General features: G+C 42.1%; 1 protein-coding gene across 3 annotated transcripts; it reads left to right on the top strand.

Annotated features, from left to right (window-relative positions):
* Positions 1-32,162: 32,162 nt before the first annotated feature.
* On the top strand, positions 32,163-71,046 carry HSDL2 (hydroxysteroid dehydrogenase like 2). 3 transcript variants are annotated; one of them, XM_088460053.1, is made up of 12 exons: positions 32,163-32,256; positions 32,483-32,582; positions 37,254-37,417; positions 38,772-38,870; positions 46,863-46,977; positions 59,677-59,780; positions 60,173-60,271; positions 62,274-62,468; positions 62,787-62,858; positions 63,967-64,110; positions 68,336-68,464; positions 69,086-71,046. In XM_088460053.1, the coding sequence occupies exons 2-12, from the start codon at positions 32,566-32,568 to the stop codon at positions 69,196-69,198; spliced, it is 1,251 nt and encodes a 416-aa protein (XP_088316179.1). In that variant the 5' UTR covers positions 32,163-32,256; positions 32,483-32,565; the 3' UTR covers positions 69,199-71,046. The 3 variants fall into 3 exon arrangements, with proteins under 3 accessions (XP_088316179.1, XP_088316180.1, XP_088316181.1); XM_088460054.1 differs by having other exon boundaries at positions 32,195-32,278; XM_088460055.1 differs by lacking the exon at positions 32,163-32,256 and adding an exon at positions 32,347-32,368.
* Positions 71,047-72,089: the final 1,043 nt, after the last annotated feature.

Genomic DNA, 72,089 nt, shown 5'->3' with positions numbered 1-72,089 from the left:
ACCGCTTTATGGTGATATTTGCAGGTGCAATCAGGGCTAGTTCCCATTTCGTGAACCTAGCTGAGGAGACATGTCTGGTTTGGGCTGAATTTTTAACAAAGCAGACACTGCATGGGGTGTATAGACAGTCGTATCATGCCCTAACACTACGTCCTCGCTCTTATTTACCAGAAGAGTTGTTGCAGCAACACTTCTTAAACACGTTGGGAGTGATCTTGCCACAGCGTCCAATTGGGCACTGTAGTATGCTACTGGTCTACTGGCATCACCATGTTTTTGTTTGAGGACACCTGCTGCGCAACCATCAGCTTCCGTACAATATAACTCAAAAGGTTTTTTGTAATCAGGTATTCCCAATGCAGGTGCTCTTGTCAGACTATCCTTAAGGTTAAGGAAAGCCTGCTCTGTTTCCTCAGTGTGTATGACACGATCTGGTTTTGAGGAAGAAACCAAGTCCTGCAATGGTAAAGCCAAAATAGAAAAACCTGGGATCCACATTCTGCAGTATCCACACATTCCCAAGAAGGTATGGATTTACTGTTGATTTTGCGGTGTCATGGTCTGTATGGCCTGGATTCGGTCAGCAGTCAGATGTCGTAGCCCCTGAGTTAGGCAGTGTCCCAAGTATTTAACCCTGGTCTGGCATGGGTGTAATTTGTCCTTTGCAACCTTGTGCCCTGTTTGCGAGAGATGAAGCAAGAACAATTTAGTAACATTTAAACATGACAAACGAATCAGAGCACAACAACAAATCGTCTACATATTGTATTAGAACAGATCCATTGGCAGGTTGAAAAGATTGTAAACAGTCGTGTAAGGCCTGGGAGAAGATACTGGGGCTGTCTATGAAGCCCTGGGGCAACAGTGTCCATGTGTATTGTACCCCCTTTTATGTGAAGGCGAATAAAAACTGACAGTCAGGATGAATAGGGACAGAGAAGGCAGAACAGAGGTCAATAACAGTAAAATGGGTTGCATTTGGTGGGATCTGCATTAGAATGACAGCTCGATTTGGCACTACAGGGAATTGTCTCTCAACTACCTTATTAACCCCTCTAAGGTCCTGTACTAGCCTATAACCCCTCCCACTACTCTTCTTCACAGGAAAGATGGGACTGTTGGCTACACTAGCTGTATGGACTAAAATCCCCTGCTGGAGCAATCTCTCAATTATGGGATACACCCCTAGCTCCGCCTCTGGTTTTAAAGGGTACTGAGGGATTTTTGGAGCCTGTCTTCCCACCTTTAAGTTGATCATTACAGGAGCTACATTTGCCATTAATCCAGTGTGCTGTCCATCTTTGCTCCAAAGGGAACCTGGTATTTGAGATAACATCTCCTTTACCTGTGATGGACTTTGCTCTAGGATCGTAGAGTGAAGCATTAACCTTTGTGGAGTGTCCAATGTATCCCTTACCTCGTGCGCAACTCTCTCTGGAATATCTAAAAATATACCATCAGGGGTACAATAAATGACACATCCCATTTTACACAACACATCCCTTCCCAGTAGGTTAGTAGGAGCCGCCGCTGCCAGGAGAAAGGAATGCCTGGTATGCAATGGCCCGATAGTAACCTCTGCAGATTCGGTTAAAGGATAATGCTGAACTTTACCCATTAAACCCATTGCTGGTACTGTCTTGCAGGTCACCTGTATATTGGATGGAGATTTTAACACTGATCTGGTCGCCCCTGTGCCTACAAGAAAAGTTTGTTTAGTACCAGCTACATCAACAGTCATTACAGGTTCTTCCCTAGTACTCCCAGTTAACCTGACTGGCTGTAGACTACAGGTGTGACCTGACCCCTAGAGCTGACTGTCCTGCTCCAATAAAGCATTTACTGCCACTATGTGAGCAGGTGATTGCTGGAAGTTTCCTGCTTTCTGGGGATGTTTTGGAGCTCCCTGTTTCCTTGCTTTACAGTCCCTAATTAGGTGACCCTTCTGGTTGCAGTTATAACACCTTCGTGGTGGGTATGGTTTGAGAGGTTGTGGTTGTGTGGGTTGGGGAGTGTGGAAATATAATGGCTGAGGATGTGGATATGGGGGTTGTGGCTGTGTGTGGAATGTGTTCTGAGGCAAGGTATGTTGATATGTGTTTTGTTGCCATGTGTGATATGTGTGGTATGGCTGTGTAATTTGTGACTGCGCAGGATGATATGTATTGAGAACTTGTAGCTGCGCAGGTGAGTAGGTGTCTGGTCGCTGTGGATGCATTGTTTCAAGAGCTTGAATGCTAACAGCCATTAGCTTCTCACACTGTGTTTCACGCTTCCTGAGGATGTTTTTGTCAATAGTAGTTTCCCTGAGGGTGTCTTCCGTAATTCCCCTCCACCCAGGATGTGAGGTCTGAACCCTGGTCTTTAGATTGTCTTTAAGACCATCTATGAGTACCGTGATGACCATTTTCCTGTGGTGCATGTTATCTTTTATGTCCTCTATCCCAGTGTACTAGGTAATAGCCTGCAGCGCTCTGGTGAAATAATCTTCTGCAAACTCACTCTCCTTCTGCTTAATTGTAAAAATTTTACTCCAGTTAACTACCACTGGAAAATATACGGCCAATTTCGTGATTATGCAGGTTATGTTGTCCTGATTACTTTCGTCAGTTAAGGGACTATCTCCATCCAATACACAAGCCGTGATAAACTTTTTCACGTCGGTATTATGTGGAAGACATGCCCGTAATACCACTCGCCAATCTTTGTTGGCTCATGAGCATTACCTAAATCTTTCATAAATCTCTGGCACTTGGCAAACTCTTTTCTATGGTCAGGGAAATCTGTCATTATGGAATGTAGCTCCGCTCTTGTCCATGGACAATGCATTGCTACCTCCCTTGTAGGCACCACACCACCGCATCTGGATTCCCATTGGGAACGGTTATTGTCCGGACTGGATGCAGGCCTATCACACCGTTACCTCTGGCCTTGGTACTTGGGGGGTTCAGTCTATTACTGCAATGTATAATAGTATTTCCACCAGTGTCATGATACGGTGCAAGTGTTCCTCTGTGGAGGACGGTGAACCGGGGAGTTCGGGTGACTATGGGAGTGACTGGACTAGGTCTCCTAGTTGCGGCCGAACCCAGGTTTGGCTAAACCTGCTCAGAGGCGCGGAGTCTAACACACTTGGTGGTTTTCTCCAGTGACCCCTACAATTGGGATTTGGTTTTCGCCGCACCAAGTGAGCAGGTCGCGGCCCTCTGGACAGGTGCCTGGGAATGGCAGAAGACTGGGACTATAACGAATGCTATAATACAGGAGGTGAACGGAATGCTAGAACTCTGGAGATGGATCTGAATGCTAGAACACAGGTATGGACTGGAAACAGTTAAATATGTTGGTGCTGATTTGCACAGACAAGACACAGAGCAGAGTGGACAAAGGCAAATACTGGGAGTGCTAGAAATGCTGGTAGTTTTGCACAGACACGATACAGAGCAGAATGGACAAAGGCAAATACTGGGAAAGTGCTGGGAAGACCAGCTGAGAGCTAAGCAGTGATTAGCACAGTGAGACACAGAGAGAAGTGGACACAGGCACATATAGTGGGAATTGTAACAAAGCAGGTGCAGATTTGCACAGAAATACACAGAGATATAGACAGGCATATACTGGGAATGTTACATATGCAGGTGCAGACATACACAGACAAACACAGAGCAGTAGACTGGCTGGAAATGCTTAAAGAGGCAGCTGGGGAGGTCATTAGTACTAGCAGGTAATCTGAAACCTCAGTAGCACAGAAAGCTGCAATAGAACTAGCAGCACATATACAAGACACACAGACATAGAAAACATGAAAGGTAGAATACTGAGAGAGAACTAATCTCTCAGACTGAGATTAGCATGAAAGCTAATACTGGAAACTGGAGAACTGTGGGCAGGCTGAAGCAACTCTCTGAAGGAATAGCACAGAGCAACACTGGTATCACAGGCACTGGAACAAAGAAGTTGAACAGCAGTTACTTGAAGTTCTGGGGGCGGATTTATACCCAGGGGTAGTAGATTATTGGAGCACAGCATCAGCTGACTGAGATCATACTACCATTGGTTAGGAGGACTGTCACATGAGAGGAACTGTCATGGCGGCGCACATGATGGGAACTCCGATCCCCAAAAGACACAGCCGACCATGGAAGTCCGCAAAAGCACCCAAGGCAGAATACTCCGCATCTCACCCCTCACTGCACCAGACGTCTGACCACAAGAAAGTCAGGGGAAGCCAGCACAGAGGTGAGAAATAGCCGATCCTAGGCTGAACCCTGACAACCAGCTTCCGCTACGGCTTCTGCGGGTGGTAGCACTTCTGCTACTACCATTGGTGAGGCCACTTCCTGTACCTGCTGTGGAGGAACATTTAACATTTGAACTGCATGAGAAATAGCTGACATTACAACAGGTTCATCATCTGCTTCATAAAAATTTTCCTTATAATTACTCAGGAGGGGATACAAGTTACTTGTTACATTTTTATAATTTTTGGTATGGGCTGTACCTTCACCTTCCTCCGTGTAGGGCGATGGAGGTGCGCCTGCGCTACTAACTGTACTTTCGGCAACGATACTTTGCCGTCCGTACGCGCTCCCTTGCAGCGCGCACATGATGCTATTTAGCGTTGCGTGTGCGCTCCCTTGCGTCATGCGTGCAATGCTATTTTACGCCGCATGCACACCACTAAGCCACATGTTCTCCTCATGCTGCCAGAGCTTCAAGCAATCGTTATATTTTACTCTTTTCTTCAGAGATTTCACCACACAGATGCTATCTCTAACATTGTTCAATATTTCCACATCAAAACTGCCAATCTTCGTAAAAGGTTTCACACAATTCCTCATCATCTTAACCCATATTTCACAGTGCGTAGTTGCATACGCACCGTACTTTGTATGCATTATATGCCATGCCGAACCTGTCGGCCCTTCCAAAAGCAGCGCATCATCTAACATTTCCACTGTTTGTTTAGCACCCATCTGGGTCAAAACCAACTTTTCAATAGAGATTTAAACTGGTGGACGAATTCACAGGCTGCTTCCACTCACCTTCACCTGCTGTGTACAACCAACTCGCTAATCGTTACAATCAACCTACACAACGAGCAGCAGAATGCCGGCCATACAATATCCTGCCTTCCAGATAGGGAACACACAGTACCCCTAACCAAATCCCTTTTTGAGTAATTTCCACTGCTAGAATTTAAGAGTTCCAATAACCCTTACTCTTTTCAGTGATTTCCTCCACCACAACTCAGTCCACAATTACGGTCTGCCCCAAACGTTCGGTTCAATCACAATGCCCAAATCAAATTGCGATCACATTAAGAGCCGATTTTAACTCTAGGGACCACACAGTGCTCCTAGTAATAGGGAACACACAATAAACCTATGTGTACCCTAGGAAACACACAGTAACCTAGCTCTAGGGAACACACAGTACCCCTAGTAATAGGGAACACACAGTAGCGCTATTCTCATCACAAATATACGTCTATCATGCACCTTTTCTGCGCAGGAAAGAAATTAAACTTTTTCTCAGATATGGCAGTATGATTAAGAGACTCAAAACAATGTAATCATGCTATCAATACAACAATGCAATCTTAAACAATTTGTTTGAACACGTGGCAGCAATACCGGAAATACGTATACGCTATTGTGCGAATCACACTTTAGCGTCGGGACAGATTATGAAAGAAACAGACTTTTCTCTCCCGTTCCCAGGGTCTAGTCAGCGCACCTTGAAATCACACAACAACGGTTCTCGGTTTCACAACACCAGATGGTGCAGGTTTCGAACACAGTGCGTTCTTTCCTGCATTATGGCGCCTTTCCACCTTTTGTTGAGAGACCGAGGACCATACTATCTAGCGAATTCTCGGTAGTGTGACCTCCAATTTACTATGACTATGAGCCCCCAACTATGAATACCCCTAAATTGCGAGAGAGAAATAATCGCTGTCCAGACAATAATTGTGGTTCCAAAGCAAAAAAATTCTTATTGCATTCAAAAAGAAAGGTACACGCTTTGATCTAGCACAATTAGCGCACAGACAATTAAATACAGAAAATAAGATACAGCCCAATACATACGCGTGCGCACTGGTCCCAGCATACAGTCAGTTCAGAAGCCTGTGGTCATCAAAGGAGAATGTCTGTATGTTGGGATCAGCAAGCAGGCTATATACTTTACAGATCACAGATAACAATGTAGACAGACAAACTAAATTCCATTGGTTCTTGCTCTAGGTCTTTGTAGTACGCTGTAGTTCATATGTTGGCACTAGGGATATGTCCCAATTCTCCAACAACGTCTTGAGATTACATTGTCTTTCTTTAACTGGTTTAAGACACTACATACAGAGTATACATTCTAACCAATAATTTCCTATGATCCATAACCATCAAACGCAAGAAGCGACTCCCTCGCTGATAGACTCGAATATCAGGAAATAAACAGGGTGTCAGTATAGTACCAAACATGCCATGTCTACCATGTTATATACCTTAAATATCATGTGCACACTTTATACCATAATGATTGTCTAACAAAACCTTTTCTTAATGCTAGGGAACCTTGTGTATATGTGTTTGCATAAGTAATAGTGAGATATTTACAGGAATTCAGCAGTGTGTCTTGTGCGTCTGAACGTTGTGTATCACGCAAACATGTGCTTTATGTATTTTATTTGTTAATGTGTCTGAATGTGTCATGGATTATAATATATATATATATCTTCGTCCAGTAACTGTTTTGTTTTATATTATATCCATCTGAGGATAATTACAAACTGTCATATAAAATGAAGTTTGCCCTGCTCACAGGTGGAGCCTTGGCAAGGAGTCTGATAATTTTAACAAAGGCTTTCCTATGCTTATTTAGAATACAATTGTTAGTTCTTCTTAAACACATCAGCATTGGACACAAGGCAAACAATTGCTAATGATGTTCAAACTTCTGACAATTGTTTCTAAATCTACATTCAGAACACTTCAATTGTGCATATCAGTGTCTGGGATACATTTCAATTTCAACAAACATACTGTATCTGTATACAGAGCTTCTCAATTTATATGCAAAACACTCACAGTATCTTGGTGTATTTTTAATTACTGTTCTCAGACATACTCCTGCTTCTCACACACTTGGCTAAACCTTGAATGAGAGATTATTATATTATATATATATATATATGCACACATACATACACACACACACACATACGCATTTGTGCGCATCGGCTTGCTTCCAATGCAGAGTAGCGGCCGATTTTCCTCTTTATCAGCCCATAAACGACTAGATCGTCAGATACTAATTACAAATGATCATAACCAATTATTTGACTTCGACACAAACTTGAGCTTTACAGAGCTTACAATCCAATTATGTTCAGGTCAGGAGATGAGTGGAACATGACCTTCAACACTCGCAACCGACACTATGAGTATTTGGTCATGCCAATTTGGTTAAGCAATGTACCCGCTGTTTTCCAAAAGTTTATGAACAACCAGTTCTGAGACCTTTTGTATAAATACATCATAATCTATTTGGATGACATCCAAACACTATGAGTATTTGGTCATGCCATTTTGGTTAAGCAATGTAAAGTACCCGCTGTTTTCCAAAAGTATATGAACAACCGTTTGAGACCTATTGTATAAATACGTCATGATCTATTTGGATGACACCTTGATATTTTTTTAAAATTTAACAAGAAATCGTGAGCATGTATGTGAAGTTCTGTCTCCACTCTGAGCAAACCAGCTTTATTATAAATTGGAAGAATGCACTTTTGAGCAAAGAGAAATTGCATTTCTGGGATGTAGTATCTTTGGATTCAGTCTTCAGATGGATCCCGAGTAGCTAACTTTCATTGCTAACTGGCTTCAACTGTGTTAAAAGCAATACAGCGACTCCTCGGGAATCTGTAACTTCTATAGACAATTCATTAAAACGACTCGTCTATAGCAGCTCCCATTACCACACTCACTAAGAAAGGACAAGCTACCAGGGTTTGGCCTCCTGAAGCTGAAGAAGTGTTCTTCTGGCTAAACAGGTGTTTTACTTCAGCAGCTATCCAAAGACAACCTGCTGGAACTGTGATCAGCCTTTCTTCCTGGAAGTGGACAAAAAGATGCAGCAGGGAAGTGGTACACGTGCGGCTTCTTTTATGGAAAAAATTTTTGTTACGGACTGGGATTTAAATTGGAAAGTTGGTTGTTTAAAATGGATATTAGTAGACATGAAAATATACATATCGCAACTAGAGTCCCAATGTAAATAAACTTAGAACCGGGGTATGTGGATGAAAGGTAACTTTAGTGGGAGAGAACAAAGTCAATGTCCAGAAAAGAGATGTTTGAAGTGAAATCCAGATATTATGTAAATATGGCTGAATGAGATATCCAGATATCCTGTAGAATGGCTGGACGAGATATCCAGATATCCTGTAGAATGGCTGGACAAGATATCCAGATATCCTGTAGAATGGCTGGACAAGATATCTAGATATCCTGTAGAATGGCTGGACGAGATATCCAGATATCCTGTAGAATGGCTGGACGAGATATCCAGATATCCTGTAGAATGGCTGGACGAGGGGTTAATGACAGGTTCAGAACACAGGAGTGGATAACCTGTGGGAAACAGAGCAGTCACCACCGGACTGGAGGCTGTGGGACTGGTCAGAGCAGTGCTGGGAGATCTGTGGTAGCCGATTTAGCTGACAGGAGGCAGAGATAGCACCGAAGCAGGAACAAGGCTTAGGAGCAGAGGGAACTCTCTCACAGCAAGCTGTGAAACACGTTGCACTGGCAACTGCAGGAAGGTCCAACCATTGACTTCATTCCGCTTCACGAGTTTACCTTTAGCTTCAAAAGTTGGTTGGAAGTGCTCCTAAATGAGTTCTTCAGGCTGCACAGCTTTCTCAAGGACATAGGGCCTGATCCAGAGCTGGACGCTATTTGCGCTCGCTCGTTCAGGAAAAAGGGGTGGCTATTCAAATGAACCGTTCGCTCTTTGCGGTCTGTTCACGCCTCTAGGTCTGAACAAGCGAACAAAACATGCGGTCATTTTTTGGAAAACTACGCCCCCTGGCCGCTCGCATCCTACGTCATGTCCGCTATTTATTAGATTAATCGAGTACATCAACCAGCGTATCAACTGGTCGCTATTCTTGTGGTTGGTTTTTCCTACCGCAATCTTGCGAGCAGTTCTGACTATAAAATAACCCAGTGACGTGGTCAATGACGCTGCTATATTAATTATGCACACCCTTAAAACGCCCGTTTTGACCTTTAAGCACGTCTGGGTTCGGATCTCCACTCCCCGTTTTCAAGCACCTTCCCCCATTACCACCCACATACGCCTCCTCCTGTCACTCAAAATAGCAGGCATTCGCTATCTAGCGAACAAACGATTTTCGGCCGCACTGACTGGTTTGCGCATGCGTATTACGATCCGTACGCATGCGCAGTTGTGCAAACATCGCTGGGACCGAACAAGAGGCCGCTTACGAGCGGCTCTGAATCAGGCCCATAGTTTCCAACCAAGGGGTACAGTTTACCTCCAAATTCTGAAGAGCGCTGTGTAAGTGCTTTAACATGAACCTGAGTTTCTCTTCGCCTTACCACTAACAGAGCAATGGACAAACGGAATGAGTAAGATCTGGAGAAATTTATTAGAATTTATATTTCTGCCAACTAGGATGATTGGTTCTCCTTGTTTCTCATCTATGAGACTTCTGGATATTTTCCATTATTCATCCAATATGGTTACCTGATCTATCAGCCTGCAAGTCAGTATACCTGCCAGCAGTTCGTGAAATATTTTACACATATCTGTAGTGAAATAACACAAAATCTAAGTAAAGCCTCTTCTTGGTAGAAGTTCTTTTGCAATAAGAAAATAAATAAAGCTCTGTTGCTAAAACCTGGTGATAAGATGTGGCGTTAAACTTCGCATCTATGAATAAAAGTCCCTACCATAAAGTTTGCTCCAAGATATATCGGGACCCAAATCCTTCAACAGTTAACCCGGTGGTATTTCGATTGAAACACCCAGACACACTCAGAAAACCAAATATATTTCATTTATCCCTCCTTAATCCTTTGGTTCTCAAGTGATACTCAATGCCTTGCAGCCCACCATCCACCATTCCAGTTGATCATCAAGAGGAATATGAAGTGAAGCAGATCTTGGACTCCAGAACTTCTTGAGGTTCTGCTCAGCTTCTTTCAAGATTTCCTCTCAAAACTTATGTGTAGTGTTCAGTGCCCTCTCCTAGAGGGTGGGGTGTGTAATTTCATAGCACGCCGGAGCCCGGTTCCAGTGAAGCTGGTCCCTGGGTCCTGCAGGATCTGCATTGCAGGCAGGTGGTCAGTGGCGCCTGCAGCAGCGAGGTCTCAACCGGTGGGGGCATGCTGGCATCCCTCCAGCTGTTGCAGTCAGCTCCTGGCGGTATCAGCGGTCACAGCTCACATAGGGACACATGCGCTGCTCTTAAAGATAGAAGTTACATTTTGTGCTAGCTTCAAACTCTCCTCCCTATAAAAGTCTTCGAGCACATACAGGTGCCAGGTTATTAGGACTCATTTCTTTCTCCCACATTCATGTTCCTGACCGTGGCTAATCCCTGACCTGATTTAGTCTTATCCTTTGTACCACGCCTAGTGATTTCTGGTTTTGACCCTGCTAACCTATGACCAGTATTGCCTGTTCCCTGGAATCATATCTGTCTGCCAAGTAGTGACACACTTGGCTGACTACACTTCCGCATGCCTTCGGGCACTTAGTTCAGTTACCAGCTCCAGAGTTTGCCAGCTCTGTAATTGGGAACCTAGAAAGTTGCAACCTGCATGTTGGATGCAACGAAGCCCAAACTTTTCCTTGCGGGGGTCCCTGGTGAGTACCACCGGCACAACAGATTTCCCACCTCTGTTCTGGGCATCAGCCAATCCCATAGTATGAGTAAGCATCCACACTAACCATATGTGTATTGTGACAGACACCCTGTTCCCTCCCAGGAATGCCCACTGAAATTGCCTCTCTCTGCATCCAAATGTATTCTCCTTTCCCCGGCAGCAACCACCTGGATGCATGTGCAGTGCTACTCTTATGCATGCGCAGTACAAAAACCATTGGACAACTGCGCAAACATTGGCACTGATTCCTCCTCTGAATCAGGCTGTTGAGACTGTTTAAAAATAGGACTGACTAACCCTGTGCTAGTGCAGAACGCACTCTCTCATAATATAGAGACTATAACATTATGCTATATTCTATATTTATTTAGCAACAGAGATAGGGTGGCACTCCCCAGATTTCTATAACTTAATAAATATATGTAATTCCAACGTTTCAGATGTCTTTATTCCACCTTTTGTCAGGGAAGATGAAATATAGAATAAAGGCATCTGAAATGTTGGAATTACATCAGCACCTACTATATATTATTAAGACATAGAAATCCAGGAATTGCTATCTTTGTTGCTATTACTCAGACTGTTATTCGGAGTGCCAGTCATTGGACAAAGTTTTCTATATTTATATTATATTATTACAGTGCATCCGGAAAGTATTTACAACGCTTCATTTTTCCACATTTTGTTATGTTACAGCCTTATTCCAAAATGGAATAAATTAATTTTTGTCCTCAAAATTCTATACACAATACCCCATAATGACAACGTGTAAAAGTTTTTTTTAAAATTTTTGCAAATTTAATTAAAAAACAAAAAAAACAAAAAACAAACAAGAAATCACATGTACATAAGTATTCACAGTATTTGCCATGAAGTTCAAAATTGAGCTCAGGTGTATCCTGTTTCCAGTGATCATCCTTGAGATGTTCCTACAGCTTAATTGGAGTCCTCTAGTGGTCAATTCAGTTGATTGGACATGATTTTGAAGGCATACTGTCTATATAAGGTCCCACACTTGACAGTGCATGTCAGAGCACAAACCAAGCATGAAGTCCTAGGAATTGTCTGTAGACCTCCGAGACAGGATTGTCTCGAGGCACAAATCTGGGGAAGGGTACAGAAAAATATCTGCTGCTTTGAAGGTCCCAATGAGCACAGTGGCCTCCATCATCCGTAAATGGAAGAAGTTCGGAACCACCAGGTATCTTCCTAGAGTTGGTCGGCCATCTAAACTGAGCGACAAAAATTAATTTATTCAATTTTGGAATAATGCTGTTACATAACAAAATGTGAAAAAAAGTGAAGCATTGTGAATACTTTCCGGAATGCACTGTATATAGTAATATTTTTATATAATAAACAATCATTAAGAAAAAATATTATGCCTAAGACAGCAGAAGCTCAATGACATGTTTATTACACCTAATTTCCATGAAAAGTCACAGGTTTTAATGGACATTAATATTGACTTTTTTTAGACTTAATCAGGACAGCAGGGCAATTCATGTTTACATCTATTACAATTTTCCAGAGATGTTTATGTTATCATTCTTGGATATCAGCATTTTTAAAATACCAAAATGTACATATTACTGAAGTCCGTTAACCATCTTGATGGTTATTGTTTTATTTGAATGCTTCCAATTATTGATTTTACTAGATTTATCAAAGTGTGCCTAGAAATAATTTTAAAATGTTGGACAATTTAAGGAGCGTGCCAACCAATAAAAATAAGGAGAATTATGCATGAAACACCTAAGGCCAAATTCTGCCACAGAAACATGAAATTAAGTTAAACAGTTTTGGAAATTAGAATGGGCCATTAATGAAATGGCGTCAGCAAGCTATAGAAAGGGAGTTTTTTTTCAGACTATATTACATATCAGTCATTACCCCATAGGATGCAACAGAGAGCACACCAAAACTAGATTCATTATGCACTGTATGGAGAAGTTCACAATATTTAACTCTATTATTTATTAACAGAAGTTAAACCCTCTCTATAGTTACCTTATATATTTCCAAAACCATGAGGGCATAATAAATGGAAAAAGGAAAAAAAAATAAAATGATGTACCAATTTAGATGTAACCCTTTACATCAGTTCAGTTCTGTGTGAAGGAAACTCAGAAATGTGCAAAGGCCTTGGAATACAATCTTCAAGTACCACTATGTAATGTATAAAGATTGTACAATGGCAATTGTATACCCCTCAATTGTTTCAAGTTTGTTTCTATTTATCTTAGCGCTTTGGAAGAACTATGCAATACATGCCCCATGGTATATGGCATACACAAATCTGACCACAGTTCAATGCTGTATGACCAAGACCCCTTATTTGTGCGTGCCACGTCTTCATGGAGAAGTGCATAACTTGTCCGGGTCCCCGGCTGGGCAATGTTGGGAAGCATTCAGTCGGCTCATTCTGCTTTTTGGTGATATGGAAACACTTAGGTCAAATTCTGTACTTATATACAGAAAAAGGGATATATTTCATGGAGCAGTTTTTAACATTTTGATCATCTGTAATAATATTAGTATACTAAGCGCATTTTTTCAGTACAGTCTCCAACAAACTTTGACTATCCTTATACTTATTCAGCTAGTATAAATAAAGGGCAAATGCCACCTTTACAACACCTTACCAAGACACAGAAAGCATGTTTTATACAGCTTACATATCAATGTGAAATAACTGCATTCTAATTTCAATCATAGGACTAATGAATCTGAGAACAACAGTCCACAAAGGTATCAGTGTTTGCTGAACATGTTGTAATTAAACCACTATGTTTAGCCTCATCCTCACTTAGAGGCCCATTTATTCATTATTGGGTTTTAGACCCAATCATTTGAATTTCTTATGGACGCTATTCATGGCTATAGCAACTTCTTTACTGCCTGGATGTATTAAAAATCACATACCACTAGTGACAAGGGCTCCGGTAGGGTCCCGTCCCTGAAATGTGTAAAGCAGACTGATCGCATCAGCGATCATTTTACTTCATGCTGCGGGACTGGTAATCAGACAAGGCATGCACAAGTGTCTATTGCCGGGGTGAGATACAGAGGATCTCCTGGTAAAATCTGAGATATGTTTCCCTTAGGGTGCAATGGCGATCACCATATTAAGATGACGTTAGCTAACAGGGCCAAACTTGGTAAAACTCACATTATAGTAGCCCAAATAGAAACTTATGGGTGCTGTTATTGCTTTTGGAAACAGGGAAACCGGAGATACCTGCTGTGGAACCCCTATCATACATCCAGGGGACACTAGCATTTTGCGGGTATCTCCGAAAATGCCAGTTTCTGTGGGATTTCCCCGCAAATATGATTTAAAATGGCGCTTAATCCACAGCCTCTTTTAAACACATCCTTATTTAGCCACTCAAAGCCTACCACTTTGTCACATGATCAGTAGTTTAGAAAATCCCAGCAATGTCAAATCTGGGAGGGACGTGGGGGATTGCACATGAGTAGGCATGGCCAAAGCTGGACAACCCTTCAACAGTCAAATAAAAATGGAATACAAAAAATAAAAAAAACAATTACTTTAAAAACGACACACACAAAGTGTCTAATTATAGTTTGCAGAGTAGCCATTAGGATCAGGCTTAAAATGAGTGTAAAGTGTTGAATATAGATTAAGTAAATTATTTAATTCTTAGGCTGCTTTTAGTGTGATTGTACTTTCTTTTTTTTTGTGTTAAGTGTGATATGTAGACAGCTAAGAAAAAAAATTGCACTGTGCATCCATTACTGGTAACCATGCAGTTTTTATCATTTCAAATCAGTTAAGTGGCATTGACATTATACAACTATGGATGTATCTATTGCACTGAAATGTGATTTATTTTCTGCATAAAAAGACCAGTTCTGACAGGATGGCTCAAACAACATTTCATATACCTCTACAGCGCAATCAAAATATTTTATCAGGCACAATTCCACTTTAAACTGCTAAATACTACATTGCAGTTAATTAAATTTACCATCTTTTATGTATCCCCTGCATGTAGCTTATTAGCTGGAAGAGATCAATCCCACAGTGAGGGAATGTGCTCACTGAAAGCTTTATAAAACCGGTCTCATTTTCCGCAGGAGTCAAGACAAGGCCATGACTAAAATACAGATGTGGCAAACCTTGGAAAGCATGAGATAAATGTTTGGCACGGCCAAAGGCTTCCCAGAGGAAATTAAAAAAAAAACACACATTTCTCACAATGAAGTCTATATTTATAGTCTGTGTGCAGACCTTCTAGTAATGGATGTGCTTATTCATAAAATATTCAAATGGTATTGATTTTTCTATGTGACTGCATAGGGTGATGGATTTTTTTAAGCATACGATTATTCTACAACTGCTTTGCAGATGCAGCTGTAACCAGAGCTATGAAAAATGAATGAGTGGTGAAAATGACAGAAATTATACAGTAATTTGCCCAAATCTTCAATACAGAAACCCCAAGTAAGAATATATATATGTATGTATGTATATATATATATATCTATATATATATATATATGTAGCATAGGATCCGGCACTCTCTGTATATAAATTACTTAGCTGGTTGCCTGCATGAGTAGTGAATGTAAATAGGGTCCTCAGTGATGCGGCACTCCAAGCGAATAAACACAGCATAGACAAGGCTTAGGAGAAGTCAACGTTTCAATACCAAGACAAAGGTATTTTCATCAGGACATACATACATATACGAACAACATCCTACCTTATATGTGCTCACCTAAGTGACTAAACAGCCTCACCGGAGCAGGGATCCACACCCGCCCGGCGGCGCTGACCAGTGACGTCACAGCGTCACATGATTCTAATAAGAAAGTGCCATCACCATAGTAACATATAAACAGACTAGCGCAGTCTATAAAACGGTGCTATAAGATAAATATACACATGGTCAGAAGGCATATAATACATCACGTAGCACGAACAGGCTAGCGGCATGTCTACAGATACAGAAGTAGTGCTATACACATATTTAAGGATAATAAATACCATATATATAATAGTATCAAAACTCAAAAACATCAGAGACTGTATATTAGAACTCACAACTCAAAGGAGAGATCCTAGACCCAATTGCTCATTTAGACCCCTAGGTGACATTGTGCCCAACCGATGTATCCATCGAGTTTCACATTGTATTAATTTACGGGATCTATCTCCTCCCCGCATAGATATTGGGATGTGGTCTATCATTCTGTATTTAAGGGCAGACAAAGGGTGGCCTGCCAAGGCAAAATGTTTTGCCACAGGTTGTTCATTACAACCATTATTAAGAGCTTATTAAATTCAAGAAAGAGAAAAAATTAAAAGTGGACACTGATTATGAACTCAATACTGTATATCGGTGGACATCAAATGAAAGAGCTAATAAGAGACCTTTTTTCAGGAGAAATCGCATGCGGCATATGGACACTGAGTCATCGAATGAGTACAAAACCTCAGATAGTGAGTATGAGAGACCTAGGGGTAATAATGGTGCCAGACGTAAACCATACCCTTTAAAGGTTACTACAAGATCCCGAGAAGGAGGAGGTGGAGACGTTACACCAGAAGGGGAGGACAAACGAAGAGGGCGTGGAAAGAAACCTCCAATTCCTCGCAAAACTTAGTCGTTAATCTGTCTACATATCATCTTAATAAGACAGAACTACGAGTATTAAATAAAGGCTTGTCGTTCGTCCCCACGGTGAAGTTTGACCCGCTTCAATGGCAAACTGAACAATTTGCGTTGAATAGACAACTAAATTGAAAGAATTTTTTTCTAAAAACAATCAGCCACACAAATGGCACCTTTACCTGCTAAATTGCAGAAGTTACAATCTAGGTCAACCTTTGACCCTTTATCGTCTAATTCTTCTATCAAGACATTTATGAGGTTATTACATAATGAAGTTGACGATGTGACGTCACTGGTCAGCGCCGCCGGGCGGGTGTGGATCCCTGCTCCGGTGAGGCTGTTTAGTCACTTAGGTGAGCACATCTAAGGTAGGATGTTGTTTGTATATGTATGCATGTCCTGATGAAAATAACTTTGTCTTGGTATTGAAACGTTGACTTCTCCTAAGCCTTGTCTATGCTGTGTTTATTCGCTTGGAGTGCCGCATCACTGAGAACCCTATATATATATACATATATATATATATATATATATATATATATTATGAATAGGCTTGCCATAGGATTCCTTTCATTCAGGCTACATGTAAATTACACAGGTTGTGTGGCTGATTAAAACCAGGTGAAATGGGGACTTGAAGTCAGCCAGTCATAGAATCTGTGTAATTCATATGTGTCCAGCATTAAAGGGATGATATAACAAGCCTAACTATGAAGGACATTAACAGAGAGTGGCGCATAGGCAAAAGTGAAAAAGGCATCTGCTTTTGGTGGGACAGACATGATTTTACCGTGATTAAAATGGGTGTGTACTCCATACTGTAAGCATGGTAAAGGTGGGTAATTGCTAACAGTTTAGGGTGTGACCAATGTAAATTGGGGTTATAGTTCGGAAACATGTTGTAAGAGTATGTATTAGTATTAAAATGATTTAACAAATCTCTTGTCTCTACCCATTAGGACTGTAAAGTCCTATTTCTTGTGTTTCAGACTTTTAATAACTCTAACCACCCATTTTCTGCTGCTGTGTTTTCCAGCTCTCCAGCAGTGCAATAGTCATAAACATTGCTGCTGATTCTCAGCTGGTAATTGCCTCCGCATGTGCTGCAGGGTATAGGCCTACACTTCCTATACTTAGTGCAGGTCATCTGTATTACTGTACTATATTTGTCAGGGGCAAAAGCAGGATTTGCAAGGTGGGAAGTTGTTCTATACATATGTGCATTGGAAGGGGCCCCGTGCCAAAACTACATAATTAAAATAATTCCATCATATTGGCCCCATCCCCTCCGCAGACATCCACAAATAGGGACAGGACATCGAAAGAAAATAATTGTAGTACCAACGAAAATATTGGTCATAAAATATTGTTTAGTTCTAAACACCACTGGTTTACAATGTTTATAGTTGTTTGAAGTAAACTAGCTACTTAACAACACTCCAAACAAGGGCATTTAAACACAAAACCTTCTATACCATATTCATATACTTAACTTGTGATCTATTATTAATAGTGTCATTTATGTGAACCTTGTTAATAATAACTTTCGGTTAAATCCTCCTATATTTAAAACACATAATGCTCAGCATACCATTCAGGGGACTTGAACTCTAAATATTTGAATATATTTGTAACTGTTTAAACCTTTGCAGTTAAACAGATCTGCTTAGCTGCAATGGTTTTAACTAACAATTACAACTATCTTCATATAGTTAGAATAACAAGAGTGTCACAGTTGGTGCTAGTGAGTTACCTGTCTCAGGTGATGAACTGGAATCACTGGAGGCCGGCTGGACTGGAACCATGGGTAACATAAATAGCTCTTTTAATATAAGAAGTGGGTAGCAGTGAGAACTGCCTTTGGTGATGAGTGACTGGAACTGGAAACTTGAAACGTTGGAGTGAGACCAGAAGGAACTTGGAGGGACCGGCTGGTAGGCTGACTGAGCTGGTCGGGGTACCAGTAGATGAGCTTGCAGACGGATGGTAGCGTGGAAGCTACTTGTTGTGGCTTGGGAAGCCGTGGGTAGACGTTGGTAGCTGGGTGGCTACGTGGAGTGGCTGGATAGCCGTGGGTAGACGCTGTTAGCTGGGTGGCTACGTGGAGTGGCTGGATAGCCGTGGGTGGATGCTGGTAGCTGGGTGGCTACGTGGAGCGGCCGGATAGCCGTGGGTGGATGCTGGTAGCTGGGTGGCTACGTGGAGCGGCCGGATAGCCGTGGGTGGATGCTGGTAGCTGGGTGGCTATGTGGAGCGGCTGGATAGCCGTGGGTGGACGCTGGTAGCTGGGTGGCTATGTGGAGCGGCTGGATAGCCGTGGGTGGACGCTGGTAGCTGGGAGATGGTAGCATGGAAGCTACTTGGTGCGGCCTGGGAGCCGTGTGGAGAAGCTGGTAGCGTGGAAGCTACTTGGAGTGGCCTGGGAGCCGTAGGTGAGAGATGGTAGCGTGGAAGCTACTTGGTGCGGCCTGGGAGCCGTAGGTGAGAGATGGTAGCGTGGAAGCTACTTGGTGCGGCCTGGGAGCCGTGTGGAGAAGCTGGTAGCGTGGAAGCTACTTGGAGCGGCCTGGGAGCCGTGTGGGGAAGCTGGTAGCGTGGATAGCTGAACGCAGCAGGCTTCAGATAGCACTGGTCTAGGAACCAGCAGGAGCCTGGGACACACTGGTACTCAGAGGTACAGCTATAGCACAAGTTGTATACCAAGGGACGTAACGAAATGTTCAAGCACTGAGTGCTGTTAGAGGAGGATCTATATACCTAGAGTCTGGCAGCGATTGGTGGATACAGACAGGTGGTCTGGCAGTGGCATTCTGAGTGGAGCAAGGCACAACATGCAGAGGGAGTAATCATCTCTGCAGCCCTTGAGAATCAGGACCACACCTGTGATTCCAATTAAGACTAGCAATGCTCACAGACAGAGCAGTGTTCAGGTGATTAATCAGTTTGGGAAGGAGAGCAGTCTGCACACACAGAGATGTCACAGCCAGCATGATTCAGCCAGAGCAGATGTCCCAGGAGAATTGCAAGCACAGATCCATGGAGCAGCTGGCAGAGGTAAGTCACAAAAGGTAAAAACTAGCCAGGATTGTGACAAAGAGTTTATATGTGTTATGAATCCCACTGCCTGCTTCATGTGAGACCCCTAGAATCAGGCTATCGAGATCTTCACCAATAACAACCGCCCGTTTACCCTTAGAACTATGATACGTTCACCGGTACTTGGGCGGCCGCCTGGACACTTGGGGTAGTAGAGGCTCACACGGAGGTACAAGGGAATTCAAGAGATGAAGGGATAAATTTACTAAGAATCGAGTTTGGGAGAGTTTACGTTTTTTTTAAACTCGATTAGCTTCACCTAAACTCGGGTGACTTGAAGCTCCTGAGACTCTCAAATTTACAAAGAAGGGAGTTTAGCCGAGAGTGAGATGGCCGATGGTGAAGTAGAATGAGATTTCTCTGCCGAGTAGCAGGGTTTGCAGGAGATTTCTCCCCCGAGTAGCTGGTTTTGCAGGAGATGACTCACTCGAGATTGCAGTGTCTTCTCTCTGCAAAACTCTCCCGAGCAAGCAGCCTGCACAGATCAGTGAGATATGTGTAAGCCGCTTGTGTTGTACCTGTAAAAAAACGGGTTAAAAGAGATTAAAAAGAAAAAAAAAAATTACATAGGGCCCCCCCCGATGGTGCGGCAAATGTGACGATGTTGCGGCGATGGTGCCAATGGTGCGGCACGGGAGCTGCTTGGAGCGGCTAAGAAGCCAAATGAAGAATGGTGGTAGCATGGGAGCTACTTTGTGCAGCTAGGAAGCCGTATGGTGAACATTGGCAGCACGGGAGCTGCTAGATGCAGCTAGGAAGCAGTTTGGAAGACTATGGCAGCCCGGGAGCTGCTTGGTGTCAGCTGGGAAACCGAATGGAAGCAATATCATGGAGAGAACAAAAGCTGCCCATGCAGCTAAGCTGATGAAATCCACAGACACGCTATAGTCGGCACAGGTGCAATTGTTCAGTGAGTATAAATAGGCTGAGGCACTTAATCAAGCTGCACCTGTGCAGGAGACATCACTTCCTGAGGCGTGCCGATCGCTTAGCAACAGGAACAACAGGAGTAACCCCGTCCTGCCTTGGAAAGCTAACAGAAAGGGTCAAGTCGTGACCACGACTTGTAACAATATGTAGGATAATAACTCGTGTTAGGTGTCTGACTGTAGTATATAAAGTTTGGAGTTCAATTCCACTGTAAGGTATAATGAGCATTGTCAGTTTTAAATACAGGGGGATTTAACTGAAGGTTATACTTCTATATCTACAGGTGCCAATCAAATGAGCCTGCATGCCCCCGCCCCCCAATAAATCAGTAGAACAGTGTCCTCACCATTACAGGGTTAGCCACTGTCTCATAAAAACAAAAATGGAGTCGTTAGGGGCTGTTCTGTGTACTCAGAAATTCCCTTTGTGTGTGCCTCTGCATCTTTGTTCTAGGACTCCTATTTATTGCATTCCATCTTGTTCCTATTATGACCCAGGCCTGTTTAATTGATTCTGCTTTGTTTAACTTTGCTTGCACTTCGATATTCTGCTTTTGACCTGAATCTACTTTGCCTTCAGTCAGCCTGAAATTAAATCTGTTAATTTGATTTATGTTGTGTTTTTTTATATTATCTTAGGTATCATCTGGTCAGCTACTGTTTATTCTGCTGGCATGCATGTAGAGACAGTTTACTGTACATTCAAGTTTGCTGTTATCTTGCACCATTATCAGAAACAATTTTCCCACTGTACACCTGGAATCATTGTAAATACTAGTGACCCCTTAGTTGTACAAAGCAGCTTAAGCTTGGGTACACACTAGGGGGAGGCATCGGCCGTTTGGTCGACCCATCGATTGGTAAGTGTATGCACATTTACCAATTAGTATGCCCGATATGCCAGGCTTGACAGCTCAAATGGTCAGACATTTAAATCGCTCGCCCACTTGAGCTGTCAATCGACACTTTGTGCCACAGCATGTGTACAGGCGATCGTCGGTTCACCCGTACACACCAGCAAATGGCCGATATATCTGAAAGATCCATGAACCAAAACCCCATTATTTATATATTATTGTGAGTGATTTAATAATGGTGAGTTTTCTGTTTTTATTCATTTAGGCAATGTGGTCACAAGCCACTTGCACCCCATGCCTGGGAATGACGAATGCAGGTCTGCACCCCAAATCTGGGAGTGGCGAGTGCAAAGGATTTCTGATTTTGTTTATTCGGTTAATTACCCCTGTGCAAGCTAATTTATATTAACCTGTGTCAGCTGCCTTTTTGGTAGTATGATAGAAGCGATGTTTGATGACTGTCTCGCCTTTAAAAGCCATTACTTGACGGGTGAGCTTTAAACAACTTAACATTTTTTCAGTTTAAACTCTGTGATAGCAGCTACCAGGTTTCCATAATTATTATTATCATCATCATCATTTATTTATATGGCGCCACAAGTGTTCCGCAGCACCTTACAAAGTACATAAATAGATTTACAGTGACTTACAGTACAATACAATACATTACAGGGCATGGATAATATACATTGCTACATTCGAGACCATAACACCCAGATAAGCAACAATACAAAGCAACCATGTGTTAGGTGCCCTGGTAGAGAGTAAGAAGTAGATGAAGGTAGAGTAAGGAGAACACAAGAGGGTAGAGGACCCTGCTCATCGGAGCTTACATTCTAAGGGGGAGGGACAGACAGACAGGGGTGAAACAGATGGGGTAGGCAGGGAGAGGAGTATGTAGCAGCAAGTTAAGATGAGAGCTGAAAGGCTTTGATGAAATAGTGGGTCTTGAGAGCCCGTTTGAAGGATTGAGGAGAGGTGGAGAGTCTGATAGGAAGCGGGAGAGTTCCAAAGGTGGGGAGCAGTGCGGGCAAAATCTTGGTTGCGGGAGTGGGAGGAAGTAGTCAATTGGCATGAGAGGCGGCGAGCATTTGTTGAACGAAGAGGGCGTACAGGAGAGTGAAGGGAGATGAGATCAGAGATGTAAATGGGAGAGGAATGGCCGAGGGTATGACAGATAGTGTAGGACCTGCAGAGAAGTGGGGTCCCGTGATGTGGGCTGCAGGCTTAAATGCATTGATCAATCCATGAACCAAAACCCCATTATTTATATTTATATATTATTGTGAGTGATCTAACAATGGTGAGTGGTGAGTTTTCTGTTTTTAGTTATTTAAGCAATGTGGTCACAAGCCATTTGCACCCCATGCCTGGGAATGGCGAGTGCAGGTCTGCACCCCAAATCTGGGAGTGGCAAGTGCAGTGGATTTCTGACTTTGTTTATTTGGTTCATTTTTAATTAACCTTTTGTGATCATAGCTTTCTCATGCATATATATAATTCACTGTTCTTTTTTTGTTGAATATTGCGTTTATTGCAGCAGCCTGAGGACGGGGTCCGGAGGGATCCTGAAACGTTGCTCACATGCTGGATCAGTTGTAACATGTATTATTCATATCTTTATATGATATAAACAGAGTTTTTTTCTATAGTAGTGCCGTGCGTGGACCTTGGATTTTTTTTGAGGACCAACATTGTATGTATATATATATATATATATATATATATATATATATATATAAAATGTGTGTGTGGCCACGCCCCTTCTCCACAAGAATACGTCTGTCTTTGCCATGTGCACCTTCCCTATTTCAAATATGGGGGGGCGCCAGTCCCTTACTTATCCAGGGGCACTCAAACGCCTAGATACTCCCTTGCCTGCAGATGATGGTTGTTCATACACACTGAACAACCATCATTTGTCATCTGGTCGCGGGTCCTATTGCCCGCGGGGAACTTCGCGCGGCCTTTGCAGCAAGTGTACGGGCGGATGGATGATCGCCCATACACACAACACGATGAGCACATATATTGGGCTTTGGCTGTGCAGCACAGCCAACGCGATAGGTCTGTGAACGACGTCGTTCACAGACATATCGCTGGTACACACTGGCCGACGGGCACACAATATATTAGCTGATCTATATATCTGCCAGTGTGTACCAGCATTGCCAACAAATTGCATATCAGTCTGCTATTATTTGTTCTTCTAATCTATTTATGTAACAGAGTTCATTATGTCATGAACGTTCAAGTTACTTATGTTTGGGTGGTGCAGCCAGGGCTGGCAACAGAAATCATGGGGACCTGTACACACTTTTTTTTATGGGCTCCCCATCGTGTGTACGCACCTATAGGGTGATGGGGAGAAGCATTGGATGACAGGGAAAGGGAGGGAGGGGGCGAGAGAGATTTTCTTTGTAGCAATGAGAACAATCACCATTGTTAAGGTAATAATTGATGTGATATGTTGACATATGATTGCCGCTGAAGGGAACATTCTCTCACCTTTCGTCAATTCTGCTGAAGAGATCATCTCCTGGCCGACGCAGCTGCATGCAACAAGTGGAACATTGAATATTACGCCGGGGCCGGTCACTAGAGTGTGACGTCAGGTCCCCGGCAACAGCAGTGTGAGAGAGTAGGTAAGAGGAGGGGACGGAGCAGACGGGAGGGGAAAAGAGGGGAGGAGCCGTGAGGGGAGGAGGGCGGTCAGACTGCCTCCTCATTCTGTGTTCCAGCCCACGGCAGTGTACTGCCGTGGGCTATTCCACCATGGATGTAGTGTGCGCTGTAGGCATGTTCGGACCCTGTCTGCCTTTGATGAACCATGCAGTAACGGGGCCCAAATATGCCTGCAGTGCACCCTGCATCACTGCAGTAGCATTGGGTTTGCCTGTGGGCCCTTAGAATCTTGGGGCCCGGTACGGCTGTGCCCCTAGTCCCCCCCTATCGCCGGACCTGGGTGCAGCTTCTGTGACCACACAAACAAGATAACATCCAGGACTACTTTCCTAACTTGTTGAATTATTCCTGTGAAGAGCTTCCTGTTTATTGCTGTTATAAAGTGTTTCTCTTTGGGTATATTTATTTCATTTATTAAAAGTTATTTTATTCAGTTGGATTCCTCTTCGCAACCCAGTCCTGCTTCCCATAGGAAGAGGGGAGCAACGGAAACCAGCACTATCTGAAGATGGTGTAGGTTCCCACAGGCATGCTTTGGAAACCTTCAATTTTCATAGTTTGTTGAATACTAGGCAGCCCCATTGGGTCCCTAATAATGAATGAGCCTATTACCAAAAACATGTGGAAACTAGGCCCCATATACACTAGGGTTACATTTTGTCAGAAGCCAAATAAACTTTTTTTTGGAGTGTGAGCGGAAACCAGAGCACCCGGAACAAAAGAACTCAAACCTGGGGAGATCATACAAACTCTGCACACAGAATTTAATGAGTGAACTTAGGGCCTGATTCATTACGGATTGCTATTGCGATTGTAGCTGTGATTATGCATGCGAAAATATGCTACTGACTGAAATAACAAAGCTATTATAGAGACGCCCAAAGCCAGCATATAGACGCCCCCTACCGCTTACGCACATCCGTAATACTTTGCAATCCTGCGTATACATCGGGAACATCATTGCCTCACGCAGTTACAGCAGGTCTGACCTTACTGAGAAATTGCTAAATCTCATCGCACGCAGTCAGTACACAAGCTGCATATGCCATCGCAATGGCCAATAGATGCACGCCCCTGTAATGGTGTTAGAACGGTCTGGCACGTCTGCGTGGTCTCTGCGATCGCAGTGGTGCCTTCGCGCACTGCAATGCTTACAGATGCGCAGTACGCAAAAATTGCCCGTCTGCGTGTGTAATCGCAATAGCGCTCCGTAATGTGTCAGGCTCTTAGTGCTGTAATAATGCAAATCACACCAGTGGTTCCCAAACTGCGCGCCATGGCACCCTGGGCTGCCTCAGGACACTCGCAGGGGTGCATCAGGTTGGTGGTCCAGCACCAAATCAAATTCTTTATGGTCTATGTAATGTAAATATGTGGACAAAAAGAAGCACAAACCTGTCCCCCATTCTCCACATAACTGAACCTAAGGATGACAGGTCAGCACAATTTACTTCACTTTACTACTTCACTATATTTTTTTCAGAATTTCTCAATAACAAACTTTTAGAGGGGTGCCGTGAAAACAATGCTGAGGCACTAGGGTGCTGAGATTCAAAACAGTTTGCAGTGATCGCGGTGAGCAACAAAATTTGTGGGTCCCAGGGACCCACCACTTTAAAAAAATGGGGTCCTACCTGACCATTTGTGGGTCCCATCATAATTTATGCTTTAGAGCTCCCCATATGCCTCAGACCTCCCCACATGCCAATAAAATGAAGATCTGATACCCCCAACAGCATCAGATATCCCCACAAGCCCCTTAAATGCATATTTTAATGCCTCCATGATCTTTCAGGTAATATGACTTTCCACCTGTGCAGTGCAGCCAGGAGAGATCCCCCTGTGCAGTGCGCAGTTCAATGAAGGTATCTGCCCCCCTAATAGGTGTGTGACCAGGGCATTAGGCCCAAGCCACTAAAGGGCAAATAGGTGGGCCCGCTAGTGACCTGGGCCTAATGCCCAAGTCACACCTATTTGGGGGGCATATACCTTCTATTGGGCCTAATGCTCCCTATGTTGCCCGGGCCTTGTGCCCGCCTAGAGACCCACAGGCCTATTGCCTGAATTTATCCCACGGGCCTAGTGCCCGACAACCCTGGTGGTCTAGGAAGGAGTGAAAAAAGACCGGTGGCCCAAGGCCGCCTACCGGTACGGTGGAAGAGGCTGCGGGGGGTGGAACTTCGTTAGCTCTTTTGCTTTCCTCCCCTGCAGTCTTCTTCGGTCCTCAGCTTCAGTCTTCTGCCGCTGGCCCATCCTGGCCAGCGGCACCACCTCTTCCTTCTTGATCGATCCGTCTTCTGGCCTCTTGCGCGGCCGCCGGAACTGTTGCCGCGCCGCTCTTCTCTTCGGGAGGTCTTCACTCCTCCCCTCTGCCGACGGACGCCACGAGTGGGCGGGGCTATGACGCGACGAGCCTCGATTGGCTCATTGCATCTGCCTCCTATTGGCTGCTGGACCGCGAACCAAATCTCGCGGCCAGTGCCAAACCACTGCCGCCGCTACTAGGCTTCCGGGCAGCGAGCTCCACTCAGCTCGCGCCCGGAGCCAAGCTTCTCCCACCGCTACTGGTGGAAGGGACCAGGCGGTCCCTTCCACTAGGTAACCGCCGCGGTGGCTTACCCGGCGCTGGGAACAAACACTGTCCCAGCGCCGGGCACGGACGCTGTGCCGCTGCTGGGATCAGACACTTAATCCCAGCACGGCTTTCTGCAGCAGCCAATGAGAGTCTATCTGACTCTCATTGGCTGCTCTAACAGACAGCGTTGTGTCTGTTACAGCTGGCTGCAGCACAACGCGTCCCCCTGCAGTCAGGGATTGGCCATAGCGCAGCGCGTTCCCGGGGACTTTAAAAAAGTGGGTCCCCGGTGCCCGATATGGGGTAAAATACGCGCTATAGCGCGTATTTGCGAACACTGCAGTTTGGGAACCACTGCACTACACCATAGTGCTGAACAGATATGATCAGTAACGCCCATGACCTTGAGGGGCACTATTCATTTTATACTTTAAACTACAACAGTTTTAAAAAATCTATTTAGGTTTTTTTGTGAGGGTTGGTTGATGGTTTTTTACCAACAATGAAACTAAAAGGAAATGCAAAATAAAGAATTCATAACGGTCAAAAAGTTAAATGAATGTTAATGTCAAATGGGAGGTTGTTCTGCTCAAGTATTTTAGTCTTTAGGAACTCTGGACCTGATTCAGACCCGGTTGCCAAGAAGCGTTCGCTCGTATCTGCCGATGGTTCACGTTGTGCGCATGTATCGCAATGTGCGAACTAGTCAGAGCAACCGGGAAGCGTACGCTCGCCCAGCTGAATGAGTGACAGGACAAGCCGCTTGTGGATGGTAACAGGGGCAGGCCACTAGAAACGGGGGAGTGGAGGTGTGAACGCAGGCATGCCTGAGCGTCTTAACGCCGTTTCAGAGGCGTGCATAATTAACAGACAGCATTATAGTACATGTCACCTGGTTGATTTGACACTGAAGTGATTGCAGTGCTTGCGGTAGGGTATAGTCAACCTCAAGCGCTGCGAAAGCATCCGATGGTAGCCAATATACCGATGCTTGCATACACTTCCTGGAGATGGTGTGCGCAAGTGGGCGTCTTCAGACAGGCTGGTGGGCATCTACATACACAAAGCGAAAGCGATCGCACACCAAGACATAGTGGGCGTGCTTATGCCTTGCCATGCGATTGCCTGCCATGCCGTCACTTAGCTGAATTTGCACATGCTGGGAGCGAGCGTATGCATCTAGCGAGTGGGTCTGAATGAGCTCCTCTGCTCTATTGACCTGAATATTACAGACATTACAGAAAAGAAAATTGACAAGTGCCACTTCAAAGGGGTTAACTTTGTAGTTTTTGTTTTCTCTAAATCTCTTAATTTAATTCAACAAGGAAAAAAACTTTGTAGTTTTAATATGTAGCCAGGAGGAAGTGGAAATCCCAGATTTTTATCCCTTGAAAACCCTGGGTGTTTGGTAAATATTTTAGGTCAGATTATGTTAATGTCACTCTGCATCTATATGTGTACACCATCTACTGTATTTTGAAATATAAGGATATTATTATATCTTATTTCTATGGGATCACAAGAGTTCCGTAGCGCTGTATATACAGTCAGGTGCATAAATATTGGGACATTGACAGAATTGTCATATTTTGGCCTCTATTCACCACCATAATGGCTTTGAAATGAAACAAACAAGATGTCCTTTAACTGCAGACTTTCAGATTTAATTTGAGGGTAATTACATCCAAATCAGGTGAACGATGTAGGAATTACAACAGTTTCTATATGTGCCTCCCACTTTTTAAGGAGCCAAAAGTAATGGGACTATCAACTCAAAAGCTATTTCATGGACAGGTGTGGGCTATTCCCTCTCTATTTCATTATCAATTAAGCAGGTAAAAGGTCTGGAGTTGATTCTAGGTGTGACATTTGCATTTGGAATCAGTTGCTGTCAACTCTCAATATGAGATCCAAAGAGCTGTCACTATCAGTGAAGCAAGCCATCATTAGGCTGAAAAATCAAAACAAACCCATCAGAGAGATAGCAAAAACATTAGGTGTGGCCAAATCAACTGTTTGGTACATTCTTAAAAAGAAACGCACCGGAGAGCTCAGCAACACCAAAAGACCCGGAAGACCACAGAAAACAACTGTGGTGGATGACAGAAGAATTATTTCCCTGGTGAAGAAAAACCCATTCACAACAGTTGGCCAAATCAAGAACACTCTCCAGGAGGTAGGTGTATATGCGTCAAAGTCAACAATCAAGAGATGACTTCACAAGAGTGAATATAGAGGGTTCACCACAAGATATAAACCATTGATGAGCCTCAAAAACAGGAAGACCAGATGAGAGTTTGCCAAACAACATCTAAAAAAGCCATTACAGTTCTGGAACAACATCCTATGGACAGAAGAGACAAAGATCAACTTGTACCAGAGTGATGGGAAGAGAAGAGTATGGAGAAGGAAAGGAACTGCTCATGATCCAAAACATACCACCTCATCAGTGAAGCATGGTGGTGGTAGTGTCATGGCGTGAGCATGTATGGCTGCCAATGGAACTGGTTCCCTTGTATTTATTGATGATGTGACTGCTGACAAAAGCAGCAGAATTAATTCTGAAGTGTTTCGGGCAATACTATATGCTCATATTCAGTCAAATGCTTCAGAACTCATTGGACGGCGCTTCACAGTGCAGATGGACAATGATCCGAAGCATACTGCAAAAGCAACCAAAGAGTTTTTTAAGGCTTATATAGTGGAATGTTATGCAATGGCAAATCAATCCCCTGACCTGAATCCGATTGAGCATGCATTTCACTTGATAAAGACAAAACTGAAGGGAAAATGCCCCAAGAACAAGCAGGAACTGAAGACATTTGCAGTAGAGGCCTGGCAGAGCATCACCAGGGATGAAACCCAGCATCTGGTGATGTCTATGCGTTCCAGACTTCAGGCTGTAATTGCCTGCAAAGGATTTGCAGCAAAGTATTAAAAAGTGAAAGTTAGATTTAGGATTGTTTAGTTTGTCCCATTACTTTTGGCCCCTTAAGAAATGGGAGGCACATACAGAAACCGTTGTAATTCCTACACCGTTCACCTGATTTGGATGTAATTACCCTCAAATTAAATCTGAAAGTCTGCAGTCAAAGCACATCTTGTTTGTTTCATGTCAAAGCCACTGTGGTGGTGAATAGAGGCCAAAATATGAAAATTCTGTCAATGTCCCAATATTTATGCACCTGACTGTATGTACATAGCATACAGGATTACATGGGTATACAGTGAATAATAGACAGATACAGAGAAGACACAAATTGACATGGATAATTGCAGCGCATAAATTTCATAATGATGTAACAAAACATGAGGAGATAAGGGATCGGGGTTGGGCCAGATGTCCGATGCTCAGAGCTGCAGGTTGGACAGCACAGCTCTCAGCATAAAAAAAAAAAGTAACCATCACAACACCATCGTATCATTACCATGCGATGGCGACAAACATTGGAATGCTCCCATCGAATGAAAGGACACTAACATCACAAGAAAAACATTGAAGGTTAGCAAACATTGACCATGGATGTCCGTCCCTAATCTGATGTACATGATGAACGTGTTGTCCTGGGATAACATCACCCTGAAGTCACTACAGAGCCTTATACAGAAAACTTCATCTAGAATGCTGTGTATTTCTACTCACCACATTCTCACATATTTCTGGTGAGCAATGTGGCTGAGAAGTTGTGCACTTTTGAGCCTGCCCGTCAGAAGGTTCTAGTGGTAAATGGGGTTGTTCCTTCGTCTTGTTTCTTTCCCGCTCATGCATCTGTCAGGATGTTCATGGCTCCTCCTGCCTGACTGTTTTCAGCTCTACCTCCAGAATTGCCATTCCCGGCTCCTCCTGCCCTGTTGTTTCTCGGCTCCTCTCGTCCGTTGGGCGCAGTAATCCAATGTGCTACTATGTTGGGCCCACTGATATTTTGAAGGTCTGGGCCCACGCGTCGTGATGTATGGGTGATGTCTTCTCATTCAGGCCCCGCTGAGCCTATATCAACCATCTATTAAGGATCTCCCTGGTTCGTGACCAAGAACTCCATTTATCGCTACATTGCTGGAACTGGACTGATATGGTGAGCAGAACAGCCTGTCACTGTGTTTTCACAGACTGCTAAATTAGCCGATACAACTGCACACGCACCTTTAGAGGAAGGAACACAGAGTGAGGCAAACGTCTGTTTATTGCGGAATCTGCGGCCAGAGAGCAAAGGCTCACAGCGACCAGACATTAGCCGGCATCGGGAGCTTTGTATCTGCTTGTTAGTAACTACCATCACACTTTGTTCCAGACACAGTAAACAGCAAAGTGATATTGTGTCACTGAGCAACTATTTAACATTGCATATCTACAATTCCGTTGGAGTTTCCTGAAGTTTATGCAGAACTTTCATATTAGAATACCTTGCAATTTACATTGTCACAATTTAAACAACGGGACATACCTTCCATATATTGGAATCTAATGTCATATCCTATTGTCTTCAGTGGACCCACTGGGATTAATAGAGACACAGGGGATTCAACATTTTTTCTACCATTGGATGGGTATATTATTCATCAATAACATTCTGCTAGTTTCTATGTGAATATCTATTTTTAGGTTTCGATTATTACTGATTTTATGTATGCTTATTATATTGATATGATATGACACATTCTATTGTTATATGAGCTGGAAAGATTATATGGATTATTTTTTTACTTAAATTACTGTTTGCTTATACATGATTGATTATTAAGAGAATGGAGTTTTAGGCGCTAATTTACTTTTTGTTTTTCTGGATTATTGTCGTGCAGGGGAGTTGGTTTTAACCCCATTATTGGCAGCCTTCTCCCTTTCTCACAAATAGAATATTAGAGAAAGAACACCTTATTTTCTTTTTCTTGAGTTCAGCATTGGCATGATGCCTGCGGTCTGATATCTCTAAATGAATTTCTAGCAAAGGTATCCAGTACTGAGCTTGTAGCTCATTGAGTCAGCCCCATAGGCTAATACATCACCTAGTGTAAAATATAATTTTTATAAATAAATATAGTTAAAATTACATATGTGCATACTTATAGCATATGTCAAATACATAAATGGATCACATTCAAATTGCAGTTCAGAATCATTTGTGTGCCCATTCACTCCTGAAATGTACTAGAAACTGCCTTTTAGGTTTGCCACACATTATTAGTATCAAATTTATGCAATTTGGATTTTCATTTAGCAGTAGTTATAATGAAGTTGTGTAGTCAACAAATAAAGTATTATTATTTACATTAAAAATCACGTTTTGTGTCTACTATATATTCACAAACAGAAACTGTCTCACAACTCACATTAGAAAAGACCGCGTTTACCAGATTACAACAGAAGCAGATTATCATTCTAGCGTTCCAAGCCTCTTTCTCAGGTAACAAATTTTAGCCAATCGTCTGTAGGGAGGCAGACTGAGGTGATCAGCGATTGGCTGAGACGCTGAGAAGCTTTTGATTAGCAAACTAATGGGTGTGGTTGCGATCTGAGTGCTGCAAGAATTAACCTAGGTGACCGGTCAGAAGGTATGGTTGTTGCTAGATCAAAGTAGGTATAGCGGTGAAGTTGGGCTGCACCGCAGAACTATGGTTACTGTAAAACTGTCACCTTTGTCACGGAGGCTTTTATAATGCAACGGTACTTGTGCACGTTTGTTTTTTGACCTTTAAACCGTGACTTTACATGTGAACTTGTGAAATGTGGAGCAAAGGTCATCAGTGTGAGCAGTTCTAATTCAGACTTAACTTCTAGATTCCTATAGTTCAGTATTCGGGTACCAAGCCCCTTCATCTGCAGTCGATTTTGGAAGGAATTTGTGCCAGCTTATATTCATCATGCTGCCAAACACTGGGTAAGCAAACACTGTTTGTGGGTGGATAAATTATTAGAGAGAAGTAGAGGGTGACATTCCAACCCAATGTGTATATAGTTATAATGATACATTTATTGTGAGTTATTATTTTTTTCATTTACCTTGGGTTGTTGTGCACAAACAATATAAAAGATTCCTGTGTCCTTCAGGAATTTAAAAAATAAAATGTGTACAGGTTGAGTATCCCATATCGAAATATTCCGAAATACGTAATATTCCGAAATACGGAATATTTTTAGCATGACTGAGATACTGAAAACTTAGATTTTTGATGGTTCAATGCACACAAACTTTGTTTAAGGCACAAAATTATTAAAAATAAAGTATAAATTGACCTGTAGGCTGTGTGTATAAGGAGTATATGACACATAAATAAATTTCATGTATGTGCACAAACTTTGTTTGAGGCACAAAATTATTGAAAATATTGTATAACATTACCTCAGGCTGTGTGTATAAGGGGTATATAAATCATAAATGCATTCTGTGTTTAGATTTGGGCCCTATACCTAAGACATTTTAATATGGTATGCAATTATTCCAAAATACGGAATATTCCGATATCCAAAATACCCCTGGTCCCAAGCATTTTGGATATGGGAGACTCAACCTGTACTAGTTATGTATTTGTAATTCAGGGATGGGGAACCTCAAGCCTCGGGGGCATATAAGGCCTGCAGAATCATTTGGTCTGGCCCTCTGAGATTTTTTTCTGTTAGCCTTATCCAGACCCTCCAACTTGACCCCTTCCATCAGGTACAAAATGCTCTGCTCCTGGACTTCCCTCTTAATTTATGATTTCAGTCACCTGTGGTGAACTAGTTAATTGATGAGACAGGTGTTTCACCACAGGTTACTGCAATCATCAATTAGATGGGAAGTCCAGGAGCAGAGCATTTTGTACATAATGTAATGGGTCATGTTGGAGGGTCTGCTCATCTGGCTAGCAGGGTGCCTAGAATCTGTGCAGCAGTGTCGCCTGGAGCATCCTTAGGACTCTTCAGATGGTCACAATGCTGCCCTTACAGCTCCACAGAGGCTCCTCAGGATGCCCCGGACATTGCTGTAATTACCTGTGATTGTGACCCCACCCCCATGTGATGTCACCCAGAGGGGCGTGGCCTGCACCAGGCTCGCAGATAATTTTATATATATATCAAAATGGCCCGCAGCAGAAAAAAGGTTCCCCACCCCTGGTTTAAATTGTAATACATGCAACATCTGTTATAAAGAAAACGTGTGTAATTTACAACAATGTTGCAGATATATAGTGAACCATACCAACATATCAGCAATTTGCTTTCTAGTTCAAGTTAAGTTTTTTTTTTTCTGTTGTAAGTTACTGAACGTGTTAGTTAATACTCTCTACCCCCGACCCCCTTCCCCTCTATTTTTGGTAACTATTATGTTTATACCATGAGAAATGCTGTGCATCTATAAATATCAGTTTTTGGGTAATCTGCTCACTTTGTTGCTGCAATATATTAACTTTGGACTGAATTTAATTAAAGAGGGATGTAGTCACCATCCCAGTAATCAGGATGTTGGCACTCAGAATACCGGCGTCGGAATCCCGGTTCCAGAATCCTGACCACCGGCATAGTATTGGGATCAGGCACTAGGGCAGAGGTTCCCAATCACGGTCCTCTAGGCTCCCCAACAGTTCACATTTTAGAGATGATCATGGTTGAGCACAGGTGATTTAATTAGTACCAAAGTCAATTTGCTATAATCACCTGTACTTAACCATGGATATCTCTAAAACCTGAACTGTTGGGGAGCCTTGAGTACCGCGTTTGGAAACCTCTGCACTAGGGGGCATATATACTACAGTGAGAGATTTTTTTTAGAAGTGATGTTGAACATAGCAACCAGATTCTAGCTATTATCTTCTAGAACTCTCACTTTAGTAAATATACCCCTAGGGGTAGGTTAGGTTGGCTTGGAAGGGGGGAGGTTAGGTTGTGGGCAGGATCAATAGGGGTAAGTGCGAGCGCTCTGAGTTAGAATCATGGATATGATTGACCAATGTTATTTGTGATGACAAAGGTCTAATTCATGGGCATATGTAAGATTAATGAAATAGGGAGGGGGGGATTGGGGGAGAGATGAAATATGTGAGTCCAGGTGTGAACCACCGACTGTAGGTAGGGTGTTCACTTAAAACATCAGTTCAGTCACTTTGTAGTCCCAAAGAATAAATAAACCTAGGTCAGCAATAACTTGTGGCAGTATGTTCTTATAAGACCATCCGCTGGTCTTTCTATGGACAGTTAATAATGGTAGGTGATGAGTAAAAAAAGTTCCCTTTTGTCCACTGGTATAATGTTCGGTCTCCCGGCTCGCCTCCTCAAACGTTGCCCATATGCAAAGAAAGGGAGAACCGGAGCATCAGGAGCAGGCAGGCAAGAGTGGTGTAAGATATGGTGTATTGGTAAAGACTTACCCAGATTCTGCCACGGTTCTGCTGGTTCACCTGCAGTCCTTGCTCGACGGTCCAATGTGTGTGGGTATGGGGGTGGCTGTCAGTCTGGCTGGACCATATATACACTATTACATGGACTCAAAGGGAGTGAAATTAAAGTTTTAATTGCCTGTCCACATACAATTTGCTCCTTGTGGTACAGGTATATAAGGGTAATATAAAATGACAAGAAACACATTCACTGGTTATGTGAAGGTTCAAGGTTAAAGGTGGGTCGCTGTACTGTCAACCCATTAAAAAGTATTACTTTTATTAATTGATACAGCGATAAGTAACTTGGACTTAATAAAATAAAATTTGCTTCTACTGTATATATGCTTTTTGAATATATGTTTATACACTGAAGTGCCAAAAGTCATGGGATAGCAGTATGTAAAGATAATGGTAGGTAGCTTCAATGTACCAGGGGTGGATCTAGACTTTTCTTTTAGGAGGGGGGGGCGATTTAATGTTCTATCCTGACGTAGTTTAGGCTGCATTTCCATATGTACCAAGCTCAGCAATGTTGTACATTCTGAAGCTTGGACCTACTGGGTAACACCAGGAGACCATGGCTTCTTTTCACATTTGCATCTGAGAGGGATCGCATCCTTCCATCACCTGCCTCGGCATGTTGCATAACAAGCATGCTCATAAGGACTCCTGGGTTATAAACCTGGAAGTCCTGTGATGGCAAAGGACAGCTCTTGTCGGAAGAGCTGTCCTTTGATTATACAGGTTGAGTCTCCCATATCCAAAATGCTTGGGACCAGGGGTATTTTGGATAACGGAATATTCCATATTTTGGAATAATTGCATATCATAATGAAATATCTTGGGAATGGGACCCCAATATACACACAGAATGCATATATGTGTTATATGCACCTTTACACATAGCCTGCAGGTCATTTTATACAATATTTTCAATAATTTTGTGGCTCAAGCAAAGTTTGTGTACATACATGAAAGAAATTTATGTTTCATTTACACCCTATACACACAGCCTGAAGGTAATTTTATACCATATTTTTAATAATTTGTGCCTTAGACAAAGTTTGTGTACATTGAACCATCAAAAATCAAAGGTTTTATTATCTCAGTCATGCTAAAATTATTCCGTAATTCGGAATATTCCGTATTTCGGAATATTTGGATATGGGAGACTCAACCTGTAACTAAATTTCTAGGTACATACCAACATAATTAACGCCGGTAGGTACCCGATAAGTGGCAGGATGTATCACATCAAGGATGCAATTCTTTTCTTGCACGCACAGATAAGAATCTAATATATATGGTTATGTCGCCACTGGATATGGGATGTATCATGTACATCCCTCCAGAATCATGCCTGCTGCTGCTATTATTACATGTTCATCTCTGCAAACTGCAGCTCCATGAGCTGAACTTTCAGCAGGCAGCTCCCTCCCCCAGGATTCCAAAAAGAGTCCCCAGCACTTGATTCCTGGCTTGTACAGGAGCTGTGTGCTCCTATCCCAGTTCCAGCTAGGCTGGGAGCTGGCTGCAGAAATACTTCCGGATACTGCAGTCCCCCTCCCACTTTCACCTCCGATCTCCGTTCACAGCATAGCGGCAGCCTCATCGTGCATCTGTCCGTAGATGAAAAGCACCTGAGGTTGCGTACAGCTAATGGGAGGAGTGGGATCTTAACCTGTTCAGTGCAGGTCAGGAGTGCTGAACCATGATCTAGCACGGGCTCTAAGGTGGGACCCTAAATGATGTGGGAAACTATCCAGACATAATGGGTCAACATCTCTCTCACTTGTGGAATCGATGTCACTTCACCAGGATAGAGGTGGTCCTACACAATACTAGGCATCTGTCACATGACTTTTGACATTTCAGTGTATTACCATTCTTTGAGAGATTTTCTGATATTTGAAATTAAATGCCTTCCTCATTTGAATATAACATTCTTCGTATCGCTGGTTGTGGAAAATGTTTTGTTAGGCCAAAAAGCGTAATTAGAATTTCAGCGTTCACATAAAAATTTGAAAATGGGTAACTTAGCATTGCAGCAGAAGAGTACGTTGACAGTGCACTGTGCCTATTGTCATAAAATAATATATTAAAAAAAGGATACAAGTTTTTTTTATAATCAACATGTACTTTTTGCTATTCCAAAATAGGTAACCGCTATTCACTGTATTGTTTTATTACAGGAAACTTGCAGGGTGTACCCTGTTTATCACTGGTGCCAGTCGTGGTATTGGAAAAGCCATTGCTTTGAAAGCTGCGAGGGATGGTGCCAATGTGGTTATAGCAGCAAAGACTGCAGAACCTCACCCTAAGCTTCCAGGAACAATATATACTGCAGCTGAGGAAAGTATGTTTCAAATCCTGGCTACTATGTGTTTGTCCATGAGATTATTATCTCTTATTTGAGCTGCCACAAATGGTCCGCAGAGATGTACATAAGAGATGAACAGAGAACACATTTAAAAGTATTAAAAAAATGCACAAACAAAACAAATGCATAATTCCACAATACAAAATGATGCAATGGCCAATCAAGAATAAATTGACAGTGTATAAACAGAACATAGAATTGTAGATCCAGCTACTAACTAGACAGTGAGCATTGGTGAGAAGTAGCATTCGGGTGAGGGAGTCCAGTGATGAGAAACAGCAAGATGGGTGCAGTGTTAGGAAGGAAAACACAAGGGAAGAGGGCCCTGCTCGTGAGATCTTACATTGTAGAGGGAAAGTGCAGATATGAATAGGTGGCATTAAGTAGGGAGTAGAGATGGTAGCAAGGCAGAAAAGTTAGGATAGCTGATAGGCTTAAATGAAGTGGTGAGTTTTGAAGGCACGCTTGAAGCTTTTGTGACTAGTGTCTAATCTAATAGAACATACGGCCCTGGAAATTATAGGCGGAGTGGAGGGTAAGGAAGGAAGTGTACATAGAAATGAGGTTGGAGATGTGACTAAGGACTTTGTAAAATGGTGAGAAGTATGAACTTGATTCTGTAGGACAGTGGTTCTCAAATTTTGTCCGAACCCAACACGGTTCACATTTTCCAGGTCGCCCAGCAGGTGCACAGATGTATTCATTACTCACTGACACATTTTAAAAGATCCACAGGCGACCTGGAAAACATGTAATGTTTGGTGTCCTGAGGATCCTGAGGTTTGGTGACCTGTGCTGTAGGAGACAGAGCCAGTTTACCGAATGACAGAGAGGATCTGTAGAGATAGCGTGGGAAATAAAGTGGGCACATTATAGGATAGATTGTAGAGAGGGTAGTTGGGACTTGGGAAGGTGAGAGGGAAAGAAGTTATACTAATAAAGGTGACAGATAATGAGTGCGTAAACAAGAGTTTTTGTTACTTCCAAGGGAAGAAAGGGCCAGTACCTGCAGCACTTGCGGAGGTGGAATCAGGAATGGGGGAGGGATTAAAAATGGGGAATGGAGTAGCGGAAGGAGTTGCAGATGACTCCCAGGCAGCGGACTGAGACACAGAGGAAAGTGTATTGCCGTTGATTCACACATCTACAAAACGTTTTTAGAGAATAATTTTCAGTAAATAACTTGTTTTAGTGTAATTTGTGTGTTTTGTTCCTAACATTAAGAATGCATTGCACCATTATTTTGTTCTGCTCTACATTTTTGATATACTAGATTCACTTGTTATTTGTGAACAGAATTTTTCTGAGGCTTTTTTTGTCTTTATATTAGTTGAAGCTGCAGGTGGAAAGGCCTTGCCATGCATTGTTGATGTGAGAGATGAGAAACAAATCGGCGAGGCAGTGGAAAAGGCAGTGAACACATTTGGAGGTAAGATAGGTTTTACCAAGATCCTCAGGCTCACTGCCATGGTCACTCCTTTGGATAATGTGGCTATTTGTGTAGTAGTTAACCGCACACCATAAATAAGTACCAAGCAGCTTAAATTCTATTTCCAATGCGATTCTGTCTAAATAGTTTGAATGGTCTGATATATCTGTATGCAATGCTTGCAACAAGGTTGCTCATGCACGCTGATATGCATGGACATGTCTGGACCTGTCCCCAGTCGGGGTTTGCCCGAGGCCGCCACCACACTACCATTGCATTCATTTCAACAGAGTGTCCCGAGCAGTGCACCGAGTTTGAGAACCACTGGCCTATCACATTGACCGTTCTGAGTCAGACGCTGGCGCTGTGCAGATTGTGTGACTTTATGCTAATACTGCTATAAGCCCTTCCCTGGTGTACATGTGCAACGAATAAAAGGCCCACTCTGAACATCCCCTGATGCTTTAATACTGCTTGATGAATCTTTAGATGCAAATATCAGTCGTACCATTGAAACGTGTATCAGCCCCATGCTTGTGCAGAATATACGTCCGAGTATGGCCTCCAATGTGAGCGATTAAGCGTCTGAGTTTGCAACCAGTTCAGCGACACACGCGAGGCACATTCATGCGTCTGAATAGCCACTTCCCAGTCACCACCCAGGAACGTCAGCATTTTTCTGAGACACTTTGGATAGTGTGCGTCTATCGCAACTACATCCCCATACACAACAATTTGACGCATGCGCCATGTGACTTAGATGCTTGCACAGTTGAAAAATATCGTCCATTTGCGCAAATATCAGCATTGTGTGCAACACAGATTCAAGCCGTATGTATCTATATAACAAAAAGATCATCCACATTCGTACACAATATATCAACATGTTATCAAACAGAAAATATAATAGACTTTTGTGTATTAATTTCTTCACATCTAAAATATCAGTCATTTGGAAAATAATTAATGACAATGTAATTAAAAAATATATCGTATAACTTATGAACCACAAGAGACAAGACAAACTAAAATTCATACATGCAGATGCAGCGCCATTGCCGGCATTTTATCGTCGCGGAACGGCAACTCTCACCCTTTGCGGTTAACTGGTTTAACTGCAAAGGGTGTGAGTTGCCGTTTCCACAGCGTTAAAATGCCAGCAATGGCGCTGCATCTGCATCACTCTCAGCCCGAATTCCATCCTTTTTACTCGCAACCCTATGGGGCTGCAAGCAGTTTTGCGCAAATTCAGGCTGCTGTATAGTTTAGGATTAGTAATGGACCACGGCAGGGCTCGCACCCGCAATGGATTTGTGGCTAATTGGATTGACCCCATAAAATTATTAAGACCATTAAAACCTAGCTCACAAGACCCTTCTTTTTTTTTTTTTTTTTTTTTTTTTAACTACCAGCCTAGACTATGCGGTTTGTCAGTTGGGGGGCTATCTGCATGCCGTTTAAAAAATAAAAAATTAAATTTTTTTCACTTTTTTTTTTTTTTTTTTTTTTGCCTACTTTGTTTACAAAAAAGCCTACATAAATGTGCAGTCATTTCTACAAACACACTGGTGGATGCAGGTTATTTAATTTCAAGGGTTTAACTGTAGTTTCCAAAACCACTGCATAATAATTCTAAGGTTTCCATACTTGTACTGTTAAAAACATAGGTTCAAAATAAATGTTTAACTGTATTCTAAAGTCTGGCTTTTCATGGTTTACCAGCTGGAGGTCTGAGCTTAGTAAAAACTGACGAAAATTCGAACCCATCGCTTAGTAGAGTTTCCGCTAGGCTATTTAAACAGGGCGCTGCGCCCTGCCTGATCTCAAAAGCTAATGCTAAAACAACATGCCTGGTGCCGTCCACACCCGCAGGCCGCAGTGTCCTGTGGGTGGGAAAAATAGCGGTGCAGTGATCACCTAGGTGAATAGATGCCATGCGCACAGCATCTATTCACAGAGAGAGGAGAGCTTGGGGGAAGCCCGGCATGTCCGCAAGTGCCGGGCACACCGCTAAGAGTTATAAAAAGGGGGCACGTCTTAAAGACATGCCCCTTTTTCTCATGGACAAGCCCCCGCTTTCCGGACGCACCCTAGAGTACCCTCTCTACGGTACGGCGCCCGGCCTAGAGTGAAGACTAGCGTAGTAAATATACCTCCTGGTGTGGGGTTAAGATGCATGAGAATATTTTATAGGAAGACTCGGGAGCTATTAGGGTCGGGGCTGTGTAAGGCTTCTAAACTTGCTGTTTTTCTCGGACAGCTAGGCAAAATGCACCAGCCGCCCGGCATTGTGACAAGGCCGAAAGTTGTGCTGCACCGTTGTTTTGTACAGAATCCTTTTGTGGGAACTTTAAGAACTATGTATTGGTTGGCAAAAAATAAACTACCACATTGTATGAAAAATTGCTTAAGCACTGCAAGTCTATGGGTTGTACATATTTAAATCATCTTGATATTGGAAAAAAATGCAAATTACAATTTGGAAAGAGTAATGCAAGAATTGCTCAACATCTTAGTTTTACATATAAAATGTGAAATACTTAAACATTGGCATTTGGAAATGACAAACATCTCAGTTTTGAAGCATTTTTTTATATACGTTAAATGTTTGTCAACTTAAAAAAAAAATAGATTACTGTTTTATATCAACATGTACTATAATTGATAGCATTACTGGAACTATAACAAAATAAAAAAAATTGGCAAAATAGGGTTGAAAAAAAATCTAATTTGGTAGGCCTAGGCTCTGATGGAGCAGCGATCCTGATTGGGAACCACAAAGGAGAGTAGCAAAACTATTAAAAATAAAACAGACTGAGTCATGGTCATCTGTCGTACTGTGTAAACCTCCGTCTGGCTCTTCCTAGTGTCAAAGCAGCTATAAAAGCTGCCTTATTTAAAACATTTTAGTGATCGCTTAAGACAACTTTTCTTCTTCTGTCATAATTGCCCAGTTAAAATGGCTAGTTTAACTGAATTCCAAAATATACTGAACTATCCTCGGAGACAAGCATTGCAAAGAAGATGGATAGTAACTGTATATGGAAAATAAGAGTGGAGATATTGCCTGTTGAGGTATGACCAGAAGGTTTGCGTTTGCTTAAGCTGTGTCCGCAGAGAAGGTATCTGTCTTTCTCTCGGACTTGGTAAGTGTAATTTCTTGTCTGCCTCCAACATCCACTAAACAAGAATCTATATCTGTATCGTTTGTTCCACAAGGATCTGGTCACCACCAGGAGGGTTCAACATTTGTTGACATGGGATTGTTCAATAAGTAAGGTATCATATCTGTAATGTTCTCTATTTCATTCTAATTTCCCTCCAGGCCAAAGCAGGTAAACCACTTCTTCCCGTCACAGCCATTAGACTACACCTCATATCTGTTTATACTGTCCCAACATCAGTTGTAAGATGGCAGGGCTGGCGGAAACATGGTTAAACATTGAAGTGCGTAGTGTGATCAGAGTTTTCGTCTAAAGAACACATCAGCGGCTTGAATTCATTGCCAATTTGTCGAGGTGTACGGTGATAACGTCATGTCATGGAAACAGGTTTTTTGCACTCTCTAATAACGGCAGGACAGATATTCAAGATTAGCAGCGATCTGACTGGCCAAGCATGTCCACCACAGATGACAATTTGTGCTGCATTGAAGGTCTGATTCTGGAGGACAGACTCATTCGAGTTTAGTGATATTGCTGACGAACTGAACATCTCAGTGGGTACTGTGGACAACATCATTCATGAGCAACTGGGTACAGGAAAAAGTGTTACCGAAGCAACTCACAGAAGTTCACAAAACTATTAGGATGGGATTGTATTTTGTGCACTTGACGCGGTACCATGAGGAGGGAGTGCAGTTCCTGCAGCGTAGGTGCATCATGTGACACCGGAGATGAACTAAGCATCCATACCAAGGAAACGCACATTGTCCCGACCTTTAAAGAAATTCAAAACCACTCCATCAGCAAAGAGGGTCATGTTTTGGGTCCACAAGGGCATACGTCTTGTTGATTTCCTCACCAAGGGACAAACTGTGAATGCTGTCTGCTATTTTGACACATTGAGCCGGTTGCAGAGGGCAATTAGTTGAAAGCTACCTGGGTTGCTGCCATCAGGCATCATATTGCTGGATGATAACGCCAGGCCACACTTAGCCAACCATACACGTGAGTTGTTACGGTACTACCATTAGGAGGTACTGGACAATCTTCCCTACAACCTTTACCTGGCACTTACTGTACCTCTCTTTGGACCATTGAAGAAGCACCTGGGTGGAAGGCAAGCTGTCCTGGCTTCAGGTGCTTGACATTGATTTCTTCTATGCCAATATAGATGTTCTTGGACAATTTGTGCTAAGGCCATACTGTATATACAGTCAGGTGCATAAATATTGGGACATTGACAGAATTGTCATATTTTGGCCTCTATTCACCACCAGAATGGCTTTGAAATGAAACAAACAATATGTGCTTTAACTGCAGACTTTCAGATTTAATTTGAGGATAATTACATCCAAATCAGGTGAACGGTGTAGGAATTACAACGGTTTCTATATGTGCCTCCCACTTTTTAAGGGGCCAAAAGTAATGGGACTATCAACTCAAAAGCTATTTCATGGACAGGTGTGGGCTATTCCCTTGTTATTTCATTATCAATTAAGCAGGTAAAAGGTCTGGAGTTGATTCTAGGTGTGACATTTGCATTTGGAATCAGTTGCTGTCAACTCTCAATATGAGATCCAAAGAGCTGTTACTATCAGTGAAGCAAGCCATCATCAGGCTGAAAAATCAAACAAATCCAGAGAGATAGCAAAAACATTAGGTGTGGCCAAATCAACTGTTTGGAACATTCTTAAAAAGAATGCATCGGAGAGCTCAGCAACACCAAAAGACCACAGAAAACAACTGTGGTGGATGACAGAAGAATTATTTCCCTGGTGAAGAAAAACCCCTTCAAAACAGTTGGCCAAATCAAGAACACTCTCCAGGAGGTAGGTGTATATGCGTCAAAGTCAACAATCAAGAGAAGACTTCACAAGAGTGAATATAGAGGGTTCACCACAAGATGTAAACCATTGGTGAGCCACAAAAACAGGAAGACCAGATTAGAGTTTGCCAAACAACATCTAAAAAAGCCATTACAGTTCTGGAACAACATCCTATGGACAGATGAGACAAAGATCAACTTGTACCAGAGTGATGGGAAGAGAAGAGAAGGAAAGGAACTGCTCATGATCCAAAACATACCACCTAATCCGTGAAGCATGGTGGTGGTAGTGTCATGCCGTTGGCATGTATTGCTGCCAATGGAACTGGTTCTCTTGTATTTATTGATGATGTGACTGCTGACAAAAGCAGCAGAATGAATTCTGAAGTGTTTTGGGCAATATTATATGCTCATATTCAGTCAAATGCTTCAGAACTCATTGGACGGCGCTATACAGTGCAGATGGACAATGACCCTAAGCATACTGCAAAAGCAACCAAATAATTTTTTAAGGCTAAAAACTGGAATGTTATGCAATGGCCAAGTCAATCCCCTGACCTGAATCCGATTTGAGCATGCATTTCACTTGATGAAGACAAAACTGAAGGGAAAATGCCCCGAGAACAAGCAGGAACTGAAGACATTTGCAGTAGAGGCCTGGCAGAGCATCACCAGGGATGAAACCCAGCGTCTGGTGATGTCTATGCGTTCCAGACTTCAGGCTGTAATTGCCTGCAAAGGTTTTGCAACAAAGTATTAAAAAGTGAAAGTTAGATTTAGGATTGTTTAGTTTGTCCCATTACTTTTGTGGGAGGCACATATAGAAACCGTTATAATTCCTACTCCGTTCACCTGATTTGGATGTAATACCCTCAAATTAAATCTGAAAGTCTGCAGTTAAAGCACATTTGTTTATTTCATTTCAAAGCCATTGTGGTGGTGAATAGAGGCCAAAATATGATAATTCTGTCAACGTCCCAATATTTATGCACCTGACTGTATATAGATAGATATATTACCGTTCAAAAGTTTGAGGTCCCCCAGACAATTTCGTGTTTTACATGAAAACTGACTTTTCTTTATCAAATGAGTTGCAAAATGAATAGAACATACAGTCATGACATTGGCAAGGTTAAAAATAATGATTTTTATTTGAAATAATAATTTTGTCCTTCAAACTTTGCTTTCGTCAAAGAATGCTCCTTTTGCAGCAATTACAGCATTGCAGACCTTTGGCATTCTAGCTGTTAATTTGTTGAGGTAATCTGAAGAAAATTCACCCAACCGCTTCCTGAAGCACCTCCCACAAGTTGGATTGGCTTGATGCTTACCATACGGTCAAGCTGCTCCCACAACTGCTCAATGGGGTTGAGATCTGGTGACTGCGCTGGCCATTCCATTACAGACAATACACATCCTGCTGCATTTACATATTAGCCAAGACTGAATTGCAAAGCTACCTTCGTGCAGCTTTGCAATTCCGTCCACTCCTGAATCACTCCCTTTATTCCTTATACTCTAATGCACATAGACATGCTCATCCTGAAGAAAGGCTTCTTTGCTGAAGGCATGGATAACGTCCCTAGATCAGTTCGTTGCAGGCCTGTCTGAAGTTATAGAGTGTTGGTCATATCACAAGACAATCCTGGTACGCTGATTTGGTCCACCTTAGTATCAGGCAGCATTGTATTTTATGATTGATAGGTTTCCTTGCGAAAAGCACTGTATTGATCTCGCACCAACGCAGTATTTTGAAGAGCTATTTTGTTTGGTGTGGGATTCTCTTCTTACCACTGGAGGTCAGGACAGGACTTTGAACTTCCACCAGGTGCAGATTTCTGCTTTCTATTGTGCTTTTTCAAAACCACAAGTAAATACTCTTTCATGGGTGAGCTACACTTTATCTCTCCAGTTACTCAGTGGAACCTTGACTTTATTCTGAAGGTGCCAAAGAGTGCTGTGCAGCCACCTTTAACCTTAAAGCTCTCTTTTCTCCTAGCTATCATTTCAGTTTGGTGTGACTGAGCTGGCCACTACTTTCGCCTTGTGTACTGGTGCCTTGTTGTAAGATCATTTTCAAAATGCTAAGTAGGTCAAGAAAGTAAAGGGCTAATGCAAACTCGTTTATAGGCCTACGTTTATTGGACCCAGTTACGGAGATCTGACTTCCTGTTTGTTCTCCTATGATTCAAGATAACCAGCTTCCAAAAAAGCTTATTAAAGGTATATACAGTACGTAACTGATGCAGAGATAGTCTTGACAGATTTAGTTGTTAGATTCCTGTCCTCAAGACATTATTATTTGCTTGACTGGTTATCTTAGTTTTCAAATGTTAATGAATTAAAAAGTGATGGATGTAATATCTATAGATAATATAAGCTTGTGAGCAGGGCCCTCTTATCTCTGTCTGTTATTACCCAGTCTTGTTTTATTACTGTTTGTTCCCAATTGCAAAGCGCCAGTGGCGTCCCTACCTCTCCATGCACCTGGTGTGGACAGCAGCACCGCGCGTCGACAATAAGGAGGCATGGCCTTGTGGGTAGGGGCGTGGCCTCCTGCTCCGAGCCCTTTTTTGTCACACCGGGGGTGCTGGGGACCAACCTGTGTGAAGTGCCGGCTCCCTCACTGTGCAAGGAGCTGGCTCCTGTCTCTGAGGGGGAGCCAGCTCTTTGGTATCACCCCTCGGCTGGTGACACCTGGGTGCGACCCTCACCCCCCGCACTCTCCTTGTGACGCCAGTGCCATGCGCAACATAATATACTGGTGCTGTGTAAGTACCTGTGAATAATAATGTAGATTGTCTGATAAATGAATGTTGTGGTTGGGGTTTTGTGTTTTTTTTTTTATTTTAACTTGTTTAATAATCATGTAGCCTTGTCTGTAGCAGTGTCCTATGGCACAGTGTGTCTTTGGTGATGGGCAGTCTACCCTGATCTGGTGCGCTTTTTAGCCCAGTGGAAAACAGATGAGCTCATGCTTTATACTTTTTGTCATTTAAATAGGTATAGACATCTTGGTGAACAATGCTAGTGCCATCAATTTGACCAATACCCTGGACACACCGATGAAGAAAGTAGATCTTATGATGGGCATCAATACAAGAGGAACATACCTCACGTATGTAGCACTCTCAAAAAGCTTTCTTGTATGAAATGTACAGTATGTCATAGTTTTATTAAATAGGTTCTGATCAATCTGACAGACAAGTCATTGCAATTAGCCAGTATTTGTGAATGCAGTTAATAAATACAGGTTCACATTTTGAGTGCATCATTTGAATGCTTAGTCTGTTGAACCTGCTGTTATGACCACAACAGCTGTATGATTTAATGTGTGATCTCAGCACAATCTTTATTCCATGCCACATATTCATAACTCCTTCAGAATGCTGGGGAGCTGAACATTGCCTATTTGGTTGTGTGGAGCATGTAAATTGCCTTTTTTTGGCAATCATTGATACATATATTGTTGGGATGTGGTGCATTTGTGTGTTTTGATGTCCCCCCGGAGTTTGGGCTGCTGCCCTTCTTTCATTGCTGCCGAGGTCCATGGTCCCATACCGCTGTGTGTGTAAAAGAAATGCTGCTAATGACTGAAATGGGAGGCATACTGGTTCCCCTTCATTTCTGCTGCCTTCCAAATTCCTGGCCTGAGTTCAGCAAAGGTTGTTTTACTTGGTATCCTGGTAATGTGTTTTATCTGTGGATGTCATTGTGATGCTTTATTGAGGCTTTGATACCTTACACCAGGCCTGGACAACCTGTGGCTCTCAGTGGGCAGGATGCAGCAATGTCATAAATGCAGTCAAACCTCTGAAAATTCATTTTTTGGGGGGTTTGACCACATTTCTCATATGCACCAAGTCCTTGGATGCAGCGGGCAACGCCATCTTTAGAAACCTATGGGCTTCTATTTGCGAAGCCCACTAGGGAGGGATCCAATCAGATCCCTCCCAACTCCTCCCTTGGGGTGTGCAATCTTCTGTGCTTGCATAAAGAGATTATATATATATATATATATATATATATATAAGTCCAGTATTAGTCCACACTCACGTCTGAAAATCCAATTGCTGGGGTAGCCACCCAAAAGGGATCACCTGTATCCCTGCATACAAAAAATGAACAAAGGGGGTGCACTCACCAGTCTTCTAAAATGAGTTTTTATTTCATCTTTTTAAAAAAAATTTTACAGCATCATAGTAAAGCTCCGACGTTTCGGTCCTAGCCATGGACCTTTGTCAAGGTACCTTGACAAAGGTCCATGGCTAGGACCGAAACGTCGGAGCTTTATATATATATATATATATATAATATAATTTTCCTCTCAAGAGAGAGAGAAAAAAAAGTGTGGGGGGGGGGGGGGGGGGGGTCTGCTGCTTCTTCTTCATTCATGGCTGCTCGGGGGGTGCAGCCAGGTCCCATTCACTTTGGCCAGCAGTGATCGGGACATTGGTGAGGGGGAGCCGCGGGTGCAGAGAGACTAGCAGGTCCCTCTGATATAGCCGTCTGCTGAAAGATTATCTTTCAGCAGTTGACTAGTGGGTATTTCTGACTGGTCGCATCCAATGCGACCATGTCATTTAAAGCCCAGCCTGACGTGGTCGCATCTGATGCGACCACGCCAGGCAAGTGGTTAATGGAATTAAGTAATTTAGGCTACATTTTGGACATTCATTTGCTGTACATATACATCTTGACACAGGATTAATGAAGACGCACTTTCTGGCCCATGGCACTTGTAGCTATATGGGAACCATAAAGTAACTGTATGGTGAATATCTTTAACAGCTAACAAGGTTTCAGTGGCTGCAGCAGAGTTGTGGACACCCGCTATTACTTTCCAGCTGACACAGAAGCTCCCATATTGTTTTAATTAGTATATATGTTTTTTTTTTCTTCTATAAAATGATGTAAGTGTTGAGAATTCTATTAAGTGGAATTGAAGGGGTTTCATACTATACTTTCTATTAGCTAGGCTACACAGAAAGCATTATTATTAATTAACCCCTAGCATAACCCTATCCATCTCCCAAACAATACATCTTTTGAAGGTGTTAAATACAGTTCACAAACAAGCCGTGTTCTTCCCAAGAGGAAAAAGCTTTTTGTATGCATTTTGCAATCTCAATTCAGTGTCTTTGTGTAAGAAACATCATTCGAAAACACAATGCAAAACGCTTTGACACATTTATTAAAATGATAATGCACTGAAGTGTCTTTACAGTGTTTCATATGTGGCTGCGTTTGCCAGCTGTGGGAACAGGGTAATATAAATAACAATAATAGCCACAGAGGATGCTGTGTGCTGAATTTTAAAATTGGCATTAAACAAATGCACTGGAGTTTTGCTATTTAATGAAATGGATTTGAACAACACTTCAATGCCAAGGGTGTTTAGCATTATTTAGTATCACAATCAACATTGGGCTAGGAGAAAATGTATATAAATACACTATAAATAGAGAAATTGTTCTTTTTTTTTTTTTATTATTATTTTCTTTTACATAATGTTTAATATATTCATATGAAACTATAGTGATGCACACCCCTGCATCTTAAGAGCTGTTTTCCATTGCAAATCTATTAAAACATAATATTGTGAAAATGTCTGGAAGCCACTGGCCTGAGGTTCCTATTTTATTGTATGTATTCACATAACAAAATACATGACAAGTTATAGAATTCTGAATAATAATGCAGTTTGAACATAAAGAAAGAAAATCGCAATTTACCACCAGGCAAATAATACAAATTTAATAGCCTGAAAAGAAATCACTTTCTTGAAATATCGATATCATTGATTTAGAGCTATTCTCTTTTAAGGTGGGGTTTTCCGGGGAAATAACCACAGTGTTGGATTTAGAAAATGGATACAAGAAATGAATAGAGGAAGTGCAGGAATCTAGAACTTTGCAATTGGTGCAACACACTGATATACTGTATTGGTTGGTTTGGTCAGTTGACATGATTTCTGGTTCTGTTGGGCATATTTATAAAGCCCCACGTCTATGGTGGTCTGGGATGCTGGATTCAAGAGTTATACAACAAGATGACCAGATTGGTGTTATCAATTAGTGCAGCTGTTCAAGTCGGGGATAAACCTCTGTAGCAACTGAAAGTGGACCTCTCTGTCCTTGCCTATTCTGACACTAGGATGTACACCAGGGAAGGGCATTGTAACCGCATTAGAATAAAGTTGCAGACGTGACTGTAGCAAAAGACTCAAGGAAGCCCGCAACTGCGTCCAACTCGGAATATGAAGAATAAATACTAAGATAGTCAATTATGTGCACATAGGTAGTAGATTTCCAGATAATGCCCAGTGATATCGGTGAATGTTACTGGCTTGTAGAAAGGTATGAGTCCATATGGTCAGTGATTAGCAGGTCCTGAGTCTTGCAGGATGGTAGATGGCTGACAATGAATGCACAATGATGGGTATCCCTATATGTCCATTGTGGTTTCTGTCTCAATGCATTACAACTTCTTCAGAAGCATCCACAACACATTATCAAGATAACTATTACCAATGTGCACATAATTGACTATTTTTAGTATTTGATGATTGTTTATTGCCAATTTTAAGAGAGAATCATTTTTTACAATAAGTATTCTTTTGAACAATCCCTATTAAATGTATTCGATTGAGTTTTGTTTTTATTTTATAATAACGGATCTTACTGTGTTACTTTTGTCATTGTGTGGTTTTAGTTCCTTTTTGTTTTATTAAGTGTATTATTTATACAATCTAGCCGTACCAATTAGAATTTCTTACTGATAATTGGTTAATTAATGTATCATAAGCACACTAGCGATGTTTATTTTCCCCTATTAAATCCAGTGGCCAAAACTACAGCATTAGCGTCCGGGCAGCTCTCCACACTTCTCCTGTTGGTGGCCCGCTTCCTCACGTGATGTCACTGGTTCAGGGGAGGGGACAGCACAGGGTACTGGTGAGCACTGCTGCGGCACTGACCACTGTAGATATACTAAGGGGGAGATTAATTAAAATTTGGAAAGAGATGAAGTGGAGTGGAGAACAGGCGCGAATTGGGCCACCAGGACAGCTGGTAAGTTCCTGCTGGGCCAGTCCCATAGTCCCCTTGGCTGGGCCAGCTCACACTCTCACTGACTGTGGCTGGCCGGCTTGGCTCACACTATTGGCCGGATCTGCACTTCCAGTACTTGCGTTTCACTGTGGAACTTAAACTGGAAGCAGTCATAGCTCCAGATAGCAGGCACTTCTGGGTGCTGCTAACCGTGAGCAGCGGCTGTATAACGTGTCTCCGACTGGGGGTGATAGGCTAACCAGCCTACCCCCTGTTACAGTACAGCACAGCACCCGGAAGCAGGGTAGCCAATAGGGGTGACTTCAATGTGTGAATCTAAGTCTCCTCTCCTCGCCCCCTTCTAAAGTCCCCACCCCTTCCCTCTCCAGTTCTGCCTGGCCGCTCCGTCTCCCTTGCATGCTGCAGCAGTGTGTGAGGACCCCTCTCCCCGCACCCTTCCTGCTCCAAGTATTAATATTATGCTCAACAGTGCCCCTCTACATTACACAATGCTCCCATTAATAATATGCCCCCACTATGCCACACTGCCCCTAGTATTAAATATAACCCACAGTGCCCTCTCCATTATAAAATATTATGCCTCACAGCCAGGGCTGACATCGGGGGTTGTGGGGACGGGGGGGGTGCTGCCTATTTTGTCGGTCTCGGGCCCCGCAATTACTAATGGCAGTCCTGCTCGGGAGTGTAACTGGGGATTAATGTGTCTTATTGTTTTCTGTAGGGGCCAATGTGTTTGGTTTATTTTTCCTGTGGGAGCCAAAGTGTTTGTTTGTTTTTTTTCTTTCCTTGTGTGATGTGATTAGTCTGTGCATGCGTCTGAGTTGTGCCGCCATACATCCCGATGGTGTTCACACAGCTGCAGTACAAATTCAGATGGATGCACCAAGAAGTGTATTAGAAATGTGTTGGGCGTTCATAGGCAGTTACAGGAGGTTGGCTAATCAGACAAGATGTAACGCAGTATGGGTGTGTTAATGGAGCGACACGGGCGTTTTGCAGCAAGTGGTTGCATATAGAGACACTGAATTGCTCACATTGGAGGCCATACTCAGACTGATGTGCACCTAGCATAGGGTTGGTGAAAATGTCAATAATGTGACCGATGGTGGCGTGTGAACATGCACAAAGCATGATTGCAGCATCTGTAGCCGCTGAAAGTGGTTCTCTCAGTCTCTTTGCCTATCCGGACACACGGATGTACACCAGGGAAAGGCATTAGCATAAAGTCGCAGACGTGACTGCAGCAAGAGACGCAAGGACGGCTGCAACTGCGTCCAACTCAGAATCGGGCCCTATGAGGAGGGATCCTGCCCCCCTTTAACAGACCCCGTCCCCATTAGGGCTGCTTCCATAAACTTTACGAGTTGGTTTTCTATCCCAATCCGCCCCTTCTGGAGAGAGATCTAGGGGTCTATGTACTAGGCGGAGAAAAGGGGTAAAACAAAAACCAGTAAAGGCAGAGAAAATCCCTGTACATACCGCTTCTCAGTATATATTAAAGGGATTTTCTTTGTCTACAGCCTGCGTGTGACAAGTGCAGGCTACAACATCATTCTGGACCTGGGTCACATAGTGCTGCCATAGACTCCTATGGCAGCATAAGTGGCCAAGGTGTTACTAAGAGCTGAGAGGTCACTTAGTGTTAGGTGTTTTCTCCAGCGCTGGCTTCGCCTCGCCGAATCGAGGTGGAGCATATGATTTACATACATGTTTAGATCTGTATATCAACTAAAAAAATAAGGAAGATCGGAGGGGGGGGGGTAAATGGGAAAGAATGGTCAGTGAAGATAAGGAAAGGAGGGAGGGAAAGAGGAAAAGGTCCACCAGTCGTATGAGGTGAAACAAATAGTGTAGCTTGGTTTTGCCTTTTAAAGTATTGCTGTTTAAAACAAAAAAAACAGATACTCGCCGAAATCACGGCGATGTCTGCATCTCGCAGGTTTATTACATTTTCCCCATAGTCTCAAATTTAGGAAACAGTGATGGTCACAAAGCGTGGTTTATAGTGTCTCGGTATTACCTGCAAATCTGTTCTTATAAATGTTACGTTTATGAGGTCCAGCTGTGCTTATTTGTCACTATAAATGTGTGTGTGTGTGTTTATGTACTTAAACATGTTATGCTGATATTGAGCCGAAGCAAAGCGTTAATTTTTACAGTTTGTACTTAACAAACTTGTAAGCGGGCATATATTTAAGTATACTTTTTATTTACCTTTTATGAGCCTAGTAATTTTCTGTTCATCTGGTATAACAATATCATATCATACATGTAATTACTTTATCCAGGACATACTTGAAGACGAGTGCTAACTATTAATGTTTTCCTTCCTACTCGAGACACACAAATATCCCAGGGAGTTCAAATATTTCTATTTGAACTCCCTGGGGTGTATATTTTTGAAAGCAAGCTGGAGTGCCATGGCAGTGCTTGCTTGGCACTTGATACAAACGTTTAGTTGGTAGTTCCAGGTGCATGTTGGAGCACTAATATAATGAAAATGCAGTTAGAGAATTATTCATGTTAAAAAAAAAAAAAAAAAACAGCCATAGTTTTATGTTAAAGCTACACAATAGCAACGAACTTCTCTAATGAATACACACAGCTGGGGGCACAATACAGTGGTGAAGTCCAGTGTGAAAGGTAGTTATGTACAGTGTATGCTTTAACCAAGGTTGATATTCAAATTACTTTAATGCTGGCTACACATTGATAGATATATCACCCGCTCGATTGAATGGGCAACTTATATATAATGCATTGCCGGGTGTGTACAGCAGATATGTCTGTGAACTACGGCATTCACAGACATATCTGATCTGCTGTGCAGCACATCAGATGGCCGACATATCTTTGAAATATATCGCCCAACTGCTGGAGTGTACCGCCTGTACATGCTGCAGCACCCGGCGGTGATTGACAGTTCAACTGGGCGGGCGATTTAAATGCCCACCCATTTGAATGCAGCACATTGGGCAGACAAATTGGTAAGTGTGTATACACTTACCAATCGTCAGGTCAGCCGACCCGTCAACCTAGTGTGTACCCAGCTTAACAGAAGCTTTTACTGATCTTTTTAAGATCTAGAAAACCTTTTTATGCCACATAAGCAAATCGAACCAGTTTATCCAGATATGTATGAGGATTAGAGATGTCTATTCTGTTTGTGTTGTTTATTAGCATTAGGTGTTTGATGTTTTATTTGCCTTTTATCTTCCCTTTACTGTGAATTTACTTATTGCTGAACACTTGCGCCTTCAGCAGATCAGAATAATTATTGAAATCTGCATAATAGTGTGCTCATTTGCCTTGTCTATACAGAATTATCTTCATTTGTACAACAATGCCCTGATTGAGATCTGATATTCGTTGCCACACAACTGAGTTTCAATTAATGACAAAAATGTCAGGGAACACTTTGATTTATAATAAGGAGTTTTCAGAGACATATTGACCCTCTACATTTAGGACAAAGGATCTCTTTTTACATTCACATACGTGATATATTCAGAGAGAGGAAAAGAGAGCATAATTAAATAATTAAAACAAAACAAAACTCTATTTTAATGTAATAAATAGAACCATGAACTCCAGTTTGCAGTGTATGTACATTTGTCTTACTCATTGAAAACCTGACTACAATTTAAGGGTCTTTAGGGGATAATGATCCAACATTTGAGTTTAATTACCATGAAACATTTTAGAAGTAAGAATCAAAAACTTTCAGATGTGTGATGTTTAATACACTTATACCTCCTTTTCCACCACAATCCCGGGTCCAGCCCCCGTTTACAGCACAGGGATATTTCCGGGGCTTATCTCTGCCGGCGCTTGGAGATAACATTATCTCCAAGTGCCAGGAAATGCTGCTCTCCCTATGCTGTGAATGGGACCAGGGTCGCATGACCCGGTATACCCGTTTCCACTGAGCCTTACCCGGGTGTTACCTGCGTAAAACCCTGCTTTGAGGCCTGGGAAGAAATGTGGCGGTGGAAAAGCTCAGCTCATCGCGATGGTGAAGGCACTTTCAGGGGCCACTAGTTTCACTAATTTTCCTTTGCATCCCATAGAATATTTGGGTGATTTTCTAATGTAATGAGCACAGCCAGACATGACGGTGTTGCCTGGCGGCTTATCACCATGAATATAATTCTTCGCTATTACATTGAAACTTGTAAACTGGGAAAGTGTACTGTTAATAAAATCATGGACACCAAATGAGAATAAAAAAATAAAATAAAAATAAAAGCAACCAGTGTGGTTCAATAGTATTGGGGGTGATTAGGGAAAAGACAGGGTTTACATTATTTAATGTAGAAGGCACTGACAATTCATTATGGAAATGCAAAGAATGTAGCAAAATAAATATTAAAAAATGGGATTAACAGTGATTACAGATGAAACCTGAATTGCTAAAAATAGCACATTTAATCCCAAAATGTTTTTCAACTACAGGAAAAATAAAAATGAATAATAATAAGTAATTAGTAATAAATGATAACCTATGAAGTATAAATGTAAAATATAAAGATGAACTCTTTTTACATTTTATTTTTGGTCTGTATTCACCAAGTAGGAGAGAGGAAATAAAAGTCCAAGGTTGTGATGAAATAGCCTATGTCCACTGTTAGATGTTAGTTATCTGACATAGAAGGATATGCAGTTTTGCCTATACAATATTCAGCGCCAAGCCCATATGGCATCTGCTGGTGTTCAAAAGGTATGAAATTCACTTGATAGATTATGGATTCCTTTGTATCTAGGTCAGTGCCCCAAGACTGTCAGAGGCAGATTTGGAAGCAGTATAATAGTGGAATTTAGGAATAAAAGTTTCCAAAAAAGCTCCTTGGCAGTGACCTAATAAATATTTATAAACGTATCTGAGCTAAATACAAATTGATTTGTATAATGAACATTTTGCAGCGAGGACCACTCAGAAGACCACAGTCAGTTGTGAATGGAATAGAAGTCATCATCTTTCTGTAAGGGTGTCTACATTATGGGAGCACATTCTGTTACATTTAAAATGTTTTGGATTATTTTCTTATTATAAATGTTGTCTGTAGCTAAACTTTGAGGTGATGGATCCAGGGAATAGTTATTTAAAAGAGATAGATAGGACCATATATTTTTGCAATGCTACTATGACTCATTTATAGCAATGGTGCAGGCTGATAAATGTTTCATATATGTTTTATGTGTTTCATATATGTACAAAAGTGTACATTATCAAGGTCTGAAGGTCGAATTTTCCTTATGCAGTGTGTGTACACTGACCAACAAGGGTATTATATGGTTTATCCAACTGGTGATTCTGGTTTATCTTAATGAGGTACAATTTTATACATAAAACAAAATCTAAATACATAGGGAGGTATTCAATTAGCCACAGGGTTTACCCCACGACTAATTGCCGGTAAAAATCCTGGCGCCGCTAGGAATGGCTATTCAATTAAATAGCCCTTTTTTACGGCACCCAAAAATCTGGATTCAGGCGCAAAAACCTACAGATTCCGTGTGAACTGCAGAATCAATGGCTTTTTTTTCCGCAAGCATTTTTTAAAATTTTGTTGTTTGTTTTTACGCAGACCTTACCTCGCAGCTCCATGAGCTGTAAGGTTCTGTCCGACTGTGTGGTTATCCCCAGTAATTGAATACCTCCAGCGCAGTAATTAACGGTGGGGTAAACCCTGCCACTTATTGAATACCCCCTCTAGTGTTCATTCTACCACCCTGCACCTATCACAAGGCGTGCCGTTCCTCTTTCCTACCTAGGGTGTCGCCCTCTGCTCTGGTGCTTCTAGCACACTCTGGTCTAGTTTGTTGCCTCAGCTGAGTATGCCTAGTAGCACCAGAGCAGAGAGCAATAAGACTTGCGACAGGTGCAGGGTGATAGAATGAACACTAAATACAGCTAGACACTGGTTTTTACAATACAAATTCTTTACTTTTCTACCTACTCACACTCTGCTGCCGCTATAGTGGAAAATCCAATTTCTGAGTGTAATATAGGAATATAGCAAAATGTATGAAGTTATAACTTGTCTGTTATTGAAAAGTTGTAATTGCATAAATTAACTTATTGTAAATTAAAAATTTGTACATAAACTTATAAAAATCTGGCAACTATGATGTCACCTGCTTCTATAATTATAGAAATTAGCTGTTGTTACTGCATATTGTTGTGTATATATCCACAATGGAGTAATAATTCTAGTAATATTGTTGCAAAACATACTGATGGCATTGGTTACAGAAGGATTTCTAAACTTCTGAATGTTCCAGTGAGCACTGTTGGGGCCATAATCCAGAAGTGGAAAGAACATCGTTTCACCATAAACCGGTCACAACCAGGTGCTCCTCGCAAGATTTCTGACAGAGGAGTGAAAAGAATTATCAGAAGAGTTGCCCAAGAGCCAAGGACCACTTTGTGGAGAGCTTCAGAAAGACCTGGAATTAGCAGGTACAATTGTTTCAAAGAAAACCATAAGTAATGCACTCAACCACAATGGCCTGTATGCACGCTCACCACGCAAGACTCCATTGCTGAAGATAAAGCATGTTGAAGCTCGTTTAAAGTTTGCTGCACAACAATTGGACAAGCTTGTGAAATACTCAGAGAATATAGTCTGGTCACATAAGACCAAAATTGGATGCCATAATACACACCATGTTTGGAGGAGAAATGGCACTGCACATCACCCCAAAAAACATCTTACCAACAGTGAAGTTTGGAGGTGGAAACATCATAGTGTGGGGCTGTTTTTCAGCATAAGGTCCTGGCATACTTCATGTGGTTGAAGGAAGGATGAATGGAAACATTTACAGAGACGTTCTTGATAAAAAAAATTCTGCTGCCATCTACCAAGATGCTGAAGATGAAATGAGGGTGGACATTTCAGCAAGACAATGATCAGAAACACACAGCCAAGGACACTCTCAATTGGTTTCAGAGAGAGAAAATAAAGCTGCTAGAATGGCCCAGCCAATCACCTGACTTGAATCCAATTGAAAAGTTTTGGAAAGAACTAAAGATCATAGGGCCTGATTCAGACCCACTCGCGAGCGGCTGTCCGCTCGCAAGTGGGTCGATGTTATGGACTGAGCATGCGCACGACGGAGGGAGCTCCGTCGTGCGCATGCGCCAGACGCGACGAGCGAAGGAAAGTCCTTCGCTCGTTGTGTCCGATCAAAGGGGGCGTGCTGTCAATGTTGATTGACAGCACGCCCCCTTTGGTGGGCGTGCCGGGGGCGTGCCTCCCTGAGGGGGGCGTTCCCACGGGAACGCCTCCCGTCAAAAGCCGGCCCACTGACATCACTAGTGATGTCAGTGGGAGTGATTTTGGCTCTGATAGAGCCAAAATCACTCCGGAGCTTGCGGTTGAAAACCTCAACCGCAGGCTCCGGCTCGCAATTTCGATGGTCGCGATGGTCTCGACCATCGCGGCCATCACAATGCACGCTCGTATAGCCTGTGGGTGGTGACCCACAGCTATACGAGCGTCCAGGAGGAAGCTCCATGAAAATGGAGCCCGGCCCTCATTCAGAGCGTGCGCTCTGCTCAGAGCGTACGGCTCTGAATGAGGGCCATAGTTCATAGAAGAGGCCCACGGAACCTTCAAGATTTGAAGACTGTTTGTGTGGAAGAATGGGCCAAAATCACACCTGAGCAATTCTTGTGACTAGTTTCTCCATACAGGAGGCGTACGAAGTATTAAATACATTTCAGTAAGCGTGTTCAATACTTTTTTCCCTGTGTCATTTCACATTATTACACATAACTTAATTTATGGACATCTATGGTTTCATTTCTTTGCATGTGTGGATTGCATGGGCTGTTGCTGACATGTGGTGAAAATGTCATTACAATAGCCCCATTACAAATATATTTACTGAGAAAAATGTTGTGTTCAATACTCATTTTACCCACTGTATATATCTAGGTTGATCTATAGTCTTTTAATGTTACTACATGTATTATGCAGCAAGACCTCATTGACAGAGCTAAGCCCATTGTGGTGGGCAGTATTAAAAAAACAAAACAAAAAACATTTGGTAGCTTGAATATAAAGCATTGTATTGTACAATGTATAGACTAGTTACAGTATACAAACTAAGCCATATCGTATAAGGGGTGATGTACAAATAAAGCCCTTCAGTGGTCAGAAAGTAACCCATGATACCCATTGCATTACCTAGCATACAAAAGTCAAGTCATCTCTGGTTACAATTTTAGAAAGCTGAATACTTGGAGTCATGTATATCATACTGTGTCATGTCTGTGCTAGTTACTATGCTGTGTTAAATATCTGCAAAGTATAAACCCAATGAGTCTGCCACAGTGATCTTGGAGGAAAATAATTAACTGCACAGAAACATGGGCTTTGTCGTGAAATAGATGTCAGTGGGTCATCTTCTGCAAATATTCCTATCTAGCTACTGTATAGTTTCCATCATTGGCATAATTAGGGACTTACTAAATAATATGATCACTGACCTGTTATTGCTGTCTTCATAACACTTTACATTATATCTAAGACAAAAGAATTATGGAGTAGCACTGTACAAGCTTGTCTTCATAAGATGTATGTGAACATCTGCCTCCACTCAGGACACCTGTCGGGAATGGAAGTCAAGGCACAGTAAAAGACACAATGTGCACATTGCTAACAGATGTAAAATACACAGTTACTCCTCTGTTGTCCATGCCATCTGTTTTCATATACTTATGTTTTGATTTATAGGTCAAAAATCTGTATCCCATACTTAAAAAAAAGTAAAGTGGCCCATATTCTAAACCTCAGCCCTCCGCTGAATCTGAACCCAGTCTGGTTCAAGAATCACTGTGGTAAGTTACAGAGATTATTATTACTACTGTAGTATTGGCAAAGTAGATCGTTTTAGTTCTCCCAGGCTTTCGTGGCACGGAAATGACTTGAGGACCTCTGACTCTTTGTATGGTATACAGCTGCAATCATGTACATATGCCAATGTGCCCCTTGAATATGTCTCTTTACAAAGTGCTGTAGTTTCCTTTCAGACTTGTCAAGTGCTTACTCATTCGTGCAGGTGGATGGGCCAACCTAGAGTTAGTAACTGTTTAGTCTGTGAGGACATCCTCATATATTGCCTGCGAAAAGGATATCCGCTTGTCTACACCCATCTTACATGTACAGTACATGTGTAGCAATCTGTACATTAGTATACAATATGAAAATGCACATGTGTTTTGTGTTTCAGCATACACCATTGCAAAATATGGAATGTCCATGTGTGTTCTTGGGATGGCTGAAGAATTTAAAGGAGAAATTGCTGTCAATGCCTTGTGGCCAAAAACAGGTGACCTGCCCTTCTTGGTAATGCCATTTACTGCCAGATATATCCGATCATTTCATATTATCACTTAAGATCTGTGATGCAGTTATGTTGATAACTGTGCTTCTTTTCCTGTCTTTCCATTCAACACATCGTACAGTTGCTAAAAGTAATCTTCGAATCAATCAACCTTGCTATTATTACTCCATTTTAAATGTCATAATATGAAGACGTGTCCCAGTATGTCCATCAAACTGTGCATCTAAGAGAACAGCCTATTATATAACACTTCATTCTGTCACACAAAAAACTGAAGCATGATACAGTTTGAAAAGCAAAGCTATTAACACTTCTAAGTTTAAATATAGTCTATAAATATCTCAATCTCACATATACCTACAGTACTTTCTTATATGAATGATGTAAACTTTTTAAAATGGTCGACCCTGAGCAGCAGGAAGCTTATGACCCATAATAATTGAATTGAGATAGTCCTTTGCTTTCTCATCACATGTCAAATTCAAATGTGAGTAACATCTGATAATCTGGATCCTCTTTAAAGGTTATTACTATTTTTTAATAATGCATACATGGAATTTCACATTCAGACGATGACTATAAGCCGAGGAGACCAGCTTGCAAAGGCTTATATTCTAGAGAGGTTCAGCATCCATAACACACAAAAACAAAGCCCAAATATAATTCTATACTGCCTCACCCTTTTCTTTGTTAGAAGAGATCTGTTTGTTAAAAAAAATTGTATCAGCCACCTACCCCAGAGAAGTGGGTGTGGCAAATCATTATCTGCGATTTGTGGCTGTTGCGCACATCGCGGGTAATTATGGTAGAGCAACATTAGTCCTTTTATTGCGCACCTGCGGTTACTCCGTATTTGTGGTTTTCAGATCAGACGGCAAACTTGTAAAAAGTGCCGAGTGCTGTATCTGCAGGCCAGGGCAACCACCTGTCTCTGTAAAATAGGTTGTCTGGCAAAGGTGAATGTTGTAGAGGGTCATTCCATGGTAACTCACTTTACAAAGTGACATGGAAAACAATCAGCAATTCCTGAGTACAGTTTTTACAACATAACCTGTCCTTATTTTATTAATTAATTTCACATAAATTACTTTTGCTGTTTGGCAGTGGCGTAACTAGGATATTGTTTGGAGCCCAGGGCAAGTTAAAAAAGAGAGCCCTCGCAAGTATGTGGGCGTGGCCACTGAAAAATTTGGGCTTGTCAACATGACACACCACTGTCTCTAGTCACTCTGGGAACATTCTTTTCCATTCCATATGCCCCTCTTGCAATGCCCACTGTAGTAGTGCTCCCTTATGCAGTGCCCCTTATACAATGTCCCCCTATGCAGTGCCTCCAGTAGGGGTCCCCCCTATACAGTGCCCCTTATACAGTAGCATGCACAAAAAAAACAAACCCAATACTCACCTGAATCCCTGCGCCTGCCACCGTCCGTTCCTCCGTCCTCACGCTCGGCACTATAGGAGAGATGTCATGACGTCTCACCCATCAAGAGTGAGCTCCAGGCTGGCTTCGGTTGTGGGTGCAACAGCCAATGAGAGTCTGTCTAACTGTCATTGGCTGCTAAAACACACACCACCGCCTGGTAGTACGAGTGTACCACCCAGCGGCGTGTGCTTGTTTTACTGTGTAGTCTGTACACTAACTGAAACCAGTGTCCTGGACTGCACCTGGCACACACACACACACCCCTTCCTCTATGACTGCGCCAAGGGCGTGTGCCCAGGCTGACCACTACCCCCCCTTCCCCCCTAGTTATGGCACTGGCTGTTGATAGCCATGCATATACTTGCTATGTCACTTAGTAACATGAGTTACCATGGAATGACCCTACCCGTGATAGCTTGCAGGGCAGCCTTCAGCTGCAGAAACTTGTCAGTGTCCAAATATAAATGGACCAAACTGTATCCATCTAATCATGTGATTTAGAATTCGGGCCCAATATTTTGGTATGTTTTCAGAGAATGAGCACTATTTTTTCCACTACAGGTATACATACAGCTGCAATGGATATGTTGGGAGGATCTGGTATGGAGAAGCAGTGCAGGACTGTTGACATCATGGCTGATGCTGCATACTCTATTCTGACCAAGCCAAAGAGCTACACTGGAAATTTTGTCATTGATGAGGAGCTTTTGAAAACTGAGGGAATTAAGGACTTTGATGTCTATGCTGTATCTCCAGGTGTTTATTCTAATGAGCTCTGTCATTTTTATTTTACAAATTAGTGGGGAGTATGTTTTTACTTATAAACTGCAAATGACAATACATAATTCCCATTGATTTATAAATGTAGAGATTTTGCCTTGGGTATAGGTAATAGCTGAAAGATTTAAGTTCAAGGAAGATGTCCTTAAACCACTGAAATTGCTAGTTAAATAGAATACATTGTTACAATACAATGTTACATACCCATATAGGTAAAAGAAGCCTAAATACTATGTAAAGGTATAGCAACAATGCATATTGTGTGAAAACATTTTTCTATTCTTTATTGTTTAGGGCATCCCCTGCTTCCGGACTTCTTTATAGATGAGAATCCAGATGATGTCATTCGCAAAATGGAGGAGCAAGGTAGGTGGTTAGATCAGAGTCATTTAAGCTATGAAAGGTACTTGAAAATTAAATGGAAATGTTTTGATTCATTCATAGAGCATCTGTGTCTTTATGGAGGAAACTCTAAAAACAAGCTTGGACTCAGTATATTGCAGACCGCAGGTTATTTTATTTCTAGCATTGTCCAGAGTGGGTGTCCAAAAAGTCTTGCTACGTATTCTGTATAAATAGAAACATTCCTCTGCCTTTATTTAAATGCCCTTAGTGCACATATTCTATATAATCTGATTGGATCACCTGGTTTTCCTGTACTGCATCTGGGTTTCAGAAATAATTTAAAAACATTGTATTAGTAATCATCAGTTATTATTGGTATTTATAAATTGTTGCCTTTTGTATTAGTATTGTGAAAGTTTACACCACAAAAGTAGCTTTCTTGTGATCAGCGACACAGATTTTGGTGCAAAACATAGGTATCCCTAGCTAATCCAGAAAACAAATTGGCTTTAATTATAAACACTGGTAAATAAAAAAATGAGTTTAAAGAAGACCATAAACCTCACTAACTTCTCTTTTGTATATCAAATGAGCATCTACGGTAGGCTGCTCATCAGTTTCACTAAAATGTCATAACAGGACACCCTGCTATCTCCAACTGGCTACTCTAGCAGTCTCTCCTCCTGTCTGCGGAAACCTGCTCTTGGGGCCGATCGCCTGTCTGTCCCTAATTTTTCCGTCTGGACATGTAACGTTTTTCAGGCGTCTCTTGCTTCCACCAGGGCACACCAAAGCTCCACACTGATTTCTATACTTCGCTCCAGATGTGTGCTGTCAGACAAGTTTATGATGCAGTTGAGAAAAATGCCAAACTCCAGGGTCTGACAGATTGCAAACTAGCACAACTAGCCTGCAGTTGTCATAGTGTTTATTAACAGTTTATTTATTAACAGTTTCTTGTAGAGCGCAACATATTCTGTTGCGCTTCACAATTGGATACACTAATAGAACAAAACTGGGTAATAACAGAAAAATATTTTTTTTTATTGAACATGTTAGTTACGCTATAGAATTTATTTATTTGTTTTAGCGGTTTACATATGTATTTCTTTTTGTATTATGGATGTAGGTGGTTCTGTTGCTTTTAAGAGTGGAGAACAGGCAACATCAAAAGCTAAAAGTCCAGTAGAAGATACATTTAATGTTATTGGAAGATCTATCAACGAAGACACTGTAAAGTCTGTTAAAGGAATCTACCAGTTTGTACTTTCAGGTAGTGATCGTCGATCTGTCGGGGAATCAGCAAAATTCTTCACGTTAACAATCCCCGATTTGCTGATCATGATCATGTTTTGATTTATTAACGCCAAATCGGGGGAATCCAGCATGTTGGATTTCACCAATGCCCCGACCCCTGGCATGTGGGGATTGGGTAATTGGCCCGGTCCATCGCTGATGTAGGGGGTCCTTTAGGCTAAAATAAGTAAAAACTGATGTCCGCATTCTGGTGTCGACATGGTAAATGTTGACATTTTACCCATGTCGACCTAATTGTATGTTGACATTCGTTATTGACCATGTCAACATTCTGACTGTTGACAATTCATACCACACTCTGCCTTGCAAAACATCTGCTCCGTAATGGAGTAAAGCTAAGAGGAACTGCTATATATGGAAAGACCACTTATATTGTAAATTAACATTTTCATAGTTTGTATATAGTTTCTTCAATTGTCATGTTTTTACAGAACAATGGAAAAGCAGTGTCTACAGTCATTTTTTGGTGGATGTGAAGGAATGTATATATTTTTTTTCTTCTTCAGGGTCCATAGGGTCCACAGAATCTACCTTGGGGTATGTAGTGGAAACTATCCATTGCACCAAACAGCTCTAGCTTTGCAGCTCCCAGCATGCATCGGTCCTCCTCCCTATATACCCTGCTCCCAGCCACAGGCATTCAGTTTTTTGGTTTGGTGCGCGGCAAGTATCCAGACTCATCCGTAATAACAGCGGGACTGCCTAGGCAGTCCCAGGCTTTTTTTTTCTTTCATGATTTACTTAGCTACCCAGTTTAGCAGTATCAGGCGCCGTAAAAGATGCAGGTACTGCGACTCCTACTACCTCCGCCGGGGCCGAAAACGCCAGTATCGCTTTAGGCCCTGAGGTTCTCGGCGGGTTCTCAGCGTGCCTTAGCTAGCGCCTGTGCTGAGGTCCGGAGTGCATGTCTGGTACGGAGATGACAGGTAAGTGCGCAGCAGTCCTAGCATCCGGTGTAGGAGATGCATTGGTGCAGCTGCGGGTGAAAGCCTTGTGTGACGTGTTCTCACTAAGGCGGCTGGGGCCATATTGTCTGTCGCCCGGGGACGGGTGGTAAGGCGCACTAGAGTGCACTAGTCAACGTCTTGCTACTGTGAGGTCAGCGTACCCGGCCATCAAAATCGCAGCCATGGAGAGCTAGCTCCCCGGCCGCTCCTCCCCCAAACCAGAAGCAACTTCCGGAGTTTAGTGTCTGGTTTGCTTTATTTGACCACCTTGTGGTGAGACGCTTGCAGATCGCGTTTGTGTGTGTACTGCTGTTGCGGTTGGTCTCAGAGGTCGGTCTGTCTCTCTGTATATCTCTCTTGGGCTTGGTATATAGCACTCTATATCCTACCATTATCCCTCCGGGGCTGGTCAGTTGATTCAGAGTACCATTTGCAATAGCAATTGTGCGTATTTATGCATTGTATGTGACTTTAATGCTAGCTGCTGTATTGTACTGTCTTTTTGTTCCAAACTGTCAGGTGTACCTGTCACTGTTTCTACTCATCCCTCTGAAAGGTGTAGGGGGTTTCATTGATAGGGGTCACATTGCATTTACGCTGTACACCTTATACCATTTACGCATTTGTCATGTCTAAAGGTGTAGGTGAGAAGGATGATATGCCAGTACTCAGATCATGTGTGTCTTGCTTGGAAGGCCTATCTGAGCAGGATGTTAATCTGGATGGGTTGTGTAGCCTTTGTTGTAAGCAGCTACCTGTTCAAGCCAGTACATCTAGAGCTCCAGCGCTAGAACCACCCGAGTGGTATCAGGTTTTGTCGCACTTGGTGGACAAAGTCGCAGAAGCGTGTGTTCCGGCTGCGGTATTTTCCCAGACTATGGGGTATTCACAGCAGTTGCATCCTTCTATGGATATGCCCCCCATGAATTCCTGTTGGATTAATTCTACTGCTCACTCTAGTCACAGTACGCCGCTGTCTACAGCTCCTCAGCAGCTAGATAGACAAGTGGCGGCAAAGCAGGGGCATAAGAGGTTCCTATAAGTTGCCTCATGATAACCCTGACTCCTCTTCAGATTCTGACTCTGAGTTCTGGGTTTTACTCAATAGAGAAGACCATCAGTCTCTGGTGGATGTCCCCTCTCTGGTGAGAGCGGTTAGTTCGGTCCTCAGTATAGAGGAAGAGGAGGCCCCACCGACGGCCAAATTGGTCTTTAGGCGTCAAAAGGTGGCTAAGGAATATTTTCCTCAGCCTGAACAACTGACAAATCTTATGTCTGAGGCATGGAGTACTCCTATGAAGCATTTTCATGCTACAAGGAATATAACCAGGGCATTGGAGGCGGCTCTCTTTGAACCTTTGGATACGGTGGACGTAAGATGGTTGACAGCTAAGACACATTTTCTCCTCGCTATTGCCTCGGCTCGTAGAGTGTCTGACTTGGCAGCGCTGTCATGTCGCTCTCCATATTTGATTTTCCATCAAAATAGAGCTGTCCTCCGTACTAAGGCGGGTTACCTTCCAAAGGTGGTTTCCCGTTTCCATATAAATGAGGAGATTGTAGTTCTGGCCTTTCAGTCTTCAGACCTGTCTACAGATGAAGCTTCCCTGGATGCGGTTCGAGCTCTTAGTATTTACGTGGATAGTACCAGCTCCATCAGGAAATCAGACTCGTTGTTTGTGTTATATGAGTTTCACAAACTAGGCTGGCCAGCAAACAAACAGACGTTGGCTCGCTGGCTGCGTATGACTATTTCTCAGGTCTATACACAGACTGGTCTCCCTGTTCCTAACAATATTATAGATATTTTTGTCTTGAAATTTACTACTGTTATTTTTTATAATTAAAACCATGGCATAACATGTGTAAAACCAAGCATTACCTGCTGAGGAAGACATTCTACTCTGTCTGTCGGACCGTCGTGGGCGGTTAGACATGGCACCTCGGCTGAACAGCTGTGCAAGGCTGCCACTTGGTCTTCCGTCAATATACGTTTAACAAATTCTATGCATTTGATATGTTTGCCTCCCAGGATGCTTCCTTTGGGCTGCGGATTCTCCTCTCTGCGCAGGAGCCAAGGTAGATTCTGTGGACCCTATGGACCCTGAAGAAGAAAATCAGAGTTATGGTATAATATACCTTAGATAACGCCTTTTCTTCGAGGCCCATTGGGGCAACAGAGCACCCTCCCTGATGCACCTGGCCTCAGTTGGGATCTGTTCTTTTTGTTTGTTGTTTTTTCCATATCACTGATTCCCTCTTCGTATGTTGAGTGTTTCTTGTGTGCGATGTACTTCCTTCTCCACTATCTGTCTCTTGCTGTTGGGCTTGTTTACAAACTGAATGCCTGTGGCTGGGAGCGGGGTATATAGGGAGGAGGACCGATGCATGCTGGGAGCTGCAAAGCTAGAGCTGTTTGGTGCAGTGGATCGTTTCCACTACATACCCCAAGGCAAATTCTGTGAACCCTATGGACCTCGAAGAAAAGGAGTTATCTAAGGTATGTTATACCATAACTCTGATTATTTACAAATATCACTACTTAACAATTTTTATCTACTTTTTAGGAATATTTCCATAATATTCCTCACAGGGTTCTTTTTATCCTTTTTTTTTTTTTTTTTTTTAAATTTTAGTTTTTATTGAAACACTGTAAAAAAAAAAAAGTTACAATGTCAAAGTTACATTTAGTAACAAAAAAAAATTCTCAGTGAAAATGCATAGAATATCACAATAGTAATACATATTCAAATTGAAGCTTACAAAATATCACGAATTAAATCATCATACAATACAAAACTGATAACCCCGGTAGAAACCCCAGATATTCAAAGAAAAGTGGTGGTAGGAGTCACGGGACAGGGCAGAGAATCTTTTATCCTTTTGACTCTCATAAACTGGGGTAATAGAGGTCAATAAAAAGTGGTGCTTGTATAATCAGCCATTTATACTGTAGCAAACAAAACCGCATATATGTGGTCACCAGCTCTGCATGTAGCATGCTATGGTTTATTTAAATAAACAATTGGAAACTACTTGAATTATTTTTTGTAGCATGTGAAGTAAGTTTTTCAACAAAACTGCTCTCATCGCACAGCAAATAATTGTGGTTCAGATGGTTGAGCGATAGGAGTGATACTTACCTTTTGAACCCTGAATAAATTATATATTTTTTTTCTGGTAGACTCTGTCTTTAAATGTATTTTGGGTAACTGCTTTGTTTGCCGTACTTAGGTGCAGAAGAAGGTACTTGGTATCTGGACCTGAAGAATGACAAGGGAGGTGTTGGAAAAGGAGAGTCGCCTGTGAAAGCTAATGTGGTGATGAGTATGGATAGTGAGGATTTTGTGAAGATGTTTACAGGTCAGTTAATAGCACAATGTTTGCTCTGAGCCCTACAAAATCTAATACATGCCAAGCAAATCAGGACTTAGGGGCCTATGTATTAATAAAGTGAAAGACTTCCCCAGGGAAAGCTGACACTGCGCATGTGCACAGCGTCCGCTTCCGGGACTGGCCGAGGGCTGCGAGAGAGCGATCGAAAGATCTCTCTCCTGCCCTTGAAACACCCATAGGCAAACAGTAGTATACACCATCTGAAGATGGTGTAATCTACCGGTGCTAAGCTCCGAAAAGCTTTGCTTTTTGGAGTTTAGTACATAGGGGTCAGATCGTAGTCCCCATTGATAATAATGGGGACAGCGACCTTAAGTGCTAATTAGTAGCAATACATAAAATTATGCAGAAACTGCAGTTTCTGCATAATTTTATGTAAAAAATGGCTTGATACATAGGCCCCTTACTCTCTTTAACTTCATAGTATAGTGATATTGAAATATATAAAGCTCAGAGAAAGCTAAATACACATCAGAGCAATGATAAAAGCATATCTGTTTAAAATATTTTCTTCTTGTTCATTAGGTTTTTTTTTTGTTTATGATCATAATATATTATAATATAATGGTATTCTACTCTGGTTTACAGGGAAACTGAAGCCTACAATGGCGTTCATGGGTGGAAAACTGAAAATTAAAGGGGATATGGCCCTGGCAATGAAATTGGAAGCACTAATGGGCCGGATGAATTCTAAGTTGTGACAGCATTCATGCCCCCAGCTATATATAGTCAATGTAATCACAATTCTTAATCCTAGAGCAGCAATCTACATGGCCACAGATGGCAACTATAGATGGACAGCCCATTTAATGGGAGTATGCTCTAAATTAATTTTCTAAATACATTGTTAAATACTGTAATAATAAAGTACCTGAATGTAGCCATTGTACTTTATAATTTTGTGTTAAACGAGTCTGCAGTGATGCCATTGGCAAAATGAACATGTGGGGCCTAATGTAATAGAGTGAGAGATTTCAAAATGTGAGCATTTTCTCACTTTTTAAACTCTGCCAATGTAATAGAGTCAGAGAACATGCAAATCCGCATTTTTTTAGACTCTCACAATTTAAACGCTCATCCAGATGTTTTCCCATTTTGAAGATAAAACTCAACCAATGTGAGAGTTTACTGCTAAACTCTCACCCTATTACATTTGGCCCGTGGAATCATTGACTGGCTCTATGGTCTAACAATGAATGCTGTTTTACTAGCAATAATGATTTCTGAATTACACAAACATCACTACTAACCTGCTTTTTATTTGTTTCCCAATCTTGTGTGACAATTACTACTTTTTCATGACACGGTTATAAACTTTTGAAGACTCAAGAAACAATAAAACATTGTTTTATATACACTCCAAACCCTAGAAAATATTCAGTATAATTTGGTCTTTAGTGATTCTGGGCTTGATTCAGCAAGGAGCGCAGTTGCGTATACGCACGCAATCGTTAGTTTAATTCGCACTGCGCATGTGTAAGCATTGCAGTGCACAAACTAGCAATTGCGATGGGAACTGCGTCTGCAGGGGCTACGCAGACCCAGATCAGAGTGATTGACCGGAAGTGCTGTTTGTGGGTGGTGACGGGGGGGTGGTTGGGCGAACGCAGACTTGCCAGTGCGTTTTTAACGCCGCTGCATGGGAGTGCATAAATTAGCCACTGCATTACATGACTTCTCCTGAGGTTTCATAGCAAGTAAGCAATTCCTGAGTGAGGTCTGGGCTTCATTAACTGTGCGTACGGGTCCAATGTTACTGATGTTTGCTATGTTGCCCTAGTATACGGATGTGAGTAAGGGGAAGTTAGCGTCCATATGTCAGGCTGCATACGCAATGTGAATGCACACATTTAAATAGCACCGCTGATATTAGCAATGCAGTTATGTGCGTATAAGCAGAATAGCGTTCCTTGCTGAATCAGGCCCTCTGTTTTCATTCAGAACAGTTATGCTGGGCATACACTGACAGATAACTTGTGTCAGACCGACTGCCATTTTATCTGACACCCTGCAGATATCATGCCATATATGTATATGTAGATATCTGGGTGTCTTGAAGGATATATTCCCCATTCTATCCAGGCCGTGACACTGCCCAATGCAGCCGACTTGTAACTTCAAAATATCTCAACTGACCTGGTGGATGATCCAGCATGCCCGACTGATATTTTCAGATCGGGTACGCACATACAGAGTACAATTATATGATATTGGGCGAATAACACAGATAATTGTGTAGTATATGCCCAGCATACTGTAAGTATACAAAATAGAACTAATGTAAACTGTCATAATTCACATCACAGTTCTGTGATATGATCAATGACACTCATAGATGTTTTATAACGTGGGTGCCACATTACCCACATCCCACTTAAAGGATGAGCTTGTCAGCGCTAATATGATTATGAATATAAGATCATTGTCCATATTAAGAATTGTTTATCTTAAGAAGCTCTTAATCAGTTAAGTTAAATATGAATAGTACAGTGTATACAGTATTCTTATGGTATACATGTATCTAGCTATTAAACATGGTCACACAAGTGTGCGCAGGAGTTTTGTTCTCATTGTCATAAATGTGCAGTGCTCAGTGGAACAAGTTCAGTAATGCAGGGGTCAGGCTCAGTTACCTGAATATGCTATGCTATGCTCACCAGCCGAATAATTTTCGATCCTGAATGATGATAAACACAGTTTCGTTCTTTATAGCAATTGTTGGCGGGAGCCCAACTTTATAACCAACAACTGGGCTGATACAGAGTAGCACGCAAGTAATGCGGCCCATAATCCCCAATACTCTTGATGAGCGGCAATTTCTCGGGGCATCAGCCATATTGTACACGTTAAAAATCCCAGACGCACCGATTCCGATCATTTTTTGGTCAGAATCGGAGAATCTAGATTGTCCAACATGTTGTATTTTCAATCATCCGACCAAGGCATTGGCAGAACAGAGAATTGCCCCAATTCATTGCTGATGTATGGGCCCGCTAATATTCTTGTAATTTTTAAGTCTCCATGTGTTCTGTAGCCAAGCATTCACAACTGTAAGCAACTACAGGCGAGTCAGAGTTGTACACAGTTGCATCTCCTTTTGCTGCTGAATGGCTGTAACTTGGTGGCAACAAGAGCGTACACAGACTTATGTGTCATGGGAGTGTGGGCAGAATGGTGGCGTATGCAGAAATCTCTCTAATTTTGCCTAGATCTCTTGCTCCAAGTGTAGGGCTGGTGCAAAAGTGGGCTTTTAATGTTGACAACTACTTCCACAAGCATATGAATAGGAGTAGTGCAGTCACATAGATGTGGGCAACACTGCATATTGGCAAATATCTGCATTTAGTTCTATACACGTAGTTACAGAATGCAATTGCAACCAACTTGCATGCAACTCTGCAGCTTCTCCAACATCTACATCATCTTATGATGGAATAGTAAGTGGCCAGTGAAATGAAACCAGTAAAATCATAGATTTGGATATCAACAGTATATTAATATAGGTGTAATCATGCTTCTAAGTATCTGTATAAGCAGCAAAAATTATTTAAAAGTGAATTTTCAGCAGGTGTGTAACATGGAACTAAATATA

The sequence above is a fragment of the Taudactylus pleione genome, unplaced genomic scaffold (genome assembly GCF_031769625.1).
Source record: "Taudactylus pleione unplaced genomic scaffold, aTauple2 ptg000967l, whole genome shotgun sequence".
NCBI classification, from domain to species: domain Eukaryota; kingdom Metazoa; phylum Chordata; class Amphibia; order Anura; family Myobatrachidae; genus Taudactylus; species Taudactylus pleione.
The sequence above is the reverse complement of the archived record's forward strand: the minus strand, read 5'-3'. Positions and strand labels throughout refer to the sequence as shown.

Bases quoted from the DNA above. Each gene is read 5' to 3' on its own strand.
- HSDL2 (XM_088460053.1), top strand. The intron at 62,469-62,786 runs GTGTTTATTCTA...TTTATTGTTTAG, and splicing joins TGTCTATGCTGTATCTCCAG to GGCATCCCCTGCTTCCGGAC. The intron at 62,859-63,966 runs GTAGGTGGTTAG...TTATGGATGTAG, and splicing joins TCGCAAAATGGAGGAGCAAG to GTGGTTCTGTTGCTTTTAAG.